The sequence below is a fragment of the Triticum dicoccoides genome, chromosome 1A (genome assembly GCF_002162155.2).
Source record: "Triticum dicoccoides isolate Atlit2015 ecotype Zavitan chromosome 1A, WEW_v2.0, whole genome shotgun sequence".
Taxonomy (NCBI): Eukaryota; Viridiplantae; Streptophyta; class Magnoliopsida; order Poales; family Poaceae; genus Triticum; species Triticum dicoccoides.
Genome location: NC_041380.1, coordinates 149,381,869 through 149,453,957, shown reverse-complemented (window position 1 = coordinate 149,453,957; position 72,089 = coordinate 149,381,869).

Sequence of the window (72,089 nt, the reverse complement as noted above, 5' to 3'; positions counted from 1 at the left end):
ATTGGCTGATTTATCGGCCGATTTATCTTATCGGACAGACAATGGTAAGCGATAAATAGGCCGATTTATCGGAATATCGGAAGATATATTGAACAGTGACTATACCAACTAAAAGATGAAATGTAAGAAATACTAGTATGTATGTACTGAAGAGTTAAAGTAACAAGAAGAAACATAACATAGTTCTGCTGGGGGCTCGGCACAACACACCCCTCAAATTAAATTAAGCACACCTGAAATTAAACTTTGCAACTATTTCGGTAGACACTGCATTAGAACCACCATGAGGAACGACACTGCCACCTTACTCGGAGTCCTCATCCACGTCCTCGACTTCGTCCTTGTCCCTCTTCCTCTTGGCCGATACTTCTTTGCTTGAACCGCACACCTGGCTGTCGCTCTTCATCCAACCCTTGTAGATATTGAAGCAAAGGTAGCCATCCATTGCAGCATAGCGGATGTGGTCTATATCTAGTACATTCCGCTGCCTTGCATCACGATGAAACGTGTATGGAGGTTTCTCTAGTTTACCGTACGAAGGATGAACCATGGCTCCTTCCAGGGTCACCATTGAAGGCTGACGAGAGGACACCAGCCGATTCTTCTGGAGGTCGAAGGTGTTGCCTACAACGAGGCCTATCTGACGCAGGACTTCTTTGTCGTTACCAAAGTCTACAGTAACGAATTTGACTAGGTTGCTCTCGAGGAAGTCCTTAAAATCCTGGCACTCAACGTCGGCATGGCATATGTGGTAGACCAAGCATAAGTCATGCACACAAACCTGGATCACAGTGGGCTTCTTCCTCTCTTCATCCTTTAGATCCTTCTCTGGTCCCAGGACTGTGGTGTACTCAACATCTAGCCCAACGACCCACTCATCATCTGAGTCTTCGAACATGCGTCTGAAGCGAGAAAGGCATCCTTTCACTGTTGCGGAAGAACGGGTGTAGATGACGTCGAACTCATCGCCGGTGATGGTTCTAACCTTGTACTCACCGCCGATCGTGGAGATTTGGGACGCCATGGATTTGGGAGGAGGGTTAGGATTAGTGGAACTACCGTAATGTGAATGCATGGGCCGACTAGGAGTGAACCGTCGTAGTATTGAAGGACGTGCAAGGACGAGTAGGAGCGGCATTAATTAATTGAATCGTCTCGCCTCCCTCCGCATGCATCCGCATGCAAGCCTTACGCGCACATCCCTAGTGCATGCTACGGCTGGGTATTTATTTCTCCCAATCAGCGTACGCAATGAGCAGCGGAATCAGTGTAATATGTGGTGATTTAATTACAGCGGGACTAATAAAAATGGGACTAATATGTGGTGATTTAATTATCTTCTCCTCTTAAACCACCGCTGCTCCTCTCCTGTTCCAATCTAAATGCAATGCTGCTCCTCTCCTCTTCCATTCCAAAACCACCGCCCCTCCTCTCCTGTTCCAATCCAAAACCAGCGTCGCTCCTCTCCCGTTCTAATCCAAAACCAGCACTGCTCCTCTCCTCTTCCATTCAAAAACCACCGCCGGCGAGTGAAGGTGCTGTGGAGAAGTAGATCGATGGAGGAGTACAACCGATTCGTGAGGATGGCAGACGGCGACCCTGTGAAGCTAGCTAGGATGTTGGAGATACAGTCTTGGTTTGACAACAAGGACCAACTAGCGGCGACGGCGACATCCATGGCCAAATATCTGCAACAAAGCGAAAAGGCGGCGATACTCCCGGAGGGAGTCACACCGAGTACATAGAGCTGCTCCTCTGGGCCATGGAGCAAACGGATTCACCGAATCCGATCGTGTGGGAGCGGTGGTGGGAGTATCGATCCCAGATGGAGCATCCACCAGAGATTGAAGGATCGAGCATCTACAGGGTGCCGTTTGTGAGGGTGTCCTGCCAGAGCGAGCCGGTGGAGTCTTCGTCGACCAAACCCAACTGCAAGAGGAGAAAAGCAGTTGGCCTGACGATGCTTCCCCGCCATCGTCTCCCTCGCCATTCACATCGTCTCACGGGGCGGCTCTCTGCCGCCGAGGAATAGGAGGGGGCTGCCCCCTAGCCTGATAGTCGGGCAGGTTGTGAATTGTCAGGAGGAGCTTAGGGTTGTCAGTATTTGCAGGTTGTGAATTGTGTTTTGTGTTGTGTATTTTGAGAGTACTTTCAGATATGAATGTCTTTTGAATTTCAGATTTGCAGTATTGAGCATATGAAGTATTTTATGAATTCTAGAGATCTACTTTTAGCACTTAAAAAATGTAGTTTCATAGGAGTATAAAAGTGCAGACAATGTGACTCTCAGAGAAGAAACTGCAAGTTTCAGTTTCAGATAAGAAACTGCAAGTTCAGTGTCAGATAAGAAACTGCAACTTTCAGAGGCAGAGCATTTATATTAACACGACCTTTTCAAACAAGGTTAACATCATGTTGGAAGTTTTATTCAGGGTCGAAAATGGAACTACCAGCCAGTTAACATCATGCTGATCAACATTCATGCATAGCACATCTTCATATGATGCACAGTCAAAATGCCCACATAATGTTGATTGTGCGAAACACAGAGAAAACGAGGGACGAAGTTTTGGCAAGTGTTGGACGTGGTTTTGTGCTGCCCAGTCTAGGCTTTCATTTTTAACATGCGGAGCCCACGACCTTGGATGGGAGGTCCATAGGCCTGTTTGTATTTTCTTAGGGCCATCGTGTATCGACCGGCCTATGGACCTCCCATCCGAGGTTTTATTTTTGGCAGCCCAATTTATGTATTTTTTTGAAGAAAACGCAGAGGTCTGTTCTATTTTTCTATATAAGAATAGGAACGCCAGGTCCAACTTATGTTTCCCTTCTAACTATATTATATATATTTAAATTATTTTATATGTTATTATATATTATTTTTATTGTCATCATATATTTTACAGATACTTACATATGTAAGAAAACAATATCCCACATCTTATTAACTTATAAAAATAATTTCTTAACAAATAAAATCCTGGATTGTTTTGGCACGAAAATCCTAGTGATTGTGTACAAAATCTTGGTAAGATTTAAGGACGAATGTAATAATATCACTTATTATTTAAATATATTTATAACAAAATGATCAGCCCCTTTTATTTTTTGATAACATTGCTGGCCCAACCCAACATTATAATTAGAATCAGCCCAGCAAAATCGTGTATTTCGAGAAAGTGCAAATGTCCTGTAATTTTTTAGGAAATAAAATAAATGGGCCACATGGATGCTACATTATTTGTTCACCCAACCCAGCTAATGGCTGTAATTCAAAAAAGATCAAATTGACTGTAAATTCTACCACGCAAAAAAAGACTGTAAATTCTGAAAAATGGGTTGAATACGAGTCACATTTTTGGAGGCTGAAATGTGGGCCAATAGGTCGAAGCCAACGCAAGTCGTTGTCAATTTAGTCAACAAATGATTCTGACATGTTAGCCGTTGGATTTACATCCAACGACCGGCATCCATCTTCAATCTCTTTTCTTCTTCCTCCAGCGCCGCCGGGACCACCTCCCGCCTCCTGCTGCTAGCAGCTCTGCTTAGCACGCTTCGCTATGAAGCGCTACTCCACCATTGGCCAGGCCATCCCTCCACCCCTCCACACCTCCTGTTCTTCTCCACCGACTGCCGAACCACACCACACTAGAACCAGTTAACCCTCGTACACCTCTCCGTCTGCGACTCTACTCCCACGTCTTCCCATCTCCGGCTCGTTGCTGTCCGGGGCCTCGCCGTCGTCCACCACCTTGGATGCGCTCGGTGCGGCATGGTCAACGTGGTCAACGAACGACACCATCGGAAGTAGACTGTGCGTGGAGATGCTGACAGCTGGGTCCACGGCCGCACACAAGGAAATGCCTCCTTATTACACGCAAAATAATGATTCCTCCACCTGACATCTGGGTCCCACCGGAGGGCCTCTTTACTTTGTGAAAATAACGTGCCCCTCGCTGACATGTCGGACTCACCAGCTATCTTCGCACGCAAGGAAGTGCCTCCTTATTACGCACAAAAAAATGAGTATTCCCCCTGCCAGCTGGAACCCAGCATAGTGGGAGGCTGACTTGTGGGCCTACCAAGTTGACAGGGATGGAGGGCTTTGTCAACTTAGTCAATATGAACGATTCTAGATTATGTTACTGTCCGATGTTCATCCAACGGCCGTAGTGCTTCTTCAACCTCTGGTCTTCTTGCTCCAGCCGCCCAAACCAGCGCCGATTGTGCCGCGTGCTCCTGCCTCCCGTGGCCGGCTGTGATGCCGCGGAGGCCTCACCGCCCCTACTACTCCCACCGCTGGCCATGCCATCCCTCTACTCACCCACACCCCCTGTTATTTTGCGGCGACAACAGCCTCACACCGCAGCCGAACCAGTGAACCCTCATACTCCTCTTCGCGTGGACATCCACTGCTGCGTCTTCCCCGGCTCCGAGTCGTCCCCTTCCTAGTCCTCGCCGTCGTCCACCGCTGTGGTGCTCACGGCGCGGCATGGTGAACATGGTCAAGGAACGACTTTCATCGGACGTGGACTGTACGTGGAGAGGCTGACAGCTAGGTCCATGGCCACAGCAAGCAAGTGCCTCCTTATTACGCGCAAAATAATGATTCCTCCACCTGACAGCGGGGACCCACCGGATGGGCCACCGTATTTCACGAAAAAAAGTTTCCCCCTGACTGCTGGGACCCACCAACTACATCTTCGCACGCAAGGAAGTGCGTCCGGCAAAAAAAATGATTCGCCCCCCGGACTACTGGGACCCACCAGCTACATCTTCGCACGCAAGGAAGTGCCTCCGGAAAAAAAACGATTGGCCCCCCTGACTGCTGGGACCCACCAGCTACATCTTCGCACACAAGGAAGTGCCTGACAGTCGGGACCCACTTGGTCGAAGCGTACGTAGCGTTGTCATTCTGGTCGCGAACATGTACGTACATATATACTGGTGGATGTAGAGGCATGCACGTGTCATAGTAGAGGCGCATACGTGTCGTAGTGGAGGTGCGCACGTAGCATGTACATGTACGTACAGCGGCCAAGGTGCAAGAAAGAAAATACGGCCACGTATGTGTACATACGGGCGGGGTCTCGAACGCCTACTCGCGCATACGTACAGCCAGGGCTCGTGTACATGGCTGGGTCGGAACGGAGAAACAATGTCGTCGTCGTGTTCATGGGGAGGCAACGGAATGCGTCGTGTTCATGGGGAGGCAATGGAATGCGTCGTGTTCATGGGGAGGCAACGGAATGCGTCATGTTCATCGGGAGGCAATGGAACGCGTGGGAGCCAACCGGCTGGGTCGGAACGGAATGCGTGGTCGTGTTCATCGGGAGGGCTTGGACGGAACAGGCGATGGAAACGAGGCCTGGCGTACCACAAAACGGAGGAAACAGACCTCCTACATTTGGAACGGGGTCCTATTGATCGGGAGGGGTGTGGCGTACCGCAAAATGGAGGAAACAGACCTCCTATGGTTGAAACGGGGGTCCTGTTGATCGGGAGTGGTGTGGCGTACCGCAAAACAGACGAAACGGGGGTCCTGTTGATCGGGAGGGGTGTGGCGTACCGCAAAACAGACGAAACGGACCTCCTACGGTCGAAACGGGGGTCCTGTTCATCGGGAGGGGTGTGGCGTACCACAAAACGGGACTCCACGGGATACTGTTCATCTCCACCGTCGACCTCCTCCAGCCTTCATGGGCTCCTGTTCATCCAGCCTCCACCGCGTGCTACTCTACCGGCTACTGTTCAACCACCCCTCCACGGGCACCCCTCCATCATCTACTGTTCATCCAGCCCTCGACACCATGGGGTCCTGTTCAACCACCCCTCCACGGGCAACCCTCCACCGTCTATTGTTCATCCAGCCCTCCACACCACGGGGTCCTGTTCATCCAGAATTTTTTTTCGTTCAGCCCAAAATGTCATGGATGTGTCTTTTTTGTAGTGCTTTTTCCTCATCTTGCTTCTCATACTCTGCTCTCTACTTCTTAACGAGCTGCTTAACCTGATAACACTCTTGAAGGTCGTGGCCCTTGGTCCGATGAATCTTGCAGTAAGGGCCATCACCCTTCCTGGCTTTCTCAGCGGTAGCGGCTACCCGACAATAAGTGCACGCGACAGCTTCCTTGTCGGGGACCTCAGCTTTGGCCTTCTTGCCGGTACTAGGCATACCCGATCCTTTAACGGGCATCACTACTTTATCTCTCCGCTTCTTACTTCGCTTCTTGTTGTTCTTCTGACTAGTTGATTCATCCTCATCCCCTGAATGAACATTGGTGCAATCTTCCTCTCCGGGCAACTTCCTTCCCTCCTCCATCCGAGCACACTTATCCACTAGTGTGTAAAGCTCCTTCATAGTCTTGGGCGACCGCACATTCATCTTGGAATGTATATGACAGTTGCGCACATTGGACTGGAAGGCAGCTATTATAGCTGCCGGATGGATATTTGGGATATTCCTATGAACTTTGCTGAATCTCTGTAAATACTTACGGAGGGTTTCTCCTTCCTTCTGCTGGAGAAGTTGCAAATCGCTGGGCCTACCGGGTTCTTGATGACTGCTAGTGAAAGCGCCAATGAACTCATGGCACAGGTCAGCCCATGTAGAAATGGAGTTCTCTGGTAGGTGCATCAGCTAGGACCTCACATTGGACTTGAGGGCGAAAGGGAAGTATTTGGCGAAGACCTTCTCATCTCTTCCCCCGGCAGCCTAAACAACGATGGTGTAGATGCTCAGGAACTCTGTCAGGTTTAGCCTGCCGTCGTACTTCTCAGGTATCTCTGGCTTGAACGTGCAAACTGACAGCCAACAGATGTAAGGCAGGTACCCGCCAACACCGAGCGCAGGCTCGTCGACGTCGAGGCCGTCGTACCCGTCAGTTCGGCGGAGGCCGTCACGGTGTTGCTCGACGACGCGCGTGCGTCTTCTCTCCGACTATCCTCCGGGGCTCGACGTTGTCTTGGATGTGCTCAAGGGTCAGAAGAAACCATCGAGACATCGTCGGGGTCTTGATTCGGTTGAGCTCGTGCGGGCTGCTATGGTGGGGACTGCACCGTGGGGATGGCCCCTTCTGTGCGGTCAGCAGCACAAGCTGTTGCTGTCGCTTGGGGAGGTCATGGTGGACCAGCTTGCCGTGAGCCCCCAGCTTCGGCAAAGCCGAGCAAGCTTTGGATGGTGGCACGCCACTCGTCCATCTGCTCGGCCGCTGGTGGAAACCTCAGTAGCAGTTGAGCTCGTGCCTTGGCCTCCAAAGCCGTACTTGGCATGGATGTTGACAAAGTCGATCGTACCGTCGTTCGGCTCCTGACGGTGCCTGCGGCGGTAATGCTGTGCCCCCGCTGTCGCCGTGGTGCGGCCACCTGGATGTGGTGTTGTGAAGGCGCTTGAGGGCCAGGGGCTCCGTCGGGCGCAGCGGCCTAGTCGGCCCATCCCAGGGTAGGTGGATGCGCTGCGACTACATCCATGGTGGGGGCGGCCGGAGGGCAGCGGTTCGCCCGGGTCCGAGCGCTGTTTCTACGGCTGTGCCCGTCACTGGGGGAGAGGGGCGCAGATGGAGTGACTGCCTCACCCATACCTTGCGGAGCGTGACCGTCGGGGTGTTGTTGATTCTGCTCTTCTCCGGTGCCCCTGCTCCTGCGTCAGCTGCGGGAGAAGTGGCGAAGGCGCCGCCTGCTCTGACCACTTCCCCAGCAGCATCCGTGTCCTCGTGCGCCTCCGGACCCCTCACAGCGTCAGAGGCCGCGGGTGGCGGAGCCTTCGAGGTGGATGGATGAGCTGGAGGACCGGGCTTCTTCTTAGGCGCCATGGTTGATGGCATCGCCGAAGATAAAGAAGATGACGCGCTACGCACGCCTTCAGATTTGCGCAAGCGAACCCCCTACCTGGCGCGCCAAAGATTTCATGGGAAACCACGGCCACCTATGGGACCAGGAGGTCCCTTGCTGATTCGGCAGGGGGCGACGTGTTACACAAACAGCAGACGAGCGTGGGGCAGTGCGGCAGAGATCATGCGGGCAATTTACCCAGGTTCGGGCCGCCGTGAGGCGTAAAACCCTACTCCTGCTTTGGTGGATTGATGGTGGAAAAGGTGGTGGTGGAGCGTAGTACACTTTGTCCGACAAGGGTTGCCTCAGGTAGCAGCGACTACGCGCATATGCGGGTGTGAGTCATCCAACCTTCCAACCCATTTTATGGTTGCCATGGGCTTCCTTTTATAGATCAAGGGGTAACCATAGTGGAAAAGTAGTCATTATGCACTGATAAGATAGCAAACAGTGCTATCATACCTAACTCTGTGGGCTGACAGTGCGCATTTAATGCACCGCCTAACGTCACATTGTTGGTCGCCCGGCAAGGCTTGCCGGGCTATCTCGCCAGCTCTGCACCTATTCTCCTGACATGTTGAAAGACGGGTGTCATCTATGGGTTTCTCCTGTAGGAAATGGCTGCCATGTGGCGAATGGCTGCCACTTAATCACTTTGCGGCTTCACAGCACATTGATCGACGACGTGGGTCGTGGTGGAGTGGTTGGTGAGGCAGTTTTTGTCGGATTTCGGGTTCCGGCTAAACCCTTGAGGTTCGAATACTGGGGTGCACACGAAGATCTCTCCCCCTCTCTAGCTCGCACAAATCATGATCTCACGGCCTAGCCCGACGAACCCAAAGAGCAAGAGACACAAGAGTTTATACTGGTTCGGGCTACCAATGTGGTGTAATACCTTACCCTAGTGTGGTGTGGTGGATTGCCTCTTGGACTAAGGATGAACAGTTACAAGGGAAGAATAGCCTCCTGAGGAGAGGTGCTCTTGTGCTTGGTGAGTGTGGTGGCTTTGGTGGAATGAATCCGGTCCAAGATGAGATGATCTCTGTGCCTACGGTGGTGGCTAGTCCTATATTTAGAGGCCCGGGTCCTCTTCCCAAATATTAGGCGAGAAGGGATCCCACGACGGCCAATTTGAAGGGGGACAGCTAGTACAAGCTATCCTGACAAAAGATGGTCTTCACCTGCCAAAGGCTCTGGTGGTGATGCCGTCTTGGGCTCCACGGTAACCTTCGTCCTGCTGTCCTGCTCGTCTTGGTCTTGTTGCACCGATATGGAAACCTTTGCTTGCTGCCTCGAGACTCCACGCCTGCGCTTGCCTCTTTAGCACCAAAGAGGAAATGAGGACACCGCGCGTGCTGGCGCCCGCCTGGCTCTAGTCATCATGGCTTGCGTTACACAAACCTCGCGGGGTGTCCCTTGCCTTGATCTCTCCGCCCCTCGCGAGCCAGCCTGGTGAGGCCGCCCCTGAGGAGGTCTTGCGTCGTCCGCCTCGCAATGCTTGGCCCCTTGTGAGGGTCTTGAGTGTTTGCTGGTGAAGATGGGCCGTACAGGTCCGCTAGTGGAGCCACACCGCGGGCCATAGGCAGGCAAGTCTGGGGACCCCCGTTCCCGGAACGCCGACAGTAGCCCCCGGGCCCAAGGCATGATCGGGCTTGGCTTCGAGGAGAATCCAAAGGGGAAATGCGTAGCACCACGGGCCCCAATAGCCTATGGCCACGGGCCCCAACAACCTGTGGCCACGATTGATGTAGATGCATGCCTCGAGGCCGAGGGACTTCGGCTGATGGAGGAGCGGCACAAACCGAAGGTGGCCATCAACCTCGGGCACCACCAGCGCGAGCTTGATAATGCGAAGGCCGAGGCGTCTCTTGCGACCTCGCGTGAGGCCTGCGCTCGAGCCTTGGAAGAGGCTCGGGAAGCCGATTGCCGCCACGAGATCGCAGATAACCACGCGTGGGAGCTCCAGGCCTGGAGCGCCTCCCTGGAGCAGCAAGTGGAGGCGCACAAGGAGGCCCTAGCGTCGATGAAGGGGATGCCTGCCGAGGAGGAAGAGATCCTGAAGCGTGAGGAAGCGCTGGCACTGGAAGCCACGGAGCGCAGCCTTGAGCTTGAGCGGTTGGAGACAAGGGAGCGCCAAGTCGCCCAAGCGGAGGATGCTGTCGGTGCGCGTGACGCCAAGGCTCGGGAGGAGGTCGACCGCTGGGTGGCCGAGGCTCGTGCGGATCTTGTGGGCAGGTACGACCTGAAGTTGAAGCTCGTGGAAGCTGAAGTTGTGGGCAGGACTAATGCCCTAAGGTCGGGGTTGGCTGAGGCGGAACATCACGAGAAAGCCGCCGCAGCCGCCCTGACCTTAGTGCAAGCTGAGCCGGCTTTCGCTCGTGCCGAGATGCTTTCCCTTCAGCAGTGAGTCGCCAGCGCCGAGTCCTCCACGTAGGAGAGCAGGGAAGAAGCGCTCCGGCGGCAGACGCTGGAGCGCGAGCACGCCCCCATGCTCCAAAGCCTCTGGATCAGAGCCAACGCGGCGCTGGGCGCCATCTGCGATGAAGATGCACCTCATCCCCACTCAAACCACTATGCCAGTCACCTCCTTTTCTTCACGGACGTGGTGACACGCCTGGAGAATCGATCCGAGAGGGCTCGCATGCTTGTTGAGGAGAGGAGTCACGGCCTTCTCAAGCGCGCGTTCTCCCATGTCTTCAGCCACCTCCAGAACACCTATCCCAACTTCGACTTCGACGCCGCCATTGCCCCTGTGCCCGAGGCCATCTAGGGCGACCTGGCACGCTAGGTAGAGGACAATGTGGATGCTCTTATCAGGGTCTTCACCTCCAAGGATCACACGGCGGTGGTCGCCGTGGATGAAGGCGACATGGTCGACGATGGTGCGGGCGATGCCGACAATGGTGACGGTGATGCCGGCGACGAGGACGGTGATGCCAGCAATAGTGACGATGACGCCAGCGACACGTCTGAGGGCGACCCGGAGGACGCGGTGAGCGATATGTCCTATTGAGCCTGTGCTTCCTTGTTGCTGACCCTGTAAGTGAAAACTTGGGCACGACCCTAAAAGTTGTAAGAGCATTTTGGGAGGGGGAGCCCCTCATGTAAACAGATTACTGCCTCTATTCCTTAGGCCAAGCAGAAGATGTGTTTTTATGAGCCTGTGAGTCACGTCGCGAGCCTATTGCCAAAATTTACCTTAGTCAGGACCGGTTCCGGACCAGCTCGTGAGGTCGTGAGCTCTTGAAGGGCCTGCCGATCCGTGCGAGAGGGCCTCACGAGGAGCAAGCGCCAGCCATGGAAGGGCGTGCACTGTGCACCCAGCCCATGCTCGCGAGGGGCTTGTGAGGGGGGAGGCAGCATGTGCGAACTCCGAGTCAGGGCAAGGAACCAGATGGCAAGAAATTGAACAAATGAGAAAAGTCATCCCCACGCATACCAATGAAAATTCAACTTCAACTTCAATCCAAAGCCAGAAATAGGGCTACAAAAAAGAGGTTAAGAGCAAATGGCCGTGTCCGGCACCTAGTCTAGTCTTCTTGTCTTCTCACCAGCGCGGAGCTAAGTGCTACCACTTGGACGTGGGAGGGAGCCCCCGAGGCCCGAGGGCGGCACACCTGAGACTCCGGGGCATGTACATCCCCACTCATTATTACATACTTCATATCACCAGACGAGGGCCCCACCTTGCGCCGCCCTCAACCACCGTTGGTGCGAACGGAAACCAGGACGAAGCCAAGGGGCGAAGGGGACGCCAGCGGCGCCCTCGGCGACCACGGGTCCTCTGCCGGGGGAAGCCTCACCAGCACCTCCCCGACAGAGGGCCTACCTCCGGGGGACACCTTGCTCCGCGCGATGCGGGGAGGTACCTGGCTCCCAGCCCCTTCCCTGCATCCCCCAGTGCGCTCCTCCTGGTGGGAGAGAGGTCGTTGAGCTGGGGCTTCCATCCACCGTTGTGACCCGATCCTGCTGCGACCCATGGTTAGAATAAGCTTGCTCCTGAGAGATTAGTGGTACCATGTAGCTGTTGTCGTCGGCATGGTTGGCGAGGCTCCCGGGGGGCTCCTGGAAGGCATCAACTTCTAGCGCCTCCTCCTCCCAGCCTGACTCGAGGAATGAGCTAGGGTCCTCTTCCAGCACATACTCCTGGTCCATCATGCGGGGCACGTAGTCCTCCGGGGCTATCGCCCCGAAGACATCGCCAAAGTGCCCCACGCTCCACATTGCCAGGCCTAGCGTGCCGCCCTGAGGATGGTAGGGTGGCACTCCGCTGGGGCCGCGGGTGGCAACGCTTGTGCCCGCGCTCATCAGAGGTGGCGCGGCTGCGACTGGGCACCCGGTGTTGCTGGTCGCGCCGGTGTCGATGAAGCCTCCTGGCGCACTTGGGGGCACACGAGTGCGGCGAGGCCCGCCGTGCAATCCGGCTGCGGCCTGAGGCGTAAGCAGGGAGCAGAAGGGCGGCGCTCCCGAGGCTGCAACGTCCAGTAGCTCGGCGACGTGCTCCAGCAATGCATCCCGGCCGCTCTCCATAAGCCGGCATCACAGCAGGTCCCGAGCCACCGTGAGCACGGCCCTCATGTTCGCTTGTTCCCGTCAGGTGTGCGACGCTGTGGCCGCAGCGTGGCTTGAAACCCTTGCGGCTGCCCGCGCTTGTCATGGAGTAAGGGTGGATGGCGTGTGATTACGCCGCCCGCGCCCCACGGTGTTTGGCAGCGCGCGTGCCGCCTGGGGCGCAGGGTTGAGGTCTTCTTGGGCGGACGGTGCCGCCCAGGCCGGCCATGCTGCCCAGCGGTCGGCGTTGGTCCTCGGGTCACTGGACATCGGAACCGCAGAGTGTCGGTGGATCAACTGGCGGAAGAGAAGCTCCGACACTAGGGTGCGCACAAAGATCTCTCCCCCTCTGTAGCTCGCACACTCCATATGATCTCACGGCCTAGCTCCACGAACCCAAAGAACGAGAGACACAAGATTTATACTTGTTCGGGCCACCGTTGTGGTGTAATACACTACTCCAGTGTGGTTTGGTGGATTGCCTCTTGGGTTGAGGATGAATAGTTACAAGGGAAGAACTGCCTCCTGAGGAGAGGTGTTCTTGTGTTTGGTGAGCTGGTGTGGTTGCCTTGGTGGAATGAATCTAGTCCAAGATGAGATCCCTCACCACGGTGGTGGCTAGTCCTATTTATAGAGGCCCCGGTCCTCTTCCCAAATATTAGGCGGGAAGGGATCCCACAACGACCAATTTGAAGGGGGACAACTAGTACAAGCTATCATGACAAAAGTAGTCTTCGCCTGCCAAAGGCTCTCGTGGTGACGACGTCTTGGGCTCCACGGTGACCTTCGTCCTGATGTCCTGCTGGTCTTGGTCTTGTTGCACCAATATGGAAACCTTTGCCTGATGCCTCGGGACTCATTGCCTGCGCGTGCCTCTTTAGCACGAAAGAGGAAATGAGGACACTACGCGCGCTGGCACCCCCTGGTGCCCGCCTAGCTCTAGTCATGATGGCTTGCGTCACACAAACCTCGCGAGGTGTCCCTCGCCTTGATCTCTCCGCCCCTCGCGAGCCAGCCTGGTGAGGCCCCCCTGAGGAGGTCTTGCGTCATCCGCCTCGCGAGGCTTGGCCCCTCGTGAGGGTCTTGAGTGTTTGCTGGTGAAGATGGGCGGTACAGGGCCGCTGGGGGAGCCACGCCACGGGCAGCTGGCAGGCAAGTCTGAGGACCCCCATTCCCAGAACGCTGACAGCTGTGGACTCCGAGAAGGACAGGGAGGTCGTCACCCGCGAGGTGGTGCTAAAGGATGCTGGGGCCGCCCTGGACCGCTGCCGGTCGCTGGAGGGTGAGCTGGAGACCGTGTGGAGGGAGCGCACGAAAGAAGCCCGGGGCCGCAAGGTGGAGGAGGAGAAGATGAAGGCCCGAGTGGATGCCGGCAAGGATAGCAACGCCGAACTAGAGCAGTTGGCGAAGGCACAAGCCACGGAGCGCAACCGACTGGAGGAGCTGGAGTAGAAGCTGCAGGCGGAGAGGGCTGAGCTTGACGCCAAGGCAAAGGTCCTAGCTGAGGACCGCGCAACCTTCAAGCTCCTTGAGGAGAGGTCTCAGACGGCGCTACAGTCACTCTATGAGAAGGGCTTGGAGGAGCCGCTAGCCGCTTACGACGAGGGCCCCACCTAGCTGCTTCCTTATCTGGTCGGTGCGCTGGAGGACATCGTGAGCGGTATCGGCCCCGTGGAGGAGGAAGAAGCATGTGTTTTTTCTTCAGTCGCGCTGACACGCGTCTTCAGCCACCTCCATCTTCACGATCCTGCCACCCGCCTTGACGAGCTGCTGGAGCCTGTGGACGGCCAGCATTGCGCGGCTGCTGCCGCGGCCGTGAAGGGTCAGGCGGAGGCCCTGCTAAAGAGGTTTCGCGCCTTTGCTCCTGTGCCCCCGACCGGCGGTGCTACTAATACTGCAACTCCGGCTGGTGGTACGAGTGAAGGCGACGCCATTGAAGAAGAAGCATCTCTTGCAGGCGACGGCGGTGTCTAGGGATGACGGGATAACTTGTTGGCGGCTCCTTTCTTGTTTTAGTTTCTGCAATATGCACCATGCCTCGTGGAGGCATTAAACTCACATTTGGTTTCAGGAGAACAATATGTCTTGTAATATTTGTTTTGAAATTCTGTGATTTCCATTCCATTTGCTTTACGTTCTACGTCGGCAGGGCCCGACCCCGCGCATACCTCAACCGCCGTTGGGCCGTCCGGATCACCAGGACAGACCAAGGAGTGAGGGGCTACATGATCAGTTAGGCTCCTGAGTCGCGATGCTCAGGAGTCCCCCTTGACCGCAAACAGCCTATAGAAAGGAGATCTGGGAGTAGGCCTAGTGTTCTACGCATACCTCAGCCGCCATTGGGCCGTCCGGATCGCCAGGATGGACCAAGGAGTGAGGGGCTACGTGGTCAGTTAGGCTCCTGAGTCACGATGCTCAGGAGTCCCCATTGACGTTTGAACTACCATTGTACCTTGGCTCCGCTTGGGAGGGCGCGTGATGACCAGGTCCGAGGGACCTGGCAGGGTGGCGTACGCTTGGGTGTGACCTGAGAGTAGCCCCTGTGCCCAGCCCCCTCGCGCGACTCTCCCGAGGGGAGGTGTTGCGATGGGGCCAGAAAGTGAGCTCGGAGGCTCCGTGAGGTTGATATAGCCATGAGGCCGCCCTTAGTTGTTTATCACCAGCGCGGAGCATGGCGCTTCCACACTTGCACGGGTATAGCCGCTCCTCGGCAGTGTCGAATGCCAGTGCGGAGGATGGTGCTTCCACTGGCATGTGGGAGGGGACTCCCTACTGCGGAGAGCCCCTGGGGCATGTACAACCTCGCCCTGACATGTGCCTTACACGGTAGGGCTAAACGTGGTGTGTCTGGGTACTCGTGACCCAGCGCAAGACTCATGAGGCCCTACCTCAAGGCGGGTTGTGCCTGGTCTTGGTTCTTGATGGCTATGGCGTTCCTGTGAGATGGTTAGACAACCTGCGCCGAATGAATTTCTTGAGGTTATCGCAAGAGAAGGCCAAGCACCAACGACCCCAGGAGGTGAGGTGAACGGGGCCGGCCCACTAGACAAAGCTCAGCCGTTGGATTTATCGATGCTGCAGGGACGGGCCCGAGCACAGACGTCGTGCCTAGCCTTCTTATGCGAAGGATCCTGAAGAAAGACGATCGACGCGCGGCTCCCATGGTGGGTGACAATCAAGTAGATGATAACCATAGATAGATTATGCCTGAAAAGCAAACTGGCTTAGGTAAATGCAAGAACGATACATGCCACTGGGTCAGACCCGAGCGGCCAGGGGATGATGCAGCCCAAGGGACGCCCCGAGCAGGATGAACTAAGGATGCAAGGTGGATACATGCCGCGGGGACAGACCCACGCGGCCTGGGAATGATGCAGCCCAGGGGGCGCTCCCATCTAAATAAACTTGGAAGTTTGGTTGTCGAAGGAGTGTTGGGGTAGCTGAAGATGCGTTGCAAAGAAGTCGCTCCTCATGACCGTCGAGCCCCATGGCCTCGGGAGGTTCTGGAGGCTTAGGTGGCCTCCTGAGGACTGTCTCCATCTCCGCCAGGACTGCGTGGTGCTTGGCCTCCTGACCTGCCAGGATGCTCCACAGATTGTGCTGGAAGGCGGCTGCCACGCTCGGCAGGACGAACAACATGCGAACGTAGCTGTGAGGTGGACCCTCACACTGGCCAGCACGCGAAGGCCAGAAGCGCTCCTGAGATGCGGCCCTGTTGAGCCCCGGGATGTCGATGCAGACGCGCAGCTCACCACCCTCGCCTGGATGGGGAGCAGCGCCAGGTGGGCAGCGGTCGCCGCGTATTGCTCTTGCTTCCTGAAGCTCCTGAGTGGCCTTGGTGATGAACTCCTGAGCACCGGGCGCTCCTCGCCCGGTGTCCTCCTGAGGGAAGCGTGCCGCGAAGCACGCCTCCACGTGGTGCCCGAGCGCCTCCCTCGTGATGTTGGCTAGGTCTGAGGCCCTCCAGAAGAGAGCCCCCGAGCCCTGCCCGAGGATGGCGCCAGGCACGCCTCCATATGCAAGGGAGGGAGGCGCCCCAGGCGTGGGCACCGGTCCTGAGGTGGCACCGCTGGAGGCGTCGCTCCCCTGAGGCCTAGTGCAGAGTAGATGCTTCTTCTTCTTGGGGTTGGCCTCAGGATGGTACTGCACATATGCGCTGCCAGGGTCTTTGACTGTTGTAGCTTGGAAGGCGCGCTCGAGGGAGCACACCGCGTCTCTTTCTTCGCAGCGGACTGTGATGATTCCGCCGCTTCCTGACATCTTGAGGACATTGTAGCCATGGTGGGTGACTGCCATGAATTTGGCTAGCGCTGGGTACCTGAGGATGGCATTGTACAACAGACAGATGTGGGCGACGTCGAAGTCAATGAGCTCGGTGTGGTAGTTGTCGCACTGACCGAAGGTGACAGGGAGACAAACTTGCCCTATCGGGGTGGTGGAGCCGTCAGTCACTCCTGAGAAAGGCTTGGTGGGCTGGAGCTGATCGTATGGCACTTGAAGACTGTCGAATGTCTCGACGGACAGGACACTGAGCCCTGCGTCGCCGTCGATGAGGGTCTTGGTGACTTGGACATTGCTGATGACGGGTGAATAGAGCATCGGGAGAACACCGGCGGTTTCCACGCATTTGAGATGGCTCGCCGAGCTAAAGGTGATGGCGTACTTGGACCATCTAAGCGGGCGCGTGGCCTCGAGATTGGGGAGGGCTGCATTCACCTCGCAAGAGAACTGCTTGAAGATGCGCTGGGAAGCTGGGGCTTGAGCGCCACCCAAGATGCTGGCGATGGCGGGCGGCTCCTGGAAGCCCCCAGCCCCTTCTTCCTGTTGGTGGTCGTCGTTCCTCCTTGGTGGTGGCGGCAGCGGAGGGAGACCAGGGTTGCCCTGAGGACGGTCCTTGCGAGGCTGGTCCCTCCAGGCGCCCTCACGAGGCTGATCCTACCAGCGGTCCTCACGAGGCTGGTCGCGCCACTCCTGGCGGGGCCCACGGTCGTCCCAACGTCCTCCACCTCGTCCACCTACTCGGCCGTAGCCCAGTTCGTTGCGCTTGGGGAGTCGACCGAAGCGTCCATCTCGAATGGCCCTGAGCTCTTGACAATCGTTGGTGTTGTGGCTGCGCACGTTGTGGAAGGCGCATAATGTACGACTTCCCTTGGATGACTCAGGGAGGTCTCAGCCGCGTTTAGTGTCTGGTTCCGCCGTGAGTACGGCCACCCCTTTGTGCTTCATGTCCTTAACCTTGGCCTTCTTCTCCTCTGGATCCGCAGCAGGGAGCTCGAGGAGGGAAAGGAGCCCCTCCTCAGCTCGTGCGCACTTGGTTACTATGTTGAATAGCTCCAAAGTCGTGCACAACTCCTCATGGATGGCGAGCTCCTCCTTCATATTGATGTCACAGACGCCATCGGAAAACACTGAGATGATGGCCTCGTCTGTCACCTTGGGGATCTTGAGGCACACGCTGTTGAAGCGCTGGATGTACTTCTGCAGGGTCTCTCCCAGCTGTTGCTTGATGTGGCATAGGTCACCCGTGGCCGGGGGGCGGTCGCGAGTGCCCTGGAAGTTGGCGACGAAGTGGTTGCGCATCTCATCCTAGGAGGAGATCGAGACCGGGGGCAGGTTCAGGAGCCATGAGTGAGCGCCGTCCTTGAGAGCCATGGGAAACCAGTTCGCCATGACCTTTTCGTTGTCGTTGGCCGCCTCGATGCTCAGCATGTAGAGCTGCAAGAACTCCGTAGGGTCGGGGTGCTGTCGTAGCGAGGAGGCAGATCCGGCTTGAACTTGCCTGGCTAGACGATGCTACACAGCTTAGGAGTGAAGGCGTTGCAGCCTGTCGTGGCCACCGGGGCCCGTCGTGGAGGTGGAGCTTGATCTTGGTGCCCCTGTGCTGCCACAATAAGTGGCACATGGCCCTGCCACGGCAAGCGGCACATGGCCCTGCCGCGGCAAGCGATCCTGACGTGGCGGTGCTGGGAGCGGTGGAGCGTTCTCTTGTGGGCGGGGAACCTCTTGGCAGCTTCTTTCTTCATGCACGAGCACACGATGCGGTGGATCACGCCGCGAGACCGTGCATCTTGGAGCGAGGATGCCGCCTTGACGTGGAGGAGGCAGAGGCGCTCCATGATCCGCGTGTCTTGGTGCGAGGGTGCCGTCTTGATGCGAAGGGGGCGGAGGCGCTCCGTGAGCCACATCGCCCGCGGCAGGGAGCGGGCGAGGCAACGAGAGGGATGGCGCAGGAGAGCCCCCCGCGGCGCTGACGAGCTCGACGATGCGGTCCAACCAGTCCTCATAGAGGTCATCGACCGGGCGGTAGCGTAGGAGCTCGTGTGCCATGAGCAGCGCGGCCTGCGCATCCGTGGGTGCACGACGGGCGTGAGACGATGAGCCGGCCGGAGTCTGCGACGGGGTGGCGGTGCAGCCGTCTCTCCGCACGGAGGGGGTGCAATGAGGAAGCTTTCTGCTCGTTTGCCGCTGGGCCGGTGGCGCCGTTGGCAGCGGATGACGGAGAACAACGGGGAGGCCCGCCGACAGGGGCTGTCTAAGTGACACGGGTGGCGAGGGCGCCCCGGCGCTCAGCGCGGGCCCAGCGAGCGTCGGCCATGAACTTGGTGGAGTGGCGAAGCACGGATTGATGAAGGGGAAAGCTTAAGCACACCCCTACCTGGCACGCCAAATGTCGGATTTTGGGTTCCGGCAAAACCCTTGAGGTTCGAACACTGGGGTGCGCATGAAGATCTCTCCCCCTCTCTAGCTCGCACACATCATGATCTCGCGGTCTAGCTCAACGAACCCAAAGAACAAGAGACACAAGAGTTTATACTAGTTCGGGCCACGGATGTGGTGTAATACCCTACTCTAGTGTGGTGTGGTGGATTTCCTCTTGGGCTGAGGATGAACAGTTACAAAGGAAGAACAGCCTCCTGAGGAGAGGTGCTCTTGTCCTTGATGAGTGTGGTGGCTTTGGTGGAATGAATCCGGTCCAAGATGAGATGATCTCTGTGCCTACGGTGGCGGCTAGTCCTATATATAGAGGCTCGGGTCCTCTTCCCAAATATTAGGTGGGAAGGGATCCCACAACAGCCAATTTGAAGGGGGAGAGCTAGTACAAGCTATCCTGACAAAAGATAGTCTTCGCCTGCCAAAGGCTCTGGTGGTGACGCTGTCTTGGGCTCCAAGGCGACCTCCGTCCTGCTGTCCTGCTGGTCTTGGTGTTGTTGCACCGATATGGAAACCTTTTCCTGATGCCTCGAGACTCCTCGCCTGCGCTTGCCTCTTTAGCACCAAAGAGGAAACAAGGACACTACGCGCGCTGGCGCCCGCCTAGCTCCAGTCGTCATGGCTTGCATCACACAAACCTCGTGAGGTGTCCCTTGCCTTGATCTGTCCGCCCCTCGTGAGCCAGCTTGGTGAGGCCGCCCCTGAGGAGGTCTTGCGTCGTCCGCCTTGCGAGGCTTGGCCCCTCCCGAGGGTCTTGAGTGTTTGCTGGTGAAGATGGGCCGTACAGGGCGACTGGTGGAGCGACGCCGCGGGCCGCAGGCAGGCAAGTCTGGGGACCCCCGTTCCTTGAACGCCGACAGTTTTGCCTCCGTGAGCCCCAGCAGGCCCTGCCGGGGCACCTTGCTTGTCTGCTTCTGGGGGTGTCCTCACCCCTTGCCGGGCTCGCCTGCCCGGCAAGGGAGGCTTTTCTCTTGACGATATCCTGCTTCCTTGGCTCGTCCTTGGTCCCTCTGATTTGCATGTTAGTCCTTCGAATCTCTTGGTTTCTTGTACTCTAACTTGGGCTAGTGCTTCAATCTCGCTCCCGCGCCTGTGCACAGTCTGGGCAACAGACCCATGGTTTGTTGCACCGACACGTGCGCCCATTCTCATACTCATTTTGATAATGTTCAATACCTGACATGGATGAGAACATAAAAACAAGTGAGATTATCTTTGTAATGCAGAAGTTATTCTAATCCAATACTTCCTCCCTGTAAACCCCTTTGTGCTATCTCGACAATTCTTCTGAGAGATGTCATGCATGCTGTAATTTGGTGTGTGCATTAATATAATGTGGCCTACTGCTCAAAATATGAGAGCTCCGGAAGTGATGATACTTCGCAGATGACAGCTTCAACATGTAGTAAAGAAGAACAAGTCAACCTGACGTGACAGATTCAAAATATACGAAGGGAGAACAACTCGACCTGATCGGTCGAGCGCAAATGTATCTGCTACCCTTCCCAACAAGGAACATACTTATTAAAGAAGAGAGATGATCATCTTAAAGAAGAGCAGAAGAGCAAGCAGGTTGAAGATATTACAAGTCTTTCTATACAATGTCGGTTGCCCACCCATGATGAACCAGAGCGCATAGAGAAATACTATTCCTTCCGGTCTCTCCATATCTGGCTCACATGCATTTCGAAACTAAAGTAGGAACATTTAGCTGACCAATTAAACATTTCTCAGTTTTACTAATATCAGCATAATATCATATTTGAATTTGTACAACTAAGCTTGTTTAGCTCGATGGGTGGAGCAGTGCTATTACGACACGCACCACATAGGCTGATCATGGTCATCATAAAATGGAGAAACTGTAAGCATGATGAGTATAGTGTTGACCGTGGCAGTGGGATGGCAGATCTGAAGAAGCAAACCGCGCAAAGGGTAGTTAGCAACCGATGTTTGCTTTGAAATTACAGCTAAGATTTGGCATGGACAAGAAAGTACTGTCAACAATTGACAAATAAATGCAATTCTGCTGTCTCTCTATATGTCGCAACATGCATTTGGAAACTCAAGTGGGACCTTTAGCTAACCAATTAAATGTGTCTATTAACTAATATCAATATCATATCACAATCATATTTGAACAACTAGCTTTGGAATTTTGAGTGTTGTGTTGTTTAGCTTGAAGGGTGGAGTAATGCTAGTACAACAGAAAGCACCTACATAGATCATAGTAGAGTAGATAAAAGGGGAAAACCCTAAGCATTAAGAGTAAAATCAGGAAAGTGGAACTAGCTAGACTAGTGGGTGGCGCACATGCTTTTCAAAATGAATATAGGAACATTAGGTGACCAATTAAACATTCTCTGTTTTAGTAATATGAGCATCATATCATATTCATATTTCAACACCTAAGCTTTGGAATTATGAGTGGCATGTTGTTTCACTTGATGGGTTGAGGTCTTGAGGAGCAGTGCTAGCATGACACGAAGCACCTACGATGATGGTAGTAAATATGAAGGGGGAAACCATAAGCTTCACGAGTATGGTGACTGTGCCATGGTGGAACTGAAGGTGCAAACCGGATAAAGGTACTTCGCAACCAATGTTTGCTTTCAACTAGCCACTACGATTTGGTACAGACAAGAAAAGTACAGTAAAAAAATTACGATCTATTTTTCGGGTGAGATCAATAACTTAAGTACATATGGAAGAGTACCACCTCTCTTGGGATGCTGTGTAGGCCCTTGCTGATACGTTGAGGGTGCTGTGGGTGCAATCGCTGTTGGCGGCGCGGAGAGGACTTTAGACGGCAGACAGCCGGATCAGGGGATAAATCATGTTGCTGTGGACGAGGCGATCGTAGGAGCGGCAACAGCAAGGTGGACGATGGCGCCGATGAAGCGAGAGGACGCGATGAAAGGATCCTGGTCCGGCGCCGTGGATGAGAGACGTCCATCTCTTATAGTGGACGACGGGGTAGGGGTAGTGGCTCCGGCAAGGTGGAGGATGGGGTGGCGGACGGAGGAGGGTGGCCGCAGTGGGGAGGTTGTTGTGGCGCCGACGGTGTATGAATGGGGAAATGGAGGGGGATGGGGGTCTCAAATTTTGGGACGCGCTTGTGTGAAATGTGGGGAAGTATGAACTTATCCCGCGTTTAAAATTTTGGACATCACGTCAGTTGGGGAAAGGACGTAATCTCGCATCTCCCAAATATTTGTTGGTAGCGATTTCGGGCGAGGAGAGGGTGTTTTGCTGCCCATGGTTGGCACCCATGGTGTATGAACGGGGCTGACAGGTAGTGCGGTTGTGTCACGTCTGAGGGAAGTTACACAGCTGCCCCTATTTAAAATATTTTCCTACATCGATTTTGGACGAGGAGAGTTTATTTTGCCGCCCACTATGTATGAATGGGGAAATGGAGGGAGAGACACATGTCTTTCAGACGAGCTTGCATCAAATGTGTTTTGCCGCCCACATTTGGCACCTACCATGTCTGAATGGGCTCAGAGGCAGTCGTGTCATGTCTGATTGAAGTTACTAGTCTACCCCTAGCGACAGCAGTGTAAATCCGGTCGATTAGGATGTCAGGTGTGAGGGGTAGACAGTAATTTCCATCTCACACACACTTGCTTCGGGTAGCCCACAAATGACAGTGGGTGTTTAGCCGCTTTGTTCAAAACTTGGTAGAATTAGCATTCACGTTTACCCTGGGCCCTGGCAACTAAATTCAAATCCAATTGGTATGCGATTATGAATATCCATAGATAATTCTACGTTTTGTTATTTATTTCTTCAAAACCACGAGAAAGATTTATTACACCTTTATATATGATTATGATTTAGAAATGTCGTGATCTTCGAATTTAGTAGGTTGGATACACCTTGAGTCAAACAGTTATTTCATCCAATACAATATGCTCACATGAAAAATAGTTCAACTTATGTCAATCATACAAGTACTGAGGATTACCTCACCTAAAATATTTAGATCATTACAACACATGGACAACATAGGGGGTCTTACAACATAATCCATTCAGAGACATGACACAACATGCAAGTACAATAATCTAATGACAATTTCAACTGGTATCTAAAGAAGAACTGGGATTACCCTAGGCTTCAGATAGCAGAAACAGCAGGATCTCCTTCGTCTTCAAATGCAACATTCTTACTTCCTCCAATTCTTGGGTTGCTTGCATAATGTGTGCAACTAATTGCAAAATTCCATCCTCAAGATCGAGATTACCTCATTCATGGCAGCCACACCATCTCTTTCTGCCTCTAGTAGAGCCTCAAGAACTATAATATTTGTGCTCAGACTGCTCTCCGGCGGTGTTGCCTCTGAACTGCTACCAGCTTGTCACATGGATGGCACACTGCTTCCACAAAAAGATTCTGGGGTTGTACATTGTGTCCTAGTGTGAACGACATCCTGAAAGGTTTCCGCTGGACATAAGTAAGAGATAGTTATCGCATGATCCAGGCAGTAAGCTTACATGGTAAACGACATACGAATTATTGCCGAGCATGACAAGCTATATTTAAATGGTTCAAAGCAGCATCAGCCGAAAAGAAATTAAAATGGTAAGATGAACCTAGGGATGTAAGTGGAAAATAAACGACATCCGCTAGTCCCATCTAGTTAGTTTTTGCTAGCTCCCTAGTTCATTTTCCTCAAAAAACAAAAATTGTTTTGAACTATCATACCACTGGTGGACTTTAATCGGGATTAAACGGGACCCAGTTGGCATCCCTAGTTGAAAGGGAGTGTACCACCGCTATATTTAAGTTGCCAAGGCATCTAAGCAGTTGAAATAATCTAAGAAAGCACTTAACAGTGTGTCCTCATATAAACTACGAAGACAGTCTTGTGATGAAGTTCATAGGAAAAGTTAAGGACTCAAATGAACTAGGCATCCATTTCTTTATGATAGTACAGCTGGCACTACTGAACTATTGGCCAACTCAGGTATAGCGTAACAAGTAACAAACAAGCATTCAAATCAAGCAATACAACAAAGAAGACAACTGAACTATTTGTAATTCTGTAGGATTACAGGTTGAGGGCACAAGCCAAGAAAGCAGCCCACATGCATTACATTTCACATGTACTAAAACACACTGGCTTACCATATGTTGTTGTGAAGCCTCGCTGCTGTTGCAATGTTCTTTGAAGATATCATCAGCATCTTGTGGTTGCAAATCTAGTTATTGTAGTTTCTTCCGCACCCTCTATTTAGGTGAAATTTATTTTAATCGCATGCACTGGTTCGAATTGATCATCAATGGTTCATCTAAACTAATGAAAGAAGGGTGTGTGCTTACACGATAATATATGTGCTTCACTCTATTTTCATGCTTGTTCGAGGTGCAAGCCCCAAAAGAACAAATATTTTGCTTGATGGGGTTGGCAGCTCCATAATTAATAGAAGCATCAAATTAGTCATGCAACTTGGGAAGATCAAGAACACACAAAAAAGTAATGAACAGAGGCTCGGAGCAGTGATGTAATAGATAGCATCAGAAAATGTAGGGTAAAACGAACAAAAAGCAGCAGAACCACATGCTAGTTTGCTGATGTGTAATTAAGCATAGAGAACATGAAGCAGTCTGATGGAACCAACAGGTGGCATCAGAACAATAAAATTATCATAAATATAGCATGCAAGAAGTAAAATAGTAGGTAGTGATATCTAGGAAGTACAGTAATACTTAGGACAAAACTAAAGCATTGTAACTATATGTGCACTGGTTTGTAATTTAGCACATGTAACATGTTCACTGCCAGAAGTATGGCCCTACAGGTGCAAGAAGAATAACGCGTCTCATGAAAAATTGAATGCTGCCCTGAAGAAATTCAAAGGTGCGGTGCTTATGCTAAGAAAGGGAACGTAGGCACCAGCCATTGGATAACAATACCTGATTCTCAGCGGCGTATGGGCATCGTTGTCATACTTGATAGCTAAGGATCGTCGATGGTGCTCGTGTTGCGATTGAGTTTGGGCCGGCTGTCGTCGTTGCTGAACTGGCTCCGGTGCTTCAGTTGTGGCACCGATCGACATACAATAAAGCTCATCTGTGGTAAGTGAACAATTCCACAATAAAGAATAGAAAAACTTAAGGAGTACAAAACCAAGTAACCTGATGAGGTTGCGGCGTCAGTAAAGCAGGGTTGGTGGAGTTGAATATGGCGTCTGTGAAGCGGGTTCAGTGCAGTGGACGAAGGCGTCGGCGGGCGCGGTGTATAGTGCTTTCGGTGAGGTGGATCTTTTGCGGCGGACGAGGGCTTGTATGAAGGGCCAGCGATGGGGCGGACGAGGGAGTCAGTGAAGGGCCTACACTATGGGGGACGAGGGCGCCGGTTAAGCAGATCCGATGCAGTGGACCATGATGGCAGTCAAGGAGATCTAGAGCGGTCGACAAGCCAGTCGCTGAAGCGACTCCGGTGAAGTGGTGAATTGGCAGTTGGGGGTTCCAAGGTGCCGAAGGTAGATCTGGCGGGGTGTGAGGTCCACCGCTGCGGCAGAGGACTAGATTCGGTGGCTTGCCGTGGTTGGGGGGTCAGGGAGGGGAAGGCGAGAGGCTTTGGGGGAGAATGTTGGGGGCAAAGAGGGGAAAACAATTGAGTTACCAAAGCAGCCCTTTTCTATTCATGTGGCAGGGGTAAAACAAGAATATCGCAGGGCTAAACTTTCAGGCGTGAGATATTTCAATGTGAGCGGGAAGTTTGAAAGCTTTTGGCCCTTGAAATTAAGCGTTCTGCTCTTGTACGGCCGACTATGATATCATGGCCGTGAATTTATTTGTTTTGCACGCAAAAAAGTGCAAGTTTTGAAAATCAATGTCTCTAACTCGAAACTTAGATTGTCCATTCAATTCAAATATGGATCATTGAGCTAGTACAAGCAAATACCATCATACACTCCAATTAAAATGAAATTCCAAATGTGTTTCTCCTAAATATGATGACAAAAGCAAAAATGCGTATGTGTATTGATACGTCACCAACGTATATATAATTTTTGATTGTTTTGTGCTGTTATATTATCAATCTTGGATGTTTTATAATCATTTTATAGTAATTTTATATCATATTTTGGTACTAACCTATTGACATAGTGCCAAGTGCTAGTTATGTTTTTTTGCATTACTCCATTTCTCCATGAACTTAATACACTAGATGCATGCTGGATAGTGGTCGATGTGTTGAGTAATAGTAGTAGATGCAGGCAGGAGTCGGTCTACTAATCTTCGATGTGATGCCTATATAATGATCATTGCCTAGATATCGTCAGGATTATTTGAAGTTCTATCAATTGCCCAACAGTAATTTGTTTACCCACCGTTTGCTATTTTTCTCGAGAGAAGCCACTAGTGAAACTTACGGCCCCCGGGTCTCTTTCTCATATTATTTGCCTTTGCGATCTACTTTTCCTTTGCTTTTATTTTCAGATCTATTAAACCAAAAATACAAAAATACCTTGCTGCACTTTATTTTATTTGGCGTTTGATCCATCAATATATAGAACTTTCTCCCGTCCACGTGCCAATTTCTGGCGTCGTTACCCGAAAGGGATTGACAACCCCTTAAAACATCGGGTTGCGAGTATTTGTTATTTGTGTGCAGGGGCTGTTTACGTTGTGTTGCTTGGTTCTCCTACTGGTTCGATAACCTTAGTTTCATATCTTAGGGAAATACCTACCGTCGTTGTGCTACATTATCCCTTCCTCTTTGGGGAAATACCGATGTAGCTTCAAGCTGCATCAAAAGGAATTTCTGGCGCTGTTGCCGGGGAGGATCCTCAACATATATCAGGTTCCTAATCACAAATCTCATCTCCTCGGAACTTACATTATTTGCACATTTGCCTCTCGTTTTCCTGTCCGCCACTTCACAAAAAAATTCCGTTTTATTCGCCCCTCTTATTCGTTTGCCGTTTTTCTCGCCAGATATATCCGTGTTCTTGCCCTCTAATCATAATGGCTAGCGTGCCTACCCCTCCTTTTTCACCAAATTTTGAAGTTCTTTACTTCAAGCAAAGACAAGGAGAAAATTTGAAAGATGCTCGGTATAGGCTTATGGAATCTTATCATATTTGCAATTTAAAGGGGGATGCTAAGATCTTGTTTTGTAATTTTTACATAGGATTGGCTTTGCATCATACACAACTCCTAGATTTTGCCGCTAAAGGGAATTTTATTGAGCTTGATGCCAATGCTGCCTATGAAATTTTAGAAGGAATTATGGGTGTTCCACCTCAAAAGAAGGGGTTTTCTTTTACCCTAGAGGGAGTTCAAATGTTAGACAAACTTGGTGATTTGCATAAACACATGGTTGAATTACAAAAATATAACGAACCCCTCAAACATCTCAGTGGTAGTATCAATCGCATGAATACCTTGATTACTCTTTGCAACAAGCGATTGGATATTTTGGATCTAAAGATGGTTTCGGGAAGCGCAAAGATCCTCCCGGGTTTGAGAAAACCCTTACCAAAGTAGCCAAGTCTACGGATGACAAAACTTAGATCCTTGCTTTATGCCTAGCTAAGGGCATAAAACTAGAGCGCTTGATGGGAGGCAACCCAATGAATAAAATTTAGTTTTGCTTTTTCTTTATGTTCTTGAGTGTTGGAACAATTATGCTACTATTATGATTGTGTTTTTTATGTTTTAGTTAGTGTTTGTGCCAAGTAAATCCTTTAAGATCTTCTTGGGTGATGGTTGTTTGATCTTGCTGAAAAAACAGAAACTTTTGTGCTCGCGAAAATATTTTTCATTTTTTTACCAGAGAGCGATAACATACCCATTCCATTTGCAGTATATTAATATACAAATTTCCCAGGTCTTCCTAATTTTTCAGAGTTTTTGGAGTTACAGAAGTATTCGAATTATCCAAATTGCTACAGACTGTTCTGTTTTTGACAGATTCTATTTTCTTTGCGTTGTGTGCTTGTTTTGATGGCTCTATGGTTTTCTTTGATGAGTTTTTTGCCATAGAAAAGTAGGAATACAGTAGATATAATGCAAGAAAAAATATGAATTGTTTTACTACAACACTTATAGTAGTGATTTGTTTTCTTATACTAACTGATCTCACGAAGGCTTTTGTTGAGTTTTGTGTGATTGAAGTTGTCAAGTTTTGGTTATCTTACGATGGATGAAGGAATAAGGAGTAAGAAGAGCCTAAGCTTGGGGATGCCCTGGCATCCCAAGCTATCATCCAAAAGAGAGCAAGCAACTAAGCTTGGGGATGCCGCCGAGTGGCATCCCCTCTTTCTTCTAACGACCATCGGTATTTTACTCAAAGCTATATTTTTATTTGTCACATACTATGTCACTAGTACAACAAGCTCCTAAACAAACAGTTTTTAACCCCTTTCCGCGACGGCATTTGGAACCATCGCCAAGTGAGTGTGGGCGATAGGGGGTGTCCTTCCCACACGACCCAGAAACCGTCGGGGATATGCCCTCCTGACATGCACGCTCGGCAAAATGAGATCATGTGCGACCGGCGAGCGCTCAAATACGGAAATACATACAGTAGAGCTAAAAAATACAATTATACGGCGAAATTATTTCCGGTCGCAAGTACATCCCACACAGTCAGTCCTCGCCAAATGTTTGCGTTTGTATGTACATCCCACATAGTTGCTCCAAGGAAAACGTTTCCGTTCACAGGTACATCACAAACATTTTTCCCGTTAAATTGTTTACGTTATTGAATGTATCACACACGGTCCATAGAAGAAACTGTGTGGCAAAGCTCCATCACACACAATTTTTATGTGGTAAACGTTTGCGCAAGGTGGCCTAATGCAAACAGTTTTCAAGAGAAAGTCATGTGTGATTGTTCATTGATCCAACACGGTTTATTCCTAGAAACTATGTGTGTTGCCTGAGGTCATCGCCCACGGTATTTCTTCAACAACCATTTGCAATAGCAAAACTCAATTAGCAGGCTAATTATCTGATTATTCATAATCCATTTGTTAATCTGATTGACATTTCATATTAACCACACGATATATTTCATTTTCATAATTGAAATACATCAGAGTACAACATCATATAGCTTCAGCACTCACCTACCCCATTACAAAACTACACCAGGACCAAGTTTCACATGCAACATCTATAACCTTTTGAAATTAGCATCATAGACAGTACATAGACAGATGTATCTCATCTGGAAAACTGCTGAAGCAGAAGGCGAATATTGAGCCTTCATTGATGTTGAAGGTCTTTGTAACTTTAGTACAATGCTTGTGGATGATTGACCGTCCATCCTTCGTCCTCTTCAGGAACACTTCAATATTGAACTGTGGGTGTTGAATGAATACCTTCCTCGCCTCTTGACCATACAGGTGGTTTGAGAGGTAATCATTAGTGAACTGCTTTAGAAAGGCCTGAAAACAAGGATGTGCATAAATATCTTATCTATATTGGAAATGGGGCAAAGGAATAAAAAATGCAAGGTATAATAGTTAGTACCATCTTGTAGTGAACTGATGTCTTCTTCATTGTGTAGACAAAGATCTTGTTATTTTTTGTCACTAATTTCTTTATCCTAACAATCTTTCTGAGTTTCTTGACTTGACTGATATTCATGGACAACTCATTTCGCCATATGCGAAAAGGGTCGAACAATGGGTCAAAACCTCTGACACAGCAGGACCTACATGTGCAAGACCAAATTTTTAAAAACCTAAATATTAGAATGGTTCCTGCAATTGCACAATAATGTGGTATTAGACAACGGACCATGCACGTGCTAACCTCGATTGTAAACCTCTGTGCTTCCCATTGTTTCCCTGCAACACATATAAGGTAGTTAGTCATCAGGTTAAGTAAGGGTTCGCATGCTATCAGTAAAATATGTGGATGAAACATAAGCACATTGCAGATTCATCAGATTAATTCAAGCCACATGGAAGACCCATTTATCCAAACCAAGCATGATTAAGAACTAGGAAATATAGCACTTGTATATGTTTCTCATGTATTAAGTGCAGCCAAATTTGATTTATTCCTCACATGCACAACAATACAAAATTCTACCCACGACAATTGGACATCGCATTGCAGAATTGAACCAAGCAGTTAACTAAACACCACAACAAATGAACCAACATTAATTGAGCACCACATTGCACAATATAACATACTCCTAATAGAATATCAGACAGTTAACCAAACAGTTAACTACATCGAATTGTAGCAATTGTATTTGTTTCTCATGTATTTACTACAGTCAAATTCAATTTATTCCTCACATGGTATACAATAACAGAATGCACCCACAACTATTGAACATCGCATTGCAGAATTGAACCAAACAGTTAACTAAACACCACAACACAAATGAACCAAGCGTTAACTGAGCACCATATTGCACAATGTATAACCAAACCAAGCATGCTTGACAACTTGGAAATATAGCAACTGTATATGTTTCTCATGTATTTTGTAAAGATAAATTCGATTTATTTCTCACATGGAAGAAAATACAAAATTGTAGCCTGAATAATTGAACATCACATTTGCAGAATTGAACCAAATAGTTAACTGAAGACGACAACTAATTAACAAAATAGTTAATAAGTGAGCACCACATTGCATGACATATAGAACATATACACTAGAGCAACAGATTGCATGGTAAAATTAGATAGCACAATTCACTAGAATTTGTGAAGGACGGGCAGGAGCAGCACATGCAACGGGTAAACCGAGCATGCTTAACTGGCATAGCTAGCAAATGGCAAGGTGTTCCTTCAATATCTGGGGGTGGCACGAATGGCAGCCATCGCGACTTCATCTGCGCTTGTGGCCATGATTTGCTTCTCCGCTGCCAAATGCTCCTTGAGGTACTGGCTATACTACGTGCACCATGGCTTAGGCCGGCGCTTATTTGGTGGAGGGGTCGATGATTTGGGTGGAAGGTGTCGCGCTCGCGCCGGCGGTTGGGGCATGTGGGATGTGGAAGGAGGAGGAGGGTGGGGTTGGGTGTGGATTACCTGCCTGGATTGGCGAGGCCGAGCAGCGTGATGGAGGGTCGCCGGCGAGGAGGCGGCGGTGCTGCAAGCAAGAAGTGAAGGTTTCAACTTGGAAAAGAAGGCGGAAACAGGGCAAATGTGGCTTTTGGTAAGGGGGGAGGGGGCGGAGAGGTAGATATTTCTGCGGAAGCCGAAAATTTGGAATCGCTTCAGCCAAAAAACTGGCGCGCAAAGTGTCATCAGATACGGTCCCTTATTTATTCACGGTCCAAAGATATTTTGTGCTGCATCTCACACGGTTGGTTATAATAAACTATGTGGGATCTACTTGATTTTTTGTCTTGATTTGAATTACATAATGGGGTCACAATGGCCATGGACGGTGTTTCAATTGCTAGAACTTTTATCTGCAGCGAACATGCAACTATAGGTGTGTCGTCAAAAAAATTGGAATTATTCAGGGTTCGTTTGGACATTTTTATACATTAACTGGGTATTCTAGGCATTTTTATTCCAGTTCATATAAACTAGTTGAAAAATCAAATATGTGTCCCTGGTTACATGCTTAGGTCCCATGCAAGAAATGGGAATGAATTTCAAACACCCTGCCACCGTCAGTCGGCCACACATATTGAGATACCTGGTTTTAAATTCTAGTAAATCAAAAACTCGTCTGAAATTCATGAAACTTGGCATGCTATCATGGAGCGGCATCAACATGTCATGGTAAAAAATTTGTCCCATTTGGGACAGGTTTGGGTATAAGCTTCTCACAAACCAGCGCTTCTCACAACAAGCGTGATGGTTTCGGTAGGGAACGTGCCAACTTTGGGGACGAAACGATATCCGTTGCCTCTTATTGCTTTCAAAGAATTTCGAGTGTCAACATAGAACAACAAGAGTGTTGTGTTCAATTTTGGAATTTTTCAGGGTTTGTTTGGACATTTTTGTACATTAACTGGGTTTTCCAAGCATTTTATGTGCATAATTCAAATTTGAAGTACATGCACATGCTTCAGTGCATATAAACTGGTTGAAAAATCAAATATGTGTCCTTGGGTGCATGCTTAGGTCACATGCAAGAAATGGGAATGAATTTCAAACACCCTGCCACCATCAGTCGGCCGCAGATATTGAGATACCTGGTTTTAAATTCTAGTATATCCAAATTTTGTCTGAAATTCATGAAACTTGGCATGCTATCATGGAGCGGCATCAACATGCCGTGGTCAAAATTTTCTCCCATTTGTCAGGTTTGGGTATAAGCTTCTCACAAACCAGCGCTTCTCACAACAAGCGTGATGGTTTCGGTAGGGAACGAGCCACGTTTGGGGACGAAACGATATCTGTTGCCTCTTATTGCTTTCAAATTTTTTCGAGTGTCAACATAGAACAACAAGAGTGTTGTGTTCAATTCTGGAATTTTTCGGGGTTCGTTTGGACATTTTTATACATTAAATGGGTTTTCCAGGCATTTTATGTACATAATTCAAATTTGAACTACATGCACATGCTCCAGTGCATATAAACTGGTTGAAAAATCAAATATGTGTCCTTGGGTGCATGCTTAGGTCACATGGAAGAAATGGGAATGAATTTCAAATACCCTGCCACTGTCAGTCGGCCACAGATATTGAGATACCTGGTTTTAAATTCTAGAAAATCCAAATTTCGTCTGAAATTCATGAAAGTTGGCATGCTGTCATGGAGCGGCATCAACATGCCGTGGTAAAAAATTTCTCCCATATGGGGCAGGTTTGGGTATAAGCTTCTCACAAACGAGCGCTTCTCACAACAAGCGTGATGGTTTCGATAGGGAACGAGCCACCTTTGGGGACGAAATGATATCCGTTTCCTCTTATTGCTTTCAAAAAAATTTGAGTGTCAACATAGGACAACAAGAGTGTTGTGTTCAATTTTGGAATTTTTCGGTGTTCGGTTGGACATTTTTATACATTAACTGGGTTTTCCAGCCATTATATGTGCATAATTCAAATTTGAACTATATGCACATTCTCCAGTGCATATAAACTAGTTGAAGAATCAAATATGTTTCCTTGGTTGCATGCTTAGGTCCCATGCAAGAAATGGGAATGAATTTCAAACACCCTGCCACCGTCACTCGTCCGCAAAAATTGAGATACCTGGTTTTTAAATTCTAGTAAATCAAAAACTCGTCTGAAATTCATGAAACTTGGCATGCTATCAGGGAGCGGCATCAACATGCCATCGTAAAAATGTTGTCCCATTTGGGGTAGGTTTGGGTATAATCTTCTCACAATCCAGAGCTTCTCACAACAAGCGTGATGGTTTTGGTAGGGAATGTGCCACCTTTGGGGACGAAACGATATCCATTGCCTCTTGTTGCTTTCAAAAAAATTCGAGTGTCAACATAGAACAACAAGAGTGTTGTGTTCAATTTTGGAATTTTTCGGGGTTTGTTACGACATTTTTATACATTAACTAGGTTTTCCAGGCATTTTATGCGCATAATTTAAATTTGAAGTACATGCACATTCTCTAGTGCATATAAACTGGTTGAAAAGTCAAATATGTGTCCTTGGTTGCATGGTTAGGTCCCATGCAAGAAATGGGAATGAATTTCGAGCACCCTGCCACCGTCACTCGGCCGCACATATCGAGATACCTGGTTTTTAAATTCTAGTAATTCCAAAACTCGTCTAAAATTCATGAAACGTGGCATGCTCTTATGGAGCGGCATCAACATGCCGTGGTAAAATTTTTGTTTCATTTGGGGCAGGTTTGTGTATAAGCTTCTCACAAACCAGTGCTTCTCACAACAAGCGTGATGGTATCGGTAGGGAACGTGCCACCTTTGGGGACGAAACGGTATCCGTTGCCTCTTATTGCTTTCAAAAATTTTTGAGTGTCAACATAGAATAACAAGACTGTTGTGTTTAATTTTGGAATTTTTCAGGGTTCCTTTGTACATTTTTATACATTAACTGGGTTTTCCAGGCATTTTATGTGCATAATTCAAATTTTAACGACAAGCATATTCTCAAGTGCATATAAACTAGTTGAAGAATCAAATATGTGTCCTTGGTTGCATCCTTAGGTCCCATGCAAGAAATGGGAATGAATTTCAATCACCCTGCCACCGTCACTCGGCCGCAGACATTGAGATACCTATTTTTTAAATTCTAGTAAATCAAAAACTCGTCCGAAATTCATGAAACTTGGCATGCTATCATGGAGTGGCATCAACATGCCGTGGTAAAAATGTTGTCCCATTTGGGGTAGCTTTGGGTATAAGCTTCTCACAATCCAGAGCTTCTCACAACAAGCGTGATGGTTTCGGTAGGGAACGTGGCACCTTTGGGGACGAAACGATATCCGTTGCCTCTTGTTACTTTAAAAATTTTTCGAGTGTCAACATAGAACAACAAGAGTGTTGTGTTCAATTTTGGAATTTTTCGGGGTTTGTTTCGTACATTAACTAGGTTTTCCAGGCATTTTATGCGCATAATTAAAATTTGAACTACATGCACATTCTCCAGTGCATATAAACCGATTGAAAAATCAAATATGTGTCCTTGGTTGCATGGTTAGGTCCCATGCAAGAAATGGGAATGAATTTCAAACACCCTGCCACCGTCACTCGGCCGCACATATTGAGATACCTGGTTTTAAATTCTAGTAAATCCAAAACTCATCTGAAATTCATGAAACGTGGCATGCTCTCATGGAGCGGCATCAACATGCCGTGGTAAAAAAATTGTCCCATTTGGGGAAGGTTTTGTATAAGCTTCTCACAAACCAGCGCTTCTCACAATAAGCGTGATGGTTTCGGTAGGGAACATGCCACCTTTGGGGATGAAAAGATATCTGTTGCCTCTTATTGCTTTCAAAAAAATTCGAGTGTCAACATAGAACAACAAGAGTGTTGTGTTCAATTTTGGAATTTTTCGGGGTCCGTTTGGACATTTTTATACATTAACTAGGTTTTCCAGGCATTTTGTGTGCATAATTCAAATTTGAAGTACATGCACATGCTCAAGTGCATATAAACTGGTTGAAAAATCAAATATGTGTCCTTGGGTGTATGCTTAGGTCACATGCAAGACATGGGAATGAATTTCAAACACCCTGCAACCGTTAGTCGGCCACAGATATTGAGATACCTGGTTTTAAATTCTAGTAAATCCAAATTTCATCTGAAACTCATGAACTTGGCATGCTATAATGGAGCGGCATCAACATGCCGTGGTAAAAAATTTCTCCCATATGGGGCAGGTTTGGGTATAAGCTTCTCACAAGCGAGCGCTTCTCACAACAAGCGTGATGGTTTCAGTAGGGAACGAGCCACCTTTGGGGACGAAACGATATCCATTGCCTCTTATTGCTTTCAAAATATTTTGAGTCTCAACATAGAACAACAAGAGTGTTGTGTTCATCTGGAATTTTTCGTGGTTCGTTTGGAAATTTTTATACATTAACTGGGTTTTCCAAGCATTTTATGTGCATAATTCAAATTTCAACTACATGGACATTATCCAGTGCATATAAACTAGTTGAAGAATCAAATATGTGTCCTTGGTTGCATGCTTAGGTCCCATGCAAGAAATGGGAATGAATTTCAAACACCCTGCCACCGTCACTTGGCCGCAAACATTGAGATACCTTGCTTTTAAATTCTAGTAAATCAAAAACTTGTCTGAAATTCATGAAACTTGGCATGTTATCATGGAGCGGCATCAACATGCCATGGTAAAAAATTTGTCCCATTTGGGGTAGGTTTGGGTATAAGCTTCTCACAAATCAGAGCTTCTCACAACAAGCGTGATGGTTTCGGTAGGGAACGTGCCACCTTTCGGGACGAAATGATATCCATTGCCTCTTGCTGCTTTCAAAAAATTTCGAGTGTCAACATAGAACAACAAGAGTGTTGTTTTCAATTTTAGAATTTTTTGCGGCTTGTTTCGACATTTTTATACATTAACTCGGTTTTCGTGGCATTTTATGCGCATAATTCAAATTTGAAGTACATGCACATGCTTCAGTGCATATAAACTGGTTGAAAAATCAAATATGTGTCCTTGGTTGCATGGTTAGGTCCCATGCAAGAAATGGGAATGAATTTCAAATACCCTGCCACCGTCACTCGGCCGCACATATTGAGATACCTGGTTTTTAAATTCTAGTAAATCCAAAACTCGCAGAAATTCATGAAACCTGGCATGCTCTCATGGAGCGGCATCAACATGTCGTGGTAAAAATTTTGTCCCATTTGGGGCAGGTTTGGGTATAAGCTTCTCATAAACCAGTTCTTCTCACAACAAGCGTGATGTTTTTGGTAGCAAACGTGCCACCTTTGGGGGCGAAACGATATCTGTTGCCTGTTATTGCTTTCAAAAAAATTCGAGTGTCAACATAGAACAACAAGAGTGTTCTGTTGAATTTTGGAATTTTTCGGGGTTCGTTCAGACATTTTTATACATTAACTGGGTTTTCTAGGCATTTTATGTGCATAATTAAATTTGAACTACATGCACATGCTCCAGTGCATATAAACTGGTTGAAAAATCAAATATGTGCCCTTGGGAGCACGCTTAGGTCACATGCAAGAAATGGGAATGAATTTCAAACGCCATGCCACCGTCAGTCGGCCGCACATATTGAGATACCTGGTTTTAAATTCTAGTAAATCCAAATTTTGTCTAAAATTCATGAAACTTGGCATGCTATCATGGAGCGGCATCAACATGCCGTGGTCAAAATTTTCTCCCATTTGGGGCAGGTTTGGGTATATAAGCTTCTCACAAACCAGCGCTTCTCACAACAAGCGTGATGGTTTCTGTAGGGAACGAGCCACCTTTGGGGACAAAACGATATCCGTTGCCTCATATTGCTTTCAAAAAATTTCGAGTGTCAACATAGAACAACAAGAGTGTTGTGTTCAATTTTGGAATTTTTCGGGGTTCGTTTGGACATTTTTATACATTAACTGGGTTTTCCATGCATTTTATGTGCATAATTCAAATTTGAACTACATGCACATTCTCCAGTGCATATAAACTAGTTGAAGAATCAAATATGTGTCCTTGGTTGCATGCTTAGGTCCCATGCAAGAAATGGGAATGAATTTCAAACACCCTGCCACCGTCACTCGGCCGCAAACATTGAGATACCTGGTTTTTAAATTCTAGTAAATCAAAAACTCGTCTGAAATTCATGAAACTCGGCATGCTATCATGGAGCGGCATCAACATGCCATGGTAAATATGTTTTCCCATTTGGGGCAGGTTTGGTATAAGCTTCTCACAGTCCAGAGCTTGTCACAACAAGCGTGATGGTTTCGGTAGGGAACGTGCCACCTTTGGGGACGAAATGATATCCGTTGTCTTGTTGCTTTCAAAAAATTTCGAGTGTCAACATAGAACAACAAGAGTGTTGTGTTCAATTTTTGAATTTTTCGGGGTTTGTTTCAACATTTTTATACAATAACTGGGTTTTCCAGGCATTTTATGCGCATAATTCAAATTTGAACTACATGCACATTCTCCAGTGCATATATACTGGTTGAAAAATTAAATATGTGTCCTTGGTTGCATGGTTAGGTCCCATGCAAGAAATGGGAATGAACTTCAAACACCCTGCCACCGTCACTCTGTCGCACATATTGAGATACCTGGTTTTTAAATTCTAGTAAATCCAAAACTCGTCTGAAATTCATGAAACATGGCATGCTCTCATGGAGCGGCATCAACATGTGATGTCTATGACACAACCTTCTTCTTGTAGACGTTGTTGGGCCTCCAAGTGCAGAGGTTTGTAGGACAATAGCAAATTTCCCTCAAGTGGATGACCTAAGGTTTATCAATCCGTAGGAGGCGTAGGATGAAGATGGTCTCTCTCAAGCAACCCTGCAACCAGATAACAAAGAGGCTCTTGTGTCCCCAACACACCCAATACAATGGCAAATTGTATAGGTGCACTAGTTCGGCGAAGAGATGGTGATACAAGTGGTATATGGATGGTAGAAAGGTTTTCGTAATCTGAAAATATAAAAACAGCAAGGTAACTAATGGTAAAAGTGAGCGTAAACGGTATTGCAATGCTAGGAAACAAGGCCTAGGGTTTATACTTTCACTAGTGTAAGTTCCCTCAACAATACTAACATAATTAGATCACATAAATATCCCTCAACATGCAACAAAGAGTCACTCCAAAGTCACTAATAGCGGAGAACAAACGAAGAGATTATGGTAGGGTATGAAACCACCTCAAAGTTATTCTTTCCAATCAATCCGTTGGGCTATTCCTATAAGTGTCACAAACAGCCCTAGAGTTTGTACTAGAATAACACCTTAAGACACAAATCAACCAAAACCCTAATGTCACCTAGATACTCCAATGTCACCTCAAGTATCCATGGGTATGATTATACGATATGCATCACACAATCTCAGATTCATCTGTTCAACCAACACATAGAACCTCAAAGAGTGCTCCAAAGTTCCTACCAGAGAATCATGACGAAAATGTGTGCCAACCCCTATGCATAAGTTCATGGGTGGAACCCGCAAGTTGATCACCAAAACATACATCAAGTCAATCACGTGGTATCCCATTGTCATCACAAATATGCACGACAAGACATACATCAAGTGTTATCAAATCTTTAAAGACTCGATACGATAAGATAACTTGAAAGGGGAAACTAAATCCATTACAAGAGAGTAGAGGGGGAGAAGAAACATAAGATCCAACTATAATAGCAAAGCTCGCGATACATCAAGATCGTGCCAAATCAAGAACACGAGAGAGAGAGAGAGATCAAACACATAGCTACTAGTACATACCCTCAGCCCCGAGGGAGAACTACTCCCTCCTCGTCATGGAGAGCACCGGGATGATGAAGATGGCCACCGGAGAGGGATTCCCCCTCCAGCAGGGTGCCAGAACGGGTCTAGATTGGTTTTCGGTGGCTACGGAGGCTTCTGCCGGCGGAACTCCCGATCTATTGTGCTCTCGGATGTTTTTAGAGTATATGGAGATATATAGGGAGAAGAAATACGTCAGGGGGCCACGAGGGTGGAGGGCGCGCCCAGGGGGTGGGCGCGCCCCCTGCCTCGTGGCTTCCTTGTTGCTTCCCTTACGTGGACTCCAAGTCTCCCAGGTTGCTTTCCTTCCAAAAATAAGTTTCGTGATGTTTCAGGTCAATTGGACTCCATTTGATTTTCCTTTTCTGCTATATTCTAAAACAAGGAAAAAAACAGAAAACTGGCACTGGGCTCTGGGTTAATAGGTTAGTCCCAAAATGATATAAAAGTGTATAATAAAGCCCATAAACATCCAAAAAGTAGATAATATAGCATGGAGCAATCAAAAATTATAGATACGTTGGAGACGTATCACCATCCCCAAGCTTAATTCCTGCTCGTCCTCGAGTAGGTAAATGATAAAAACAGAATTTTTGATGTGGAGTGCTACTTGGCAAAATTTCAATGTAATTCTTCTTAATTGTGGCATGAATATTCAGATCTGAAAGATTCAAGATAAAAGTTCATATTGACATAAAAATAATAATACTTCGAGCATACTAGCTAAGCAATTATGTCTTCTCAAAATAACATGGCCAAAGAAAGTTCATCCCTACAAAATCATATAGTTTAGTCATGCTCCATTTTCGTCACACAAGAATGCTCTCGTCATGCACAACCCCAATGATAAGCCAAGCAATTTTTTCATACTTTAGTAATCTCAAACCTATAAACTTTCACGCAATATATGAGCGCGAGCCATGGACATAGCACTATGGGTGGAATAGAATATGATGATGGGGGTTATGTGGAGAAAACAAAAAGGAGAAAGTCTCACATCAACGAGGCTAATCAATGGGCTATGGAGATGCCCATCGATTGATGTTAATGCAAGGAGTAGGGATTGCCATGCAATGGATGCACTAGAGCTATAAATGTATGAAAGCTCAACAAAAGAAACTAAGTGGGTGTGCATCCAACTTGCTTGCTCATGAATACCTAGGGCAGTTGAGGAGGCCCATTGTTGGAATATACAAGCCAAGTTCTATAATGAAAATTTCCCACTAGTATATGAAAGTGACAAAACAAGAGACTCTCTATTATGAAGATCATGGTGCTACTTTGAAGCACAAGTGTGGCAAAGGATAGTAGCATTGTCCCATTGTCCGTTCTCTATTTTTCTCTCATTTTTTTATTTTTTTGGGCCTTTCTCTTTTACTGGGATATGCAATGAACCAAGAGTGACATGTATGAAAGAATTATGAACGGTAGCTTTGCCACAAATACTATGTACATGATCATGCTAAGCAATATGACAATGATGAATGTGTCATGATAAACGGAATGGTGGAAAGTTGCATGGCAATATATCTCGGAATGGCTATGGAAATGCCATAATAGGTAGGTATGGTGGCTGTTTTGAGGAAGATATAAGGAGGTTGATGTGTGAAAGAGCGTATCATATCACGGGGTTTGGATGCACCAGCGAAGTTTGCACCAACTCTCAATGTGAGAAAGGGCAATGCACGGTACCGAAGAGGCTAGCAATGATGGAAGGGTGAGAGTGCGTATAATCCATGGACTCAACATTAGTCATAAAGAACTCACGTACTTATTGAAAATATCTACAAGTCATCAAAAACCTCGGCACTACACGCATGCTCCTAGGGGGATAGATTGGTAGGAAAAGACCATCGCTCGTCCCCGACCGCCACTCATAAGGAAGACAATCAAATAACACCTCATGTTTCAAATTTGTTACACAACATTTACCATACGTGCATGCTATGGGACTTGCAAACTTCAGCACAAGTATTCCTCAAATTCACAACTACTCAACTAGCACGACTTTGATATTATTACCTCCATATCTCAAAACAATCATCAAGCATCAAACTTATCTTAGTATTCAAAACACTCATAAGAAAGTTTTTACTAATCTTGAATACCTAGCATATTAGGATTATTTAAGCAAATTACCATGATATTTAAGACTCTAAAAATAATATAAGTGAAACATGAGAGTTCATCTATTTCTACAAAATAAAACCACCATTGTGCTCTAAAATATATAAGTGAAGCACTGGAGCAAACGGCAAACTACTCCGAAAGATATAAGTGAAGATCAATGAGTAGTCAAATAATTATGCAACTATGTGAAGACTCTCTAACATTTAAGAATTTCAGATCTTGGTATTTTATTCAAGCAGCAAGCAAAGCAAAATAAAATGACATTCTAAGAATGGCAGACATCATGTGAAGAAGCAAAAACTTAGGACCAACCGAAACTAACCAATAGTTGTTGAAGAAGAAAGGTGGGATGCCAGCCGGGGCATCCCCAAGCTTAGACGCTTGAGACTTCTTGAAATATTATCTTGGGGTTCCTTGGGCATCCCCAAGCTTGAGTTTTTGTGTCTCCTTAATTCCTCTCATATCACGGTCTCCCTAAATCTCAAAAGCTTCATCCACACAAAACTCAACAAGGACTCGTGAGATAAGTTAGTATAAATCAATTGAAAAACCTTATCATCCTCTACTGTAGCAAATCACAAAAATTATTATTCAACATTGCATACTAAATGCCTGTCATATTTAATAGTCCTATCCTCAAATAGAATTATTAAAGAAACAAACATATGCAAACAATGCAAGCATAACAGCAATCTGCCTAAACAGGACAGTCTGTAAAGAATGCAACTAGATCCATACTTCCCTAACTCCAAAAATTATGAAAGAAAATTAACACTCTAGTAAATTTATCAGAGATTAATATGCAAAAGGTTTCAACATTTTATCACATTCTTACTTTTCTAGGGAATTATTGCAACAGCGGTAAACTTTCTGTTTTCAAACAGCAACATGAAGACTTGTAAAATAGGCATTGTAAAGGCTATCAATGCCACTTTTATTGAAATAAAAGATGCAAAACATTGTTCTAAATAACAGAAAGAAAATTCTAACAAAATATAGTAATGCTCCAAGCAAAACACATATCATGTGGCGAATAAAAATATAGCTCCAAGTAAAGTTACCGATGAACGAAGACGAAAGAGGGGATGCCTTCCGGGGCATACCCAAGCTTAGGCTCTTTGTTGTCCTCGAATATTACCTTGGGGGGCCTCGGGCATCCCCAAGCTTAGGCTCTTGCCACTCCTTATTCCATAGTCCATCGAATCCTTACCCAAAACTTGAAAACTTCACAACACAAAACTTAACAGAAAACTCGTAAGCTCCGTTAGTATAAGAAAATAAATCACCACTTCAAGGTACTGTAATGAACTCATTATTTATTTATATTGGTGTTAAACCTACTGTATTCCAACTTATCTATGGTTTATAAACTCTTTTACTAGCCATAGATTCATCAAAATAAGTAAACAACACATGAAAAACAGAATCTGTCAAAAGCAGAACAGTCTGTAGTAATCTTGATCAAACGTATTCTTATGGAACTCATAAAACTCTCAAATAAATTGATGGACCTGAAGAATTTATCTATTAATCATCTGCAAAAAGAATTAACTAAATATCACTCTCCAAATAAAAATGGCAGCAATTCTCGTGAGCGCTAAAGTTTCTGTTTTTTACAGCATGATCGCAACCCCCAAGTCTTCCCAAAGGTTCTACTTGGAACAAACACTAATTAAATGCATAAAACCACATCTAAACAGAGGCTAGATAAATTATTTATTACTAAACAGGAGAAAAAATCATGGGACAAAAATAAAATTGGGTTGCCTCCCAACAAGCGCTATCGTTTAACGCCCCTAGCTAGGCATGATGATTTCAACGATGCTCACATAAAAGATAAGAATTGAAACATAAAGATAGCAGCATGAAGAATATGACTAGCACATTTAAGTCTAACCCACTTCCTATGCATAGGGATTTTGTGAGCAAACAACTTATGGGAACAATAATCAACTAGCATAGGAAGGCAAAACAAGCATAGCTTCAAAACTTTAAGCGCATAGAGAGGAAACTTGATATTATTGCAATTCCTACAAGCATATATTACTCCCTAATAATAATTTTCAGTAGCATCATGAATGAATTCAACAATATAACCAGCACCTAAAGCATTCTTTTCATGATCTACAAGCATATAAATTTTATTACTCTCCACATAAGCAAAATTCTTCTCATGAATAATAGTGGGAGCAAACTCAACAAAATAATTATCATGTGAGGCATAATCCAATTGAAAACTAAAATCATGATGACAAGTTTCATGGATATCATTATTCTTTATAGCATACAAGTCATCACAATAATTATCATAGATAGCAACTTTGTTCTCATAATCAATTGGAACCTCTTCCGAAATAGTGGATTCATCACAGAATAAAAGTCATGACCTCTCCAAATCCACTTCCATGAATATAATCATCATAAATAGGAGGCATGCTTTCATCATAATAAATTTTCTCATCAAAACTTGGGGGACAAAAAATATCATCATCATCAAACATAGCTTCCCCAAGCTTGTGGCTTTGCATATCATTAGCATCATGGATATTCAAGGAATTCATACTAACAACATTGCAATCATGCTCATCATTCAAATATTTAGTGCCAAACATTTTAATGCATTCTTCTTCTAACACTTCAGCACAATTTTCCTTTCCATCATACTCACGAAAGATATTAAAAAGATGAAGCGTATGAGGTAAACTCAATTCCATATTTTTTTGCAGTTTTCTTTTATAAACTAAACTAGTGCTAAAACAAGAAACAAAAAGATTCGACTGCAAGATCTAAAGATATACCTGTTGGAAATATGCCCTAGAGGCAATAATAAAATGGTTATTATTATATTTCTTTGTTCATGATAATTGTCTATTGTTCATGCTATAATTGTGTTATCCAGAAATCGTAATACATGTGTGAATACATAAACCACAACACGTCCCTAGTGAGCCTCTAGTTGACTAGCTCGTTGATCAAAAGATAGTCATGGTTTCCTGACTATGGACATTGGATGTCATTGATAACGGGATCACATCATTAGGAGAATGATGTGATGGACAAGACCCAATCCTAAGCTTAGCTCAAAGATCGTGTAGTTCGTTTGATGTAGCTTTTCTGAATGTCAAGTATCATTTCCTTAGACCATGAGATTGTGCAACTCCCGGATACCGTAGGAATGCCTTGGGTGTGCCAAACGTCACAATGTAACTGGGTGACTATAAAGGTACATTATAGGTATCTCCGAAAGTGTCTGTTGGGTTGGCACGAATCGAGACTGGGATTTGTCACTCCGTATGACGGAGAGGTATCTCTGGGCCCACTCGGTAATGCATTATCATAATGAGCTCAATGTGACCAAGGGGTTGGTCACGGGATCATGCATTACGGGACGAGTAAAGTGACTTGCCGGTAACGAGATTGAACAAGGTAATGGGATACCGACGATCGAGTCTCGGGCAAGTAACGTACCGATTGACAAAGGGAATTGAATACGAGATTGATTAAGTCCTCGACATCGTGGTTCATCCGATGAGATCATCGAGGAGCATGTGGGAGCCAACATGGGTATCCAGATCCTGCTGTTGGTTATTGACCAAAGAGGCGTCTCGGTCATGTCTGCATGTCTCCCGAACCCGTAGGGTCTACACACTTAAGGTTCGGTGACGCTAGGGTTGTAGAGATATTAGTATGCAGTAACCCGAAAGTTGTTCAGAGTCCTGGATGAGATCCTGGACGTCACGAGGAGTTCCAGAATGGTCTGGAGGTAAATATTTATATATAGGAAGTCCAGTTTCGGCCAGCGGGAAGATTTCGGGGGTTACCGGTATTGTACCGGGACCACCGAAAGGGTCCCGGGGGTCCACTGGATGGGGCCACCTATCCCGGAGGGCCCCATGGGCTGAAGTGGCGTGGGAACCAGCCCCTGATGGGCTGGTGCGCCCCACCCAAGGGCCCAAGGCGCCTAGGGTTGGAAACCCTAGGGGGTCGTTGCCCCCTGAGGGGGCATGCGCCCCCCTGGTTGGAAACCCTAAGGAGGCCGTTGCCCCCAGGGGCCGCCGCCCCCCCTTTAGATGGGATCTCCAAGGGGGCATGCGCCCCCCTAGCCCCTATATATAGTGGAAGGGAGGGAGGGCAGCCGCACCTTGCTCTTGGCGCCTCCCTCTCCCTCCGTAACACCTCTCCTCCCCGCTTGTGCTTGGCGAAGCCCTGCCGGGATCCTGCTGCATCCACCACCACGCCGTCGTGCTGCTGGATCTTCATCAACCTCTCCTTTCCCCTTGCTGGATCAAGAAGGAGGAGACGTCTTCCCAACCGTACGTGTGTTGAACGCGGAGGTGCTGTCCGTTCGGCACTTGGCCATCGGTCATTTGGATGACGGCGAGTACGACTCCATCATCCCCGTTCACTTGAACGCTTCCGCTCGCGATCTACAAGGGTATGTAGATGCACTCCTATTCCCCTCGTTGCTAGAATACTCCATAGATTGATCTTGGTGATGCGTAGAAATTTTTTAATTTCTGCTACGATCCCCTATAGTGGCATCATGAGCTAGGTCTATGCGTAGTTACTATGCACGAGTAGAACACAAAGTAGTTGTGGGCGTCGATATTGTCAATTTGCTTGCCGTTACTAGTCTTATCTTGATTCGGCGGCATCGTGGGATGAAGCGGCCTGGACCAACTTTACACATACGCTTACGTGAGACCGGTTCCACCGACTGACATGCACTAGTTGCATAAGGTGGCTGGCGGGTGTCTGTCTCTCCCACTTTAGTCAGATCGGATTCGATGAACAGGGTCCTTATGAAGGGTAAATAGAAATTGGCAATTCATGTTGTGGTTTTGGCGTAGGTAAGAAACGTTCTTGCTAGAAACCTATAGCAGCCATGTAAAAACTTGCAACAACAATTAGAGGACGTATAACTTGTTTTTGCAGCAAGTGTTTTGTGATGTGATATGGCCAAAGGTTGTGATGAATGATGAATGATATATGTGATGTATGAGATTGATCATGTTCTTGTAATAGGAATCACGACTTGCATGTCGATGAGTATGACACCGGCAGGAGCCATAGGAGTTGTCTTTATTTATTTATGACCTGCGTGTCAACATAAATGTCATGTAATTACTTTACTTTATTGCTAAAGCGTTAACCATAGTAGTAGAAGTAATAGATGACGAGACAACTTCAAGAAGACACGATGATGGAGATCATGATGACGGAGATCATGGTGTCATGCCGGTGACAATGATGATCATGGAGCCCCGAAGATGGAGATGAAAGGAGCAAATGATATTAGCCATATCATGTCACTATTTGATTGCATGTGATGTTTATCATGTTTTACATCTTATTTGCTTAGAACGACGGTAGCTTAAATAAGATGATCCCTCGTAATAATTTCAAGAAAGTGTTCCCCCTAACTGTGCACCGTTGCGAAGGTTCGTTGTTTCGAAGCACCACGTGATGATCGGGTGTGATAGATTCTAACGTTCAAATACAACGGGTGTAAGATAGATTTACACACGCAATACACTTAGGTTGACTTGACGAGCCTAGCATGTACAGACATGGCCTCGGAACACAGAAGACCAAAAGGTCGAGCATGAGTCGTATAGAAGATACGATCAACATGAAGATGTTCATCGATGTTGACTAGTCCGTCTCATGTGATGATCGGACACGGCCTAGTTAACTCGGATCATGTTATACTTAGATGACTGGAGGGATGTCTATCTGAGTGGGAGTTCATTTAATAATTTGATTAGATGAACTTAATTATCATGAACTTAGTCTAAAATCTTTAGAATATGTCTTGTAGATCAAATGGCCAACGTTGTCCTCAACTTCAACGCGTTCCTAGAGAAAACCAAGCTGATAGACGATGGCAGCAACTATACGGACTGGGTCCGGAACCTGAGGATCATCCTCATAGCTGCCAAGAAAGATTATGTCTTAGAAGCACCGCTAGGTGACGCACCCGTCCCACAGAACCAAGACGTTATGAATGCTTGGCAGACACGTGCTGATGATTACTCCCTCATTCAGTGCGGCATGCTTTACAGCTTAGAACCGGGGCTCCAAAAGCGTTTTGAGAGACACAGAGCATATGAGATGTTTGAAGAGCTGAAAATGATTTTTCAAGCTCATGCCCGGGTCGAGAGATATGAAGTCTACGACAAGTTCTTCGGCTGTAAGATGGAGGAAAATAGTTCTGTAAGTGAGCACATACTCAAAATGTCTGGGTTGCATAACCGCTTGACTCAGCTGGGAGTTAATCTCCCGGATGACGCGGTCATTGACAGAATCCTTCAGTCGCTTCCACCGAGCTACAAGAGCTTTGTGATGAACTTCAATATGCAGGGGATGGAAAAGACCATTCCTGAAGTATATGCAATGCTGAAATCAGCAGAGGTAGAAGTCAAAAAGGAACATTAAGTGTTGATGGTGAATAAAACCACTAAGTTCAAGAAAGGCAAGGGTAAGAAGAACTTCAAGAAGGACGGCAAGGGAGTTGCCACGCCCGGTAAGCAAGATGCCGGGAAGAAGCCAAAGAATGGACCCAAGCCTAAGACTGAGTGTTTTTATTGCAAGGGAAGTGGTCACTGGAAGCGGAACTGCCCCAAATACTTAGCGGATAAGAAGGCCGGCAACACTAAAGGTATATGTGATATACATGTAATTGATGTGTACCTTACCAGTACTCGTAGTAGCTCCTGGGTATTTGATACCGGTGCGGTTGCTCACATTTGTAACTCAAAGCAGGAGCTGCGAAATAAGCGGAGACTGGCGAAGGACGAGGTGACGATGCGCGTCGGGAATGGTTCCAAGGTTGATGTGATCGCCGTCGGCACGCTACCTCTACATTTACCTACGGGATTAGTTTTAAACCTCAATAATTGTTATTTAGTGCCAGCTTTGAGCATGAACATTGTATCAGGATCTCGTTTAATACGAGATGGCTACTCATTTAAATCCAAGAATAATGGTTGTTCTATTTATATGAGAGATATGTTTTATGGTCATGCTCCGATGGTGAATGGTTTATTCTTAATGAATCTCGAGCGTAATGCTACACATGTTCATAGTGTGAATACCAAAAGATGTAAGGTTGATAATGATAGTCCCACATACTTGTGGCACTGCCGCCTTGGTCACATAGGTGTAAAACGCATGAAGAAGCTCCATGCAGATGGACTTTTAGAGTCTCTTGATTACGAATCATTTGACACGTGCGAACCATGCCTCATGGGTAAAATGACCAAGACTCCGTTCTCAGGAACAATGGAGCGAGCAACCAACTTATTGGAAATCATACATACTGATGTGTGCGGTCCAATGAGCGTTGAGGCTCGCGGTGGCTATCGTTATGTTCTCACCCTCACTGATGACTTGAGTAGATATGGGTATGTCTACTTAATGAAACACAAGTCTGAGACCTTTGAAAAGTTCAAGGAATTTCAGAGTGAGGTTGAGAATCAACGTGACAGGAAAATCAAGTTCTTGCGATCAGATCGTGGGGGAGAATACTTGAGTCACGAATTTGGCACACACTTAAGAAAATGTGGAATAGTTTCACAACTAACGCCGCCTGGAACACCTCAGCATAATGGTGTGTCCGAACATCGTAATCGCACTCTATTAGATATGGTGCGATCTATGATGTCTCTTACCGATTTACCGCTATCATTTTGGGGCTATGCTTTAGAGACTGCCACATTCACTTTAAATAGGGCTCCGTCGAAATCCGTTGAGACGACACCGTATGAATTATGGTTTGGGAAGAAACCTAAGCTGTCGTTTCTAAAAGTTTGGGGATGCGATGCTTATGTCAAGAAACTTCAACCTGAAAAGCTCGAACCCAAGTCGGAAAAATGCGTCTTCATAGGATACCCTAAAGAAATTGTTGGGTATACCTTCTACCTTAGATCCGAAGGCAAGATCTTTGTTGCCAAGAATGGGTCCTTTCTAGAGAAAGAGTTTCTCTCGAAAGAAATAAGTGGGAGGAAGGTAGAACTTGATGAAGTATTACCTCTTGAACCGGTAAGTGGCGCAGCTCAAGAAAATGTTCCTGAGGTGCCTGCACCGACTAGAGAGGAAGTTGTTGATGATGATCATGAAACTTCAGATCAAGTTGCTACTGAACTTCATAGGTTCACAAGGACACGTTCCGCACCAGAGTGGTACGGCAACCCTGTCTTGGAAATCATGTTGTTAGATAACGGTGAACCTTCGAACTATGAAGAAGCGGTGGCAGGCCCGGATTCCGACAAATGGCTGGAAGCCATGAAATCCGAGATAGGATCCATGTACGAAAACGAAGTATGGACTTTGACTGACTTGCCCGTTGATCGACGAGCCATAGAAAATAAATGGATCTTTAAGAAGAAGACAGACGCAGATGGTAATGTGACCATCTATAAAGCTCGGCTTGTCGCTAAGGGTTATCGACAAGTTCAAGGGGTTGACTACGATGAGACTTTCTCACCCGTAGTGAAGCTGAAGTCCGTCCGAATCATGTTAGCAATTGCCGCATTCTATGATTATGAGATATGGCAAATGGACGTCAAAACGGCATTCCTTAATGGTTTCCTTAAGGAAGAATTGTATATGATGCAGCCAGAAGGTTTTGTCGATCCTAAGAATGCTGACAAGGTGTGCAAGCTCCAACGCTCGATTTATGGGCTGGTGCAAGCATCTCAGAGTTGGAACATTCGCTTTGATGAGATGATCAAAGCGTTTGGGTTTATGCAGACTTATGGAGAAGCCTGCATTTACAAGAAAGTGAGTGGGAGCTCTGTAGCATTTCTCATATTGTATGTGGATGACATACTGTTGATGGGAAATGATATAGAATTCTTGGAAAGAATAAAGGCCTACTTGAACAAGTGTTTTTCAATGAAGTACCTTGGAGAAGCTGCTTATATATTAGGCATCAAGATCTATAGAGATAGATCGATACGCCTCATTGGTCTTTCACAGAGTACGTACCTTGACAAGATATTGAAGAAGTTCAAAATGGATCAGTCAAAGAAGGGGTTCTTGCCTGTATTGCAAGGTACGAGATTGAGCATGGCTCAATGCCCGACCACGGCAGAAGATAGAGAAAAGATGAGTGTCGTCCCCTATGCCTCGGCCATAGGGTCTATCATGTATGCTATGCTGTGTACCAGACCTGATGTAAACCTTGCCGTAAGTTTGGTAGGAAGGTACCAAAGTAATCCCGGCATGGAACACTGGACAGCGGTCAAGAATATCCTGAAGTACCTGAAAAGGACTAAGGAAATTTTTCTCGTTTATGGAGGTGACGAAGAGCTCGTCGTAAAGGGTTACGTCGATGCTAGCTTCGACACAGATCTGGATGACTCTAAGTCACAAACTGGATACGTGTATATTTTGAATGGTGGGGCAGTAAGCTGGTGCAGTTGCAAGCAAAGCGTTGTGGCGGGATCTACATGTGAAGCGGAGTACATGGCAGCCTCGGAGGAAGCACAAGAAGCAGTCTGGGTGAAGGAGTTCATTACCGACCTGGGAGTCATACCCAATGCGTCGGGCCCGATGACTCTCTTCTGTGACAACACTGGAGCTATTGTCGTTGCCAAGGAGCCCAGGTTTCACAGGAAGACCAGGCATATCAAGCGTCGCTTCAACTCCATTCGTGAAAGTGTTCAAAGTGGAGACATAGAGATTTGTAAAGTACATACGGACCTGAATGTAGCAGATCCGTTGACTAAACCTCTCCCTAGAGCAAAACATGATCAACACCAGAACTGCATGGGTGTTTGATTCATCACAATGTAACTAGAATATTGACTCTAGTGCAAGTGGGAGACTGTTGGAAATATGCCCTAGAGGTAATAATAAAATGGTTATTATTATATTTCTTTGTTCATGATAATTGTCTATTGTTCATGCTATAATTGTGTTATCCGGAAATCGTAATACATGTGTGAATACATAGACCACAACACGTCGCTAGTGAGCCTCTAGTTGACTAGCTCGTTGATCAAAAGATAGTCATGGTTTCCTGACTATGGACATTGGATGTCATTGATAACGGGATCACATCATTAGGAGAATGATGTGATGGACAAGACCCAATCCTAAGCTTAGCTCAAAGATCGTGTAGTTCGTTTGCTGTAGCTTTTCTGAATGTCAAGTATCATTTCCTTAGACCATGAGATTGTGCAACTCCTGGATACCATAGGAATGCCTTGGGTGTGCCAAACGTCACAACTTAACTGGGTGACTATAAAGGTACATTACAGGTATCTCCGAAAGTGTCTGTTGGGTTGGCACAAATCGAGACTGGGATTTGTCACTCCGTATGATGGAGAGGTATCTTTGGGCCCACTCGGTAATGCATCATCATAATGAGCTCAATGTGACCAAGGGGTTGGTCACGGGATCATGCATTACGGTATGAGTAAAGTGACTTGCCGGTAACAAGATTAAACAAGGTATTGGGATACCGACAATCGAGTCTCGGGCAAGTAACATACCGATTGACAAAAGGAATTGAATACGAGATTGATTAAGTCCTCGACATCGTGGTTCATCTGATGAGATAATCGAGGAGCATGTGGGAGCCAACATGGGTATCCAGATCCCGCTGTTGGTTATTGACCGGAGAGGCGTCTCGGTCATGTCTGCGTGTCTCCCGAACCCGTAGGGTCTACACACTTAAGGTTCAGTGACGCTAGGGTTGTAGAGATATTAGTATGCAGTAACCCGAAAGTTGTTCAGAGTCCCGGATGAGATCCCGGACGTCACGAGGAGTTCCGGAATGGTCCGGAGGTAAAGATTTATATATGGGAAGTCCAGTTTCGGCCGGCGGGAAGGTTTCGGGGGTTACAGGTATTGTACCAGGACCACCGGAAGGGTCCCGGGGGTCCACCGGATGGGGACACCTATCCCGAAGGGCCCCATGGGCTGAAGTGGCATGGGAACCAGCCCCTGATGGGCTGGTGCGCCCCACCCAAGGGCCCAAGGCGCCTAGGGTTGGAAACCCTAGGGGGCCATTGCCCCCCGAGGGGGCCATTGCCCCCCGAGGGGGCATGCGCCCCCCTTGTTGGAAACCCTAGGGGGCCCGTTGCCCCCAGGGGCCGCCGCCCCCCCTTTAGATGGGATCTCCAAGGGGGCATGCGCCTCCCCTAGCCCCTATATATAGTGGAAGGGAGGGAGGGCAGCCGCACCTTGCTCTTGGCGCCTCCCTCTCCCTCCGTAACATCTCTCCTCCCCGCTTCAGTAGGGAATGTGCCACCTTTGGGGACGAAACGATATCCGTTGCCACTTATTGCTTTCAAAAAAAATCAAGTGTCAGCATAGAACAACAAGAGTGTTTTGTTTAATTTGGGAATTTTTTGGGGTTTGTTTCGACATTTTTATACATTAACTAGGTTTTCCAGATATTTTATGTGCATAATTCAAATTTGAACTACATGCACATGCTCCAGTGCATATAAACTGGTTGAAAAATCAAATATGTGTCCTTGGGTGCATGCTTAGGTCACATGGAAGAAATGGGAATGAATTTCAAATACCCTGCCACTGTCAGTCGGCCGCAGATATTGAGATACCTGGTTTTAAATTCTAGAAAATCCAAATTTCGTCTGAAATTCATGAAAGTTGGCATGCTATCATGGAGCGGCATCAACATGCCGTGGTAAAAAAATTCTCCCATATGGGGCACGTTTGGGTATAAGCTTCTCACAAACGAGCGCTTCTCACAACAAGCGTGATGGTTTCGGTAGGGAACGAGCCACCTTTGGGGACGAAATGATATCCGTTTCCTCTTATTGCTTTCAAAAAATTTCGAGTGTCAACATAGGACAACAAGAGTGTTGTGTTCAATTTTGGAATTTTTCGGTGTTCGGTTGGACATTTTTATACATTAACTGGGTTTTCCAGCCATTATATGTGCATAATTCAAATTTGAACTATATGCACATTCTCCAGTGCATATAAACTAGTTGAAGAATCAAATATGTGTCCTTGGTTGCATGCTTAGGTCCCATGCAAGAAATGGGAATGAATTTCAAACACCCTGCCACCGTCACTCGTCCGCAAACATTGAGATACCTGGTTTTTAAATTCTAGTAAATCAAAAACTCGTCTGAAATTCATGAAACTTGGCATGCTATCAGGGAGCGGCATCAACATGCCATCGTAAAAATGTTGTCCCATTTGGGGTAGGTTTGGGTATAATCTTCTCACAATCCAGAGCTTCTCACAACAAGCGTGATGGTTTCGGTAGGGAATGTGCCACCTTTGGGGACGAAACGATATCCATTGCCTCTTGTTGCTTTCAAAAAAATTCGAGTGTCAACATAGAACAACAAGAGTGTTGTGTTCAATTTTGGAATTTTTCGGGGTTTGTTTCGACATTTTTATACATTAACTAGGTTTTCCAGGCATTTTATGCGCATAATTTAAATTTGAAGTACATGCACATTCTCTAGTGCATATAAACTGGTTGAAAAATCAAATATGTGTCCTTGGTTGCATGGTTAGGTCCCATGCAAGAAATGGGAATGAATTTCGAGCACCCTGCCACCGTCACTCGGCCGCACATATTGAGAAACCTGGTTTTTAAATTCTAGTAATTCCAAAACTTGTCTAAAATTCATGAAACGTGGCATGCTCTTATGGAGGGGCATCAACATGCCATGGTAAAATTTTTGTCCCATTTGGGGAAGGTTTGTGTATAAGCTTCTCACAAACCAGCGCTTCTCACAACAAGCGTGATGGTTTCGGTAGGGAACGTGCCACCTTTGAGGAAGAAACGGTATCCGTTGCCTCTTATTGCTTTCAAAAAAAATTGAGTGTCAACATAGAACAACAAGACTGTTGTGTTTAATTTTGGAATTTTTCGGGGTTCATTTGGACATTTTTATACATTAACTGGGTTTTCCAGGCATTTTATGTGCATAATTCAAATTTTAACTACATGCATATTCTCAAGTGCATATAAACTAGTTGAAGAATCAAATATGTGTCCTTGGTTGCATCCTTAGATCCCATGCAAGAAATGGGAATGAATTTCAAACACCCTGCCACCGTCACTCGGCCGCACACATTGAGATACCTGTTTTTTAAATTCTAGTAAATCAAAAACTCGTTCGAAATTCATGAAACTTGGCATGCTATCATGGAGTGGCATCAACATGCCGTGGTGAAAATGTTGTCCCATTTGGGGTAGCTTTGGGTATAAGCTTCTCACAATCCAGAGCTTCTCACAACAAGCGTGATGGTTTCGGTAGGGAACGTGGCACCTTTGGGGACGAAACGATATCCGTTGCCTCTTGTTGCTTTCAAAAATTTTCGAGTGTCAACATAGAACAACAAGAGTGTTGTGTTCCCAACACATCCAATACAATGGTAAATTGTATAGGTGCACTAGTTCGGCGAAGAGATGGTGATACAAGTGGTATATGGATGGTAGATAATGGTATTTGTAATCCGAAATTATAAAAACAGCAAGGTAACTAATGATAAAAGTGAGCGTAGACGGTATTGCAATGCGTTGAAACAAGGCCTAGGGTTCATACTTTCACTAGTGTAAGTTCCCTCAACAACACTAACATAATTGGATCACATAAATATCCCTCAAAATGCAACAAAGAGTCACTCCAAAGTCACTAATAGCGGAGAACAAACGAAGAGATTATGGTAGGGTACGAAACCACCTCAAAGTTATTCTTTCCAATCAATCCGTTGGGCTATTCCTATAAGTGTCACAAACAGCCCTAGAGTTCGTACTAGAATAACACCTTAAGACACAAATCAACAAAAACCCTAATGTCACCTAGATACTCCAATGTCACCTCAAGTATCCGTGGGTATGATTATACAATATGCATCACACAATCTCAGATTCATCTATTCAACCAACACATAGAACCTCAAAGAGTGCCCCAAAGTTTCTACCGGAGAATCACGACGAAAACGTGTGCCAACCCCTATGCATAGGTTCATGGGCGGAACCCGCAAGTTGATTACCAAAACATACATCAAGTGAATCACGTGGTATCCCATTGTCACCACAGACATGCACGGCAAGACATACATCAAGTGTTCTCAAATCTTTAAAGACTCAATCCGATGAGATAACTTCAAAGGGGAAACTCAATCCATTACAAGAGAGTAGAGGGGGAGAAGAAACATAAGATCCAACTATAATAGCAAAGCTCGCGATACATCAAGATCGTGCCAAATCAAGAACACGAGAGAGAGAGAGAGAGAGAGAGAGAGAGAGAGAGAGAGATCAAACACATAGCTACTGGTATATACCCTCAGCCCCGAGGGAGAACTACTCCCTCCTCGTCATGGAGAGCACCGGGATGCTGAAGATGGCCACCGAAGAGGGATTCCCCCTCCGGCAGGGTGCCGAAACGGGTCTTGATTGGTTTTCGGTGGCTACGGAGGCTTCTGGCGGCGAAACTCCCGATCTATTGTGTGACGCCCCAAGACCGATGCGCGAGGTGTATTCCAGTTATTCGTCGTCATTGCCATGTCATTCGCTTGTGTGTTGCATCTTGCCATGTCATCATCCGCATTGTATCTACATTTTTTCGAAAACTTGCATCCGTCCGGGTTCCCCCAGTTCCGTCCGCTGTCCGTTCTGAGCCCAAACACACTCGCACGCGCTCGCGACACCTCCGAAATATTATTTTATAGGTGGCTGGAAAATGTTCTCAGAATGGGATGAAAGTTGATGTGTGGTCTTATTATAGTGTAGATAGACCGCCCGTCAAGTTTCATCGCGTTCGGGGTTCGTTTGATGCCCCAACGGATAAGTATAGCGGCAGTATAGCCGGTCTAACGTCGGACGTTTTCGGTCTCCGGAAACAGTCGCCGGGTCTCTCTCTCTTTTCTTCTCTCAGCCCAAAGCTTTCTGCACAGTCCGCTATCAACCGCCAGGCCCCGAAACCCCTCCTTACATGGTTCATTGAACCCCTCACGTGCGCGTCCGAAAGTTGTCCCGAACCCGACCCGGACAGTCGTCACCATCGGGTCCGGATCATCCCCTAACATCTATAAATCATCTCCATTTTGTCAATTGGACTTCCAAAAATATTTATTCTCGACCGTCCAATTTCGATCGGAGGGTCTAGACCTACTCCTTTTTGTCCCTATAAATAGACCACCTCTTTCCAAATCAGACCAAAACCTAATTTCTGGGGATCCCCCCTGTCCAATCCCTGCCGCCGTCAGTCAACCACCCCTCTTCTTCCTCGGGATCCCTCCCGATCCACTCACCTGCCTTCTCGAATCTTCCATGGAGACAAGCTCCCGTGCCTCCCGTTCGTTCCCTGCTCCCAACCAACAAGTGCCAAGACCACCGCCGTCCTACCACCTCGCCTCCTTGTTCATGTGCCCGCAGCAGTCGAGCAGGAGGAACCGCGCCCGAGCCTTCCCTCGTCCAGGAGATAGGAGCCCGAGCTCCTCGATCCCTCCTCACCGGCAAAGTTCCTTGCCAGAGCACGCCGTTGCTAGCGCCGTCGACCACCAGGCCATGCCCCTACTCCCTTTCCCATTCCCTTCTTCGCGAAAGCCCTTCTCTTCCATCGCCTCTCACCTCTCGCTATTCTCTCTTTCCCTGTCCACAGGAGCGCCCCCGCGCCATGGCTGTCCTCTTCTTCGGGTCAAGGTGCCGGCCGCCGGATTCGATCCCTGTCGGCAACCTCTCCGTCCTGGCCTCCTCCGCCACACCGGCGAGCGTGACACGGGAGCACCGCAGGTCGCCTCGCACGCCAAGTTCGCCTTCGCCGTTTCCCTGCATCGCTACTACCGCCTTCTGCTGCAGGAGCTCGCCCTGTCGTGGCCTTGTGGCATGTCCTGCAGCTTGGGGATCTGATACGTGCCTCTCCTAGCCGGATCTGGCCTCAGGCGACTCCCCAGGCTCCATCCTGTCCCCGCGGACCCCGCCGGAATCCGCATAGCGCCGTCCTTTCCTTTGTCTGCCTGAACCGCCGACGAGTTTTTGCTCTGTCTCTGTTGAGCGGGAGGGACATCGCTCGTGCTGCCCTGTCGTGCACCCGGTGGGCCACCCACCGACCTTGCCAGGCCCAGGATCGCCAGTTGGCCCAATGTGAGCAGCTCCCTAGCCTTTCCTCTGTTGGGCTAGCCGGATGTGTCCCATATCATTTTTTTTCCTGCCTGCGATTTTGGCTTTTATTCCAGAGACGACTGTTTTACAGAAACCCCCCTGTTGTTCATGCATATTTTATCTCTCAAACGGTGCATCATTTTAAAACAAGTTATATATGAAAAATGCTTAGAATTATGTGTAGATTAATAATCTGCCACTTTCATCTATGTTTAAAATGCTTAAAATGTTGTTTGTTTAAATTTTTCCTATTGCCATGCTAAAATCCTTTATTTCATAACTAAATAACCATAACTCGGAATTTAATAAACTTTATATGTAAATGGGGTGGAAAATGCCTAGATTATCATGGTGGCTTTACTTTGCATGTTTAATAACTCTAAAATTTGGTTTAGGGCGGAACAGTACCAAATTCATAATTATGCTCATGAGGATTTTTCGGACTTGTTGCTTGTTGTTCTAGCCTCATTTAAACTTGCCTAGATAGGTAGTTTTACTTTTCTTCACCCCTTGCCATGCTAAACAACATTTAATATTGTTGAGTACATAAACAAGATCAAACTAAATAAGTCACGTGGTGTTTCGTCAATATGCAACTCGCTGCATATTGAGCTCCACTTAATTTGTAGTGTTGTTTGTGCACTTTGCCATGCCATGCATATTTAAACTGGACATGCATCATGCTTGGTTGTGCATCATGTCATGCTTATGTGATGGTTGTTTACCATGTTGTTTGCTTCTTTCTGGTGTTGCTTCTTCGGGTTGGTTCCGATAACGTCGCGTTTGTGAGGATCCGTTCGACTACGTCCGTTTGTCTTCTTCATGGACTCGTTCTTCTTCCTTGCGGGATCTCGGGCAAGATGACTATACCCTCGAAATCACTTCTATCTTTGCTTGCTAGTTGTTCGCTCTTTTGCTATGCCGCGATACCTACCACTTGTTATATCATGCCTCCCATATTGCCATGTCAAGCCTCTAACCCACCTTGTCCTAGCAAACCGTTGTTTGGCTATGTTACCGCTTTGCTCAGCCCCTCTTATAGCGTTGTTAGTTGCAGGTGAAGATGGAGTTTGTTCCTTATTGGAACATGGATATTGTTGGGATATCACTATTATTTAATGTTTACTTTAATGCACCTATATACTTGGTAAAGGGTGGAAGGCTCGGCCTTATGCCTGGTGTTTTGTTCCACTCTTGCCGCCCTAGTTTCCGTCATACCGGTGTTATGTTCCTTGATTTTGCGTTACTTACGCGGTTGGGTTATAATGGGAACCCCTTGACAGTTCACTTTGAATAAAACTCCTCCAGCAAGGCCCAACCTTGGTTTTACATTTGCACTAACAATCTATCACCTTCCCTAGGGTTCTGCAGACTCAAGGGTCATCTTTATTTTAACCCCCCCAGGCCAGTGCTTCTCTAAGTGTTGCTCCAACCTGAGCAATGTCCGGCGCCCCCTGGGCAACCAGGGTCTATGCCAACCCGACATCTTGCTCATCCGGTGTGCCCTGAGAACGAGATATGTGCAGCTCCTATCGGGATTTGTCGGCACATTCGGGCAGCTTTGCTGGTCTTGTTTTACCATTGTCGAAATGTCTTGTAACCGGGATTCCGAGTCTGATCGGGTCTTCCTGGGAGAAGGAATATCCTTCGTTGACCGTGAGAGCTTGTGATGGGCTAAGTTGGGACACCCTGCAGGGTTTTGAACTTTCGAAAGCCGTGCCCGCGGTTATGGGCAGATGGGAATTTGTTAATATCCAGTTGTAGAAAACATGACACTTAACTTAATTAAAATGAATCAACCGCGTGTGTAGCCGTGATGGTCTCTTTCCAGCGGAGTCCGGTAAGTGAACATGGTTCTTGTGTTATGTTTGACGTAAGTAGTTTCAGGATCACTTCTTGATCATTTCTAGTTCACGACTGTTGCTTTGGTTCTCTTCTCGCTCTTATTTGCGTAAGTTAGCCACCATATATGCTAGTGCTTGCTGCAGCTCCACCTCACTACCCTATCCTACCAATAAGCTTAAATAGTCTTGATCTCGCGGGTGTGAGATTGCTGAGTCCTCGTGGCTCACAGATACTTCCAAACAGTTTGATGGTGCCGATGATACCAGTGCAGATGACGCAACTGAGCTCAAGTGGGAGCTCGATGAAGATCGTGTTCGTTGTGTTGTCTCGTTTCTAGTTGATCAGTAGTGGAGCCCAGTCGGGGCGATCGGGGATCTTTTGCATTACGGGTTGTCTTTCTTTATTTGGTTCCGTAGTCGGACCTTGATTGTATCTGGATGATGTAATGCTATATTCATGTATTGTGTGAAGTGGCGATTGTAAGCCAACTCTTTATCCCTTTCTTATTCAGTACATGGGATGAGTAAAGATTACCCCTCTTGCGATAAGCCTACTATGCGGTTATGCCTCTAAGTCATGCTCCGACACGTGGGAGATATAGCCGCATCGTGGGTGTTACATATTGTGCTCTCGGATGTTTTTAGGGTATATGGAGATATATAGGCGGAAGAAATACGTCAGGGGGGCCACGAGGGTCCCACGAGGGTGGAGGGCCGCCCAGGGGGGTGGGCGCGCCCCCTGCCTTGTGGCTTCCTCGTTGCTTCCCTTACGTGGACTCCAACTCTCCCGGGTTGCTTTCCTTCCAAAAATAAGTTTCAGGTCAATTGGACTTCGTTTGATTTTCCTTTTCTGCGATATTCTAAAACAAGGAAAAAACAGAAAATTGGCACCAGGCTCTGGGTCAATAGGTTAGTCCCAAAAATGATATAAAAGTGTATAATAAAGCCCATAAACATCCAAAACAGTAGATAATATAGCATGGAGCAATCAAAAATTATAGATACGTTGGAAACGTATCAACATGCCGTGGTAAAAAATTTGTCCCATTTGGGGCATGTTTGGCTATAAGCTTCTCACAAACCAGCGCTTCTCACAAGAAGCGTGATGGTTTCGGTAGGGAACGTGCCACCTTTGGGGACGAAACGATATCCGTTGCCTCTTATTGCTTTCAAAAAATTTCGAGTGTCAACATAGAACAACAAGAGTGTTGTGTTCAATTTTGGAATTTTTCGGGGTTCGTTTGGACATTTTTATACATTAACTAGGTTTTCCAGGCATTTTATGTGCATAATTCAAATTTGAACAACATGCACATTCTCTAGTGCATATAAACTGGTTGAAATATCAAATATGTGTCCTTGGGTGCATGCTTAGGTCACATGCAAGAAATGGGAATGAATTTCAAACACCCTGCGACCGTCAGTCGGCCGCAGATATTGAGATACCTGGTTTTAAATTCTAGTAATTCCAAATTTCGTCTGAAATTTATGAAACTTGGCATGCTATCATGGAGCGGCATCAACATGTCGTGGTAAAAAATTTCTCACATATGGGGCAGGTTTGGGTATAAGCTTCTCTCAAACGAGCGCTTCTCACAACAAGCGTCATGGATTCGGTAGGGAACGGGCCACCTTTGGGGACGAAAAGATATCTGTTGCCTCTTATTGCTTTCAAAAGTTTTTGAGTGTCAACATGGAACAACAAGAGTGTTGTGTTCAATTTTGGAATTTTTCGGGGTTCGTTTGGATATTTTTATACATTAACTGGGTTTTCGAGGCATTATATGTGCATAATTCAAATTTGAACTACATGCACATTCTCCAGTGCATATAAACTAGTTTAAGAATCAAACATGTGTCCTTGGCTGCATGCTTACGTCCCGTGCAAGAAATGGGAATGAATTTCAAACACCCTGCCACCGTCACTCGGTTGCACATATTGAGATACCTGGTTTTTAAATTCTAGTAAATCAAAAACTCGTCTGAAATTCATGAAACGTGGCATGCTCTCATGGAGCGGCATCAACATGCCGTGGTAAAAAATTTGTCCCATTTGGAGCAGGTTTGTGTATAAGCTTCTCACAAACCAATGCTTCTCACAACAAGTGTGATGGTTTCGGTAGGGAACGTGCCACCTTTGGGGATGAAATGATATCCGTTGCCTCTTATTGCTTTCAAAAAATTTCGAGTGTCAACATAGAACAACAAGAGTGTTGTGTTCAATTTTGGTATTTTTCGGGGTTCATTTGGACATTTTTATACATTAACTGGGTTTTCCACGCATTTTATGTGCATAATTCAAATTTGAAGTGCATGCACATGCTCCAGTGCATATAAACTGGTTGAAAAATCAAATATGTGTCCTTGGGTAAATGCTTAGGTCACATGCAAGAAATGGGAATGAATTTCAAACACTAGGCCACCGTCTGTCGGCCGTAGATATTGGGATACCTGGTTTTAAATTCTAGTAAATCCAAATTTCGTCTGAAATTCCTGAAACTTGAAATGCTATCTTGGAGCGGCATCAACATGCCGTGGTAAACAATTTCTCCCATATGGGGCAGGTTTGGGTATAAGCTTCTCACAAACGAGCGCTTCTCACAACAAGCGTGATGGTTTCGGTAAGGAACGAGCCACCTATGGGGACGAAACGATATCTGTTGCCTCTTATTGCTTTCAAATTTTTTCGAGTGTCAACATAGAACAACAAGAGTGTTGTGTTCTATTTTGGAATTTTTCGGGGTTCGTTTGGACATTCTTATACATTAACTGGGTTTTCCAGGCATTTTATGTGCATAATTCAAATTTGAACTACATGGACATTCTCTAGTGCATATAAACTAGTTGAAGAATCAAATATGTGCCCTTGGTTACACGCTTAGGTCCCATGCAAGAAATGGGAATGAATTTCAAACACGCTGCCACCGTCACTCGGCCGCAAACATTGAGATACCTGGTTTTTAAATTCTAGTAAATCAAAAACTAGTCTGAAATTTATGAAACTTGGCATGCTATCATGGAGCGGCGTCAATATGCCGTGGTAAAAATATTATCCCATTTGGGGTAGGTTTGGGTATAAGCTTCTCACAATCCAGAGCTTCTAGCAACAAGCGTGATGGTTTCGGTAGGGAACGTGCCACCTTTGGGGGCGTAACGATATCCGTTGCCTCTTGTTGCTTTCAAAAAATTTCGAGTGTCAACATAGAACAACAAGAGTGTTGTGTTCAATTTTGGAATTTTTCTGGGTTTGTTTCAACATTTTTATACATTAATTGGGTTTTCCAGGCATTTTATGCGCATACATCAAATTTGAACTACATGCACATTCTCTAGTGCATATAAACTAGTTGAAAAATCAAATATGTGTCCTTGGTTGCATGGTTAGGTCCCATGCAAGAAATGGGAATGAATTTCAAACACCCTGCCACCGTCACTCGGCCGCACATATTGAGATACCTAGTTTTTAAATTCTAGTAAATCCAAACTCGTCTGAAATTCATGAAACGTGGCATGCTCTCATGGAGCGGCATCTACATGTCGTGGTAAAAATTTTGTCCCATTTGGGGTCGGTTCGTGTATAAGCTTCTCACAAACCAGCGCTTCTCACAACAAGCGTGATGGTTTCGGTAGGGAACGTGCCACCTTTGGGGACGAAGCGATATCCATTGCCTCTTATTGCTTTCAAAAAATTTCGAGTGTCAACATAGAACAACAAGAGTGTTGTGTTCAATTTTGGAATTTTTCGGGGTTCGTTTGGACATTTTTATACATTAACAGTGTTTTCCAGGCATTTTATGTGCATAATTCAAATTTGAAGTACATGAACATGCTCCGGCGCATATAAACTGGTTGAAAAATCAAATATGTGTCCTTGGGTGCATGCTTAGGTCACATGCAAGAAATGGGAATGAATTTCAAACATCCTGCCACCGTCAGTCGGCCGCAGATATTAAGATACCTGGTTTTAAATTCTAGTAAATCCAAGTTTCATCTGAAATTCATGAACTTGGTATGCTATCATGGAGCGGCATCAACATGCTGTGGTAAAAAATTTCTCCCATATGGGGCAGGTTTGGGTATAAGCTTCTCAAAAACGAGCGCTTCTCACAACAAAGTGTGATGGTTTCGGTAGGGAATTAGCCACCTTTGGGGACGAAACGATATCCGTTGCCTCTTATTGCTTTCAAAATATTTTGAGTGTCAACATAGAACAATAAGAGTGTTGTGTTCAATTTTGGAATTTATCGGGGTTCGTTTGGACATTTTTATACATTAACTGGGTTTTCCAGGCATTTTATGCGCATAATTTAAATTTGAACTACATGGACATTCTCCAGTGCAGATAAACTATTTGAAGAATCAAATATGTGTCCTTGGTTGCATGCTTATGTCCCATGCAAAAAATGGGAATGAATTGCAAACACCCTGCAACCGTCACTCGGCCGCAAACATTGAGATACATGGATTTAAAATTCTAGTAAATCAAAAACTCGTCTGAAATTCACAAAACTTGGCATGCTATCATGGAGCAGCATCAACATGCCGTGGTAAAAAATTTGTCCCATTTGGGGTAGATTTGGGTATAAGCTTCTCACAAACCAGAGCTTCTCACAACAAGCGTGATGGTTTCGTTAGGGAACATGCCACCTTTCGGGACGAAAGGATATCCATTGCCTCTTGTTGCTTTCAAAAAAATTCGAGTGTCAACATAGAACAACAAGAGTGTTGTGTTCAATTTTAGAATTGTTCGAGGTTTGTTTCGACATTTTTATACATTAGCTGGGTTTTCCAGGTATTTTATGCACATATTTCAAATTTGAACTACATGCACATTCTCCAGTGCGTATAAACTGGTTGAAAAATCAAATATATGTCCTTGGTTACATGGTTAGGTCACATGCAAAAAATGGGAATGAATTTCAAATACCCTGCCACCGTCACTCGGCCGCACATATTGAGATACATGGTTTTTAAATTCTAGTAAATCCAAAACTCTTCTAAAATTCATGAAACATGGCATGCTCTCATGGAGCGGCATCAACATGCCGTGATAAAATTTTTGTCCCATTTGGGGCAGGTTTGGGTATAAGCTTCTCACAAACCAGCGCTTCTTACAACAAGCGTGATGGTTTCGGTAGGGAACGTGCCACCTTTGGGGACGAAACAATATCTGTTGCCTCTTATTGCTTTCAAAAAAATTCGAGTGTCAACATAGAACAACAAGAGTGTTCTGTTGAATTTTGGAATTTTTCAGGGTTCGTTTGGACATTTTTATACATTAACTGGGTTTTCGAGGCATTTTATGTGCATAATTAAATTTGAACTACATGCACATGCTCCAGTGCATATAAACTGGTTGAAAAATCAAATATGTGTCCTTGGGTGCATGCTTAGGTCACATGCAAGAAATGGGAATGAATTTAAAAAACCCTGGCACCATCAGTCGGCCGCACATATTGAGATACCTGGTTTTAAATTCTAGTAAATCCAAAACTCGTCCAAAATTCATGAAACTTGCCATGCTATCATGGAGCGGCATCAACATGCCATGGTAAAAAATTTCTCCCATTTGGGGCAGGTTTGGGTATAAGCTTCTCACAAACGAGCGCTTCACACAACAAGCGTGATGGTTTCGGTAGGGAACGAGCCACCTTTGGGGACAAAACGATATCCGTTGCCTCTTATTGCTTTCAAAATTTTCCGAGTGTCAACATAGAACAACAAGAGTGTTCTGTTCAATTTTGGAATTTTTCGGGGTTCGTTTGGACATTTTTATACATTAACTGGGTTTTCCAGGCATTTTATGTGCGTAGTTCAAATTTGAACTACATGCACATTCTCGAGTGCATATAAACTAGTTGAAGAATCAAATATGTGTCCTTGGTTGCATGATTAGGTCCCATGCAAGAAATGTGAATGAATATCAAACACCCTGCCACCATCACTCGCCCGCAAACATTGAGATACCTGGTTTTAAAATTCTAGTAAATCAAAAACTCATCTGAAATTCACGAAACTTGGCATGCTAACATGGAGCGGCATCAACATACGATGTTAAATTTTTTGTCCCATTTGGGTAGGTTTGGGTATAAGCTTCTCACAAACCAGAGCTTCTCACAATAAACGTGATGGTTTCGGTAGGGAACATGTCACCTTTGTGGACGAAACGATAACCGTTGCCTCTTGTTGCTTTCAAAACTTTTCGAGTGTCAACATAGAACAACAAGAGTGTTGTGTTCAATTTTGAATTTTTCGGGGTTTGTTTCGACATTTTGCTACATTAACTGGGTTTTCGAGGCATTTTATGCACATAATCCAAATTTGAACTACATGCACATTCTCCAGTGCATATAAACTGGTTGAAAAATCAAATATGTGTCCTTGGTTGCATGGTTAGGTCCCATGCAAGAAATGGGAATGAATTTCAAACACCCTGCCACCGTCACTCCGCCGCACATATTGAGATACCTGGTTTTTAGATTCTAGTAAATCCAAAACTCATCAGAAATTCATGAAACATGGCATGCTCTCATGGAGCGGCATCAACATGCTGTGGTAAAAAAATTGTCCCATTTGGGGCAGGTTTGGGTATAAGCTTCTCACAAACTAGCACTTCTCACAACAAGCGTGATGGTTTCGGTAGGGAACGTGCCACCTTTGGGGACGAAACGATATCCGTTGCCTCTTATTGCTTTCAAAAAAATTCGAGTGTCAACATAGAACAACAAGAGTGTTGTGTTGAATTTTGGATTTTTTCGGGGTTCGTTTGGACATTTTTATTCATTAACTGGGTTTTCCAGGCATTTTATGTGCATAATTCAAATTTGAACTACATGCACATGCTCGAGTGCATATAAACTGGTTGAAAAATCAAATATGTGTCCTTGGGTACATGCTTAGGTCACATGCAAGAAATGGGAATGAATTTCAAACACCCGGCCACCGTCAGTCGTCCGCACATATTGAGATACCTAGTTTTAAATTCTAGTAAATCTAAAACTCGTCTGAAATTCATGAACTTGGCATGCTATCATGGAGCGGCATCAACATGTCGTGGTAAAAAATTTCTCCCATTTGGGGTAGGTTTGGGTATAAGCTTCTCACAAACGAGCGCTTCTCACAACAAGCGTGATGGTTTCGGTAGGGAACGAGCCACCTTTGGGGACGAAACGATATTCGTTGCCTCTTATTGCTTTCAAAACTTTTCGAGTGTCAAGATAGAACAAGAAGAGTGTTGTGTTCAATTTTGGAATTTTTCGGGGTTCGTTTGGACATTTTTATACATTAACTGGGTTTTCCAGGCATTTTATGTGCATAATTCAAATTTGAACTACATGCAGATGCTCCAGTGCATATAAACTAGTTGAAGAATCAAATATGTGTCCTTGGTTGCATGCTTAGGTCCCATGCAAGATGGGAATGAATTTCAAACACCCTGCCACCCTCACTCGGCCCAAACATTGAGATATCTGGCTTTTAAATTCTAGTAAATCAAAAAATCGTCTGAAATTCACGAAACTTGGCATGCTATCATGGAGCGGCATCAACATGCCATGGTAAATTTTTTGTCCCATTTGGGGTAGGTTTGGGTATAAGCTTCTCACAAACCAGAGCTTCTCATAACAAGCGTGATGGTTTCGATAGGGAACGAGCCACCTTTGGGGACGAAACAATATCCGTTGCCTCTTATTGCTTTCAAAAAAATTCGAGTGTTAACATAGAACAACAAGAGTGTTGTGTTCAATTTTGGAATTTTTCGAGGTTCGTTTGGACATTTTTATACATTAATTGGGTTTTCCAGGCATTTTATGTGCATAATTCAAGTTTGAACTACATGCACATTCTCAAGTGCATTTAAACTAGTTGAAAAATCAAATATGTGTCCTTGGGTGCATTCTTAGGTCCCATGCGAGAAATGGGAATGAATTTCAAACACCATGCCACCGTCACTCGGCCACAAACATTGAGATACCTGGTTTTTAATTCTAGTAAATCCAAAACTCATCTGAAATTCATGAAACTTGGCATGCTATCATGGAGCGGCATCAACATGCCGTGGTAAAAAAATTGTTAGCTTCCCCAGGTTTAATTCGGTTTCCCTAGTTTAATTCAGTTTTTAAATATAAAACATTCATCGCAAACGTTTTAGTTAGAACACCCGTATGCAAACCGACTGCTTCCTCAGGAAGCCAAGGGAAAAATGTGCCGAGCAGGATTTGTTCAGCTCTTGATCGCAAACGTTTTAGATAGAACACCCGTATGCAAAGTGAGAGCAACGCAGGATTTTTGCATCCCTTCAATGCAAATGGTTGTTTTGGATGACCTGTGTGCAACCACGTACAAAAAATTATTGGTTATGTTGCCATTTGTCAAACTGGAAAGATTTACTTTCGTTGATCTATTAACGTTGCCATTTTTCAATCCTTGTAACACTGCGATTTGTCAAAATATGCAGCTAGAAATCATTAGCACTATCTAATTTTTGCAATTAAAATTCAGTAATTAAGCATAGATTTCATTCATAGATTAAGCAGTCGTTCTTAATTTATACAAACAGTTCAACTCGACAGCTGAATCGACCAAACTTCTCCCCAATTGTTGCCAACCACGTACTGAAATAGCTAGTTCAACTATATATACTAGCTAATTTGAAGTACGTTGTATAGTTCGACCACACATCTATAGTCAGATGAGCTGAACCAAAAAACCCTAAATACTACTACTACCACGAAGGGGCTTTGTGCTACTTCTGGCAGCGTCTCCTCTGCCGAGCGCGCTCACCCCCTTAGTAAGAGGCAGAGGAGGAGGAGGAGCCTACCGACGAGCTGGACAAATGCAATATGGTGCCTGCCGGTGCTGCACGTTCAGCGACGCTCGCCAGCTCGAATGCCCACTGCCGCTCTAGACGATCCCTCTCGAAGTGGCCAAACTGCTCGTAGATCTCCTGATTCCTCGCCTCTGCATCGGCGTGTGCTGCGGCCACGACTGCGGTAAGGCTCTTTGCATGCTCGACGAGGCGCTCCTCCTCCTCCCGTAGGAACTCGATGTAGCGCGCAAGGTTGATGACGCACATGCGGGCCTCCACCTCCGCATCCCGCCTTCGGGCTGCGGCGGCAGAGCGGGTCATAATCCCGATGGTCGACGGTGGGCTGGCGCCCACGACGGCCGACGATGGGGTGGCGGCCATGACCACCACCTCCATCCTTCGGGCCGTGGTGGCGGAGTGGGTGATGGCCATGATGGCCGGCACTGGGGTGGAGGCCACGACGACCACCTCCCGCCATCGGGCCGCGGCTGCGGAGCGAGAGATGGCCTTGGCTTTCGACAGTGGTGTGGTGGCAATGGCGGCCGGCAACAGCTGCCGACGGGCAGCGACGGCGGAGCGTGTGCTGGGTGTTCCGTGGACACCCAACAGGGATGCCACGCGCACTACACACTACGTCGGGGACTGCGTCGCTGCCGCGGTGTAGCCTCCCAGCTGGAGCTGTCCTCTGATGACGGCGGAGTGGCTGAGCAACGACGACGGACCTGTGCCATTGGCGATTGTGGGAGGAGCAGACGAGATAAGCTACAAGGAGGGAGGGGAAAATGCGACGTAGGACTCGCCGGCCGTGAGGGTTTTTATAGCAGGCCGGTAAGCATTGCGAATTTGGGGGATTTCACCGAGTCGGGCGGGAAGCTTGCGCGGGAACCTACGAGGTTGTGCGGGAACGGTCTCACCGACGATTCACTGGCACCACTGTTTGGCCAAAAGAACGCCTCCGTACGCTGCGCAAGCTTGCGCTGTAAGCCGTCTGCGGCAGCGGGGTGACAGGACGTGCGACATGACATGTTTAATAAAAAGACGTTTGCGATTTAATTACCTACTATACCCCGTTTATAAGTAGGATTTAACGAATAAAATATGAATGCATGTCGCCAAAGATTATATCGTTGGAGTCGTATTTGAACATAGTTTCCAGCTATACAATTTTTGTAACATGCATTAACACTGTTTTGGTTAAATTTAAGATTATATACCAGCAAGTGTTTGCCCGCAACACACACGGCTTATTCCATCACAAACAACTCGGATGGATCAACTGTATGCCACGTATCGCACACGCAACTATAATCTGATTCGTGCTTGATGTCTCCGACACTGCTCGCCTCTGTTGGAAAAGGTAGTGCCTAGGAGGTGCTTAGGCATGCTTAGGTGCTAGGCGATGGCCAACCGCCTCGCCTAGGGCCTAAATGGAAGTCTAGGCAGATCAAGTAAGAAATTGTCTATCCATGCAAGAAATCATGCCATATTGCATTGATATGCCAAGCGAGCCATATCCCAATGATAGTAACCGGTAGTTAACTTGTTTATATGCCCTAAATAAATATTGATACAAATATAATAACCACAGATACACCCTCATAGTAAAAACTATATTACCGCCAGGGCCACGCTTAGGGCGCTTAAGCACTGCCTAGGCAGTAGGCGAAGGCCAACCGCCTCGCTTACGGCTACCGCTTTTTCCAACCTTGCGGCGCTCGCACAATTCGTCTTATTTGCCACGTATCATTGTGTCGTTCTCTGCTCGCATCCCTCGGCAAGCTCTGCTCGTTGTTAGGCGCCGTGGCGCGCTGTGCTCGCCGTTAGGCGCTGTGGCGCGCTCTGTCGCGTCCGTCGGCGCGCTCGGCTTGTGGACAGCTTTTCCTTGCGCGTTCAACTGCTATATGCATATATATAGTATCAAGATGCTCAAGCGTTGCACGAAACATCAAGATACATTTGTATGAGTAGTTTATCTTATGAGACAAAAGGATGAACGAGAGAAGTCCTTATCTGCATGTGTGGAGAGAGGTGCGGGTATCTTTTTGCAAAATTGTCATAGTTTGGTTTCTAACCGCCAGATATAGATCGGACGGTCTATATTACAAGATGGCAGGCACACCATCATCACCAACTCAGTCTTTTATAAGAATAGAGATAGAGATGGTTGATCGCCATTGAGGCAACCGCGGAGCGCTCTGCTCGCATCCCTCCGCGCACGCTCTGCCAGCGGTTGGGCGTGCGCACGATCACGTCGAGGGCCCCATATGCATGCGGTTGCACCGCGCGCATTGCCACACTATGCAGTTACCTGCGGCACGATGGAGTTACGCGCTGCAAATTAGAACTGCCATCAGGGCCTACCGATATTCCTGGCCATCCGGCTTCCCCTTTAATTCCCGCAGCCATTATAACCTTAGTATCTTCAACCTTTCGATCACACCCCACAACACACCAATCACACCCACGATGACACATAGAGAGGGGATGTCCAGCGGCGCTCCAATGGAGTTCAGCGAGCATAGAGTGGAGACCCATGCGAGGGAGACAGATCTCTCAGTGGTGTACATCATCGACCTAGCCGTGGTGGACGACTACATGAACATCGTTGAGCAGTTGCTTGCTTGAGACAAGTACAAGGTGGTCGGCATCGACCTCCAATACACCACCGCTCATCACGGCATTGATTAGAAGGTTGCCGTCGCCCAGTTGTGCGTGGGCCATCATGTCCTCATCTACCACTACTTCATGGACACAGAGCCTTGCGACCATTTCAACAGGTTTGTCAACAGCTCCGACTACAAGTTCGCCACGGTGGAAACCACCGACGATGTAAACACGCTCCGTGTTACGGGCTTGGCCTACAAGAACCTTGTCGAAATCTGTGACCACTACAGGGTCTGGGGCAGCACGAAGGACTCCCTAGTCGAACTCGCCTCAGCCATCATTAACCCCTACTATGAAAAGATGAAGCAGGATGCCTAGAGAACAAGTCCCGTATCCTAGCACAAGGCTTGGATGCGGCAACTGGATGAACCTCACCTCAGGTTCACGGACAAGAGCGTGTACACATGCTATGAGATGCATAGGCGGATCGTTGACATGAGGAAGTGCCTCGTTACCAAAATTGACGAGCCCGGATCGAGCCACAAGCAGAGCAAGTGTCACAAGAAGTAGATGATGATTAGATGATCGTTTATGCTAGTTAATCATGCATGTAATATATAGTTTACTTTATTGTTGGTGTGTGGAAATGTCATGTGTGTAGTAGCCACCTATGTAATTATGCATGCAATAGTTTACTTTGGTGTGTGCAAATGCCATGGTTGTAGTAGCCACCTATGTATGTGGATGTTTAATTTGGTTATGCAAGCATGTCCTTATAAGTGTGTGTGTGTGTGTGTATACATGTTGTTATCTTGTACGCAATCCCATCGCACAACACACAGGTATTGTTAAGTTGAACCATTTCTGTTCTCTTGTGTCAACGCAAACAGTTCATCCGACTGAACCGCATGCCGTCTATCGCACACACCTTGATCTGGCTGACCGTTTCTTTTGTGTTGCCTAATCACAAACAGTTCATCCGAGTGAACTGTATGCTGTATATCGCACACACCTTCATCTGGCTGCCCATTTCTTTTGTTTTGCCTAATCACAACTAGTTCATCCAAGTGAACCGTATGTTGTGTATCGCACACGCCGTCATCTGGCTGCCCATTTCTTTTGTTCCTCCTCATCGCAAATAGTTAATTGAACTGAACCGTATGCCCTTCATCGCACATGTAACTAAAATCCGAACCGTGTTTGATGCATGCTCCATCGCAAATGTTTTGCACCCTTTTGACGGTTTTCATACACTACCGTTTGTGATTATTGTATCGCACACAGTTTCTCGAAGGGTCTCTGATCGTAGTGTCGCGTTAGCAGCATCCTGCAGTAGTGTGTGTTTTACTTGGAGCGTCTTGTATGATATGAGTCTTTGCTTGTTTTATTTTGTGTTTTAAGTCTTGATTCCTTGCTGGACACACCCATTTGAGAAAGCCAAAATTATTTCATGACTTTTTAGAATTGCTCTCTATGCTTCACTTAAATTTTTATGAGCTATGGACTTGCTCTAGTGCTTCACTTGTATCTTTTTGAGCACGGTATGCTTTAGTATTTTTGAAGAAATGCTCTCTTGCTTCACTTAGATTTATTTGAGAGTTAGTAAAATTTTCAAGGAATTCTCTCTTGCTTCACTTAAATTAATTTGAGAGA